The following is a 72,089-nucleotide window of genomic DNA, read 5'->3' as shown; positions in this document are numbered from 1 at the left end:
TGTTTTCTATCAGTATATCAATGGGTAGTAGTATTTTTCAAATTATTAAAGTCATTATTTAATCAAACCCTTCTACATACTACATTCTGCTTTCTGCCCACTGATGAATTTGGGTTACTTTTTCCTTCTCTATCAACTATTTCATTTCCTATTTTCTTTTCAACCCACTCAAATTTAGTTGTTGCCCCACCACTCAAAACACAATTTACTAAGGTCACCAATGAATTCCATAATTTGAAAATCAAATGTATCTTTCATGAATTTGCTTTATTTGATCTTTCAGTAGCATTCAATGAAGATGATTGCTCCCATCTTTTCAAAATATTTTCTTCCTTTGTCTTTCATGACATCATGCTGTGCTGATTTTATTCCTGCCTCTCTGATTTAATTTTCCTTTATGAGTCCTTCACATCCTCCTACTGTGTCTTACTTTCTGTGTCTTAACTTCATTCTTAAATATTGTGGTTCCTTTGGGACATGTGTTGAACTCTCGTGAATTCCAAATCCAAAAACACTTCCTGGGTTGAATCATATTCTTCCATGTTTGCAACTGAAAGCTAGAAACAATTTTTTAAATGTTTAAATGATCAGATTTTAAATCTGATCTTTTCTCAGATCAGTACATTTGATTAACTTTATTATGTTAATTATTTTTTACATTTTCTGAATTTTATGGTGATTTGGCTTCTTACAAATCTTGTTGGCCATGGAGAGACTATCTGCCCCATGGATATACAATTGGAGAAAGCAAACATCAGTTTAGGAGCAAATCTTTCATATGAAAACCAATCAATGCAACCTCTGTAGTTCTAATTAACTCTTTATCTCTCAAACACCAAACCAATATTTTCCTTTCCCAAAAACACCTAGGGTCAAGTACTTGAAAGTTAGAGATTATTCTTACAATCCAAAACCCTTCAAATAGGCCATTCTTAAGCTCTTTTTGTTATGGTTTAGATATGAGATGTCCCCTAAAATCTCACATGTGAGACAATGCAAGAAGGTTCAGAGGAGAAATGACTGGGTTGTAAAACTCTTAACCCAATCAGTGATTTAATTTCCTAATAGGGATTAACTGAGTGGTAACTGAAGTGGTAGGGTATAGCTGCAGGAGATTGGAATTGGGGCCTGGCTTTGGGGTACATATTTGTATCTGGAGAGTGGAGTCTCTCTCTGCTTCCTGATCATCATGTGAGCTGCTTTCCTCTGCCACACTCTTCCAACATGATGTTCTGCCTCCCCTCAAGTCCTAAGGAAAAGAGCCAGTCTTCTATGAACTAAGGTAACTGTGAGCTCTCAAATAAACTGTAATGAGACAAGGAAATAGTAGGAATTGCTATAGTTGTGTGTTATGCAGTAATAATAAGCTGTATTTGGTATTTGCCTGGACGTGTAAAACTAAAATCATAAAAGGCGCCTGGTGACAAACTTGCAGTGTGGCAGGATGACCCTCCTGAACAATGCCGATATGAACCTTGATCTATGATTTGAGTGGGGGCTCCTAGTCTAGTCGTGTTCTGGTCTTTATCAACGGAGACCTGAGCATGACTGGCTGAAAATCATTACTTAAACCCCTGGACTTTTGGAGCAAACTGTCAGCAACACTGTGACTAGAGGACTCCACATCGCTCTGTCTCTTGACTGCCCTGGCTGCTGTCCACTCCATCACTGATTACTGATGGACCATTGTCACTGAGGCCAGACGATTAACCACCTCTCCCGTGGTGATGACTGTTACTCAGCCTCTGGCCTATCGGACACCTGAGGACATCCAAAGACATTGGAGGAACTGAGAGAGGCCACGGCCGAGAAGAATCCCCTTGGTCTTGTTGACTGACTTCTTGGCTAAGAGACGTTGCATTGAGTAAGTCCATGGGGATTGGACTCTAGGTGAATGAGGGAGTGAATCTTTAAGGTATTTGTGACTTGCTGTTATTAGGAATGTTAAGTTAAGTGTGCACTGCATGAATAAAATCCATTTGTTGGAACCAAACTTGATTCCTCTCTTACTCACTGCTCCCGACACTGTTCCTCCTCTATACATGTACTGATCAGGTCCTTTTAGTTGCAGCAGCAAAATAGTTCACTAAAACAGAAATTGGTACAGAGAGTGGGGTTGTTGCTGTGACTAGCCTGACCATGTGGTTCAGAAGATTTTTGAGTTTTTTGAAATTGGTGGGAGGAATTTTAAGATGTTTAGCATTGTAAAGTGGAAATGCTTTAGGTTGTTGTAAACAGAGCTTAATAGCCGATTCTGATAGGAGCTCAGAAGACCAGAATGCCAATAGAACCATGAACAGTGAAGATAGGGTTCAAGACAGTTTATAGGAAAAGGGTTACACTATTGGAATTTGGAATAGAAGCCATTCCTGTTATGTTCTGGCTGAGAAGTTGTCTGCCTTTTCCCATGTCCTGAGACTTTCTGTGAGGCTGATTTTAGACGTTATAGACTTCTCAGTCTGACAAAATAAATTACTAGACAGCATATCATTCAAGTAGTGGCATGGATATTACTGGTAGTTTTTAGCCAAATTTATTGTGATAATCAGGAGCAGAAGGCAGAGCAGAAAGATTTTTAAAACGTGGATTTGAAAGGCAGGAGTAAAACTAGGGCTAAGGCAGTTGCAGTTGTTAAAGACATTATCACCACTATAGAAATGCTGAAGATTTTACCTAGATACAGTAAAAAAGATGACTTGAGGGCATCTCAGGAGCTGGCAAGACCACACCCATCTCAAATTCAAGGAAGTAAAGGTGAAATTTCTCTTGAGAAGAGACCAATGGGGCACCATTCTTGCACAAGGGAGCCTATGAAGTTTTTTCAACATGCTGAGCCACCCAGTCATTCAGAGACTGCTGTAGCCAGAGTGCCTGGAGTCTTTGCTACTGTTCAAGATGGTGTCAGAACATGGAGTCAACCACATGGTGCTGGTTCTGCAGGAATGCAGGATGCTGGAGTTAGGGGGTCATGAAGGCTTCCACCAAGATTTCAAAAGAAGGCCTGGATGGCCAGGCAAAGTGCAGCAGGGTTGGAGTCCCTGTGGGAACTCTCTGAGAAATCAGCGTGTGAAGATGTGAGGAGGAAGCCGAAGGTGCAGTGGAGACCCCTAAGATTAAGAAATACCAGTAAAGTGGGACATCATCCTAGGAAAGCTACAGGAATCCAGCACAGCCAAGTCACAAGAAAGGCCACTTGGGCTGCAACAAGCAAGTCCACAGGGGTGGAGCTTCACAAGCCTTTTGAAGAAAACAACACAATTCCATGTATCCCAGATGCCAGACATGGAGCTAAGGACCTGTTTGTCCAGCTGAATTTTGGTCTTGTTTTTGTCCCATGCCTTCTTTCTATGCTCATGGTTTTGCAAATGGAAATGTTTACTCAGTGCCTTTATGTGTTGGACATTTGTAAATTGCTTTTAATTTTATTGGAGCTCACAATGCAAGAGTGCCTTGAGCCTCAAAGTCTTTAGAATTGAACTCTGAACAATCTCAGAACTGTTGAGACAATGGGGACTCTTTGGAATGGACTAAATATATTTTGCACTGTAAGATGAGTGTGAGCTTTTGGGGGCCAGGGGAGGAATGTTATGGTTTGGATATGAGATGTTCCCCAAAAGGTCACATGTGAGACAATGCAAGAAGGTCCAGAGGAGAAATGATTGGGTTGTAAAACTCTTAACCCAATCAGTGATTTGATTCCCTGATAGGGATTAACTGAGTGGTAACTGAAATGGTAGGGTATAACTGGAGAAGGTTGGAATTGGTGCATGGCTTTGGGGTACATATTTGTATCTGGAGAGTGGAGTCTCTCTCTGCTTCCTGATCACCATGTGAGCTGCTTTCCTCTGCCACACTCTTCCACCATGATGTTCAGCCTCACCTCAAGCCCCAAGGAATAGAGCCAGCCTTCTATGGACTAAGAACTCTGAAACTGTGAGCCCTCAAATAAACCTTTCCTCCAGTATAATTGTGTTGGTCAGATGCTTTTAGTTGCATCAGCAAAATAGTTGACTAAAACAATTTTCTTCATCCTGCCTTGTTTTTCACGGAAACCTCAATTAAGACACTGACTCAGGATTCAGGATTTCACCTTCGTCATACTTTCTTCTACCTGACAAAAACCTTGCCCCATTTGGTCTTGTGTAGCATGTGATAACTTCCTTTGGGGATCTCCAAGTATGATAAACATTTTCCAAGTCTTTTCTTGTCTGTTCCTGTGGCTACACCAGGATTACCAAACCATATATTACAGTTACATTCTTAGTATATGTATAAATGATTATTATACCTTACAAGAATATTCAATTCCATTATACAATAGTGAAATGATGTTTTCCTTCCAAAGTTATTTCTTCTGCTACTATTCTTCATGTTAATTAAAGGAAACATATTCTTCTACTACACATAATTGAGAAACTTAAATTCATCCTTGCTTAACCTACTTTCTCCCTCTATTATTCATCATTGAATCCTTCAGTAACACAGATTTATCACCAAAACATGTCTCAAATATTATTCTCATCTTTTTTATTTCTACTACCATCAATATTGTCTGGGACACAATAATATCTATAATGTTCTCCTATCTGGTTTCCTTATTTGTGCTCTTACTTCTATCATTCCAATTTATTTTCTGCATAGCTGCCTCGTAATTTGCTTTTAAAATAGAGTAAGGTTGTATTTTGTTTTCCTGCAACAGATCTAATTTTAATCTATTATGAAGATTAATAGTAGCCCTTCCTTTCTATTAAGTGAGACACTATATGTAATATATTTTTATTCTACCTAATATCCATTAAAAGATGTATTGAACCATGAGAAAGTAATTGGTTCTAGATTTTTTCCTTCTATTAAAAACAGAAAAAAACATATTAAATGCATTTTCAGATACCAGAATTTAAGGATAATAATCACTGAAAAAAAAAAAAACAAAGAAAACATTTAAATAAGCTCTATAGTCACAAAAATCTTCTCACAAGAGGCACTTTCAGGATTATGGGGCAAGCTAAGGAAGTCCCAACATATGATAGTATACTTTTGAATTCCAGTAATAGAGATATGAAAGCTACATAGTAAAAATCATAAAAGATCTATATTTAGAGCCTGTACAGCTTTGACCAAATGTTAAATTTAACATGCATAGAGAGAAATTCCATGAAGAACAATAGAACACCAAGAAGGTGAATGATTTTCAGAACTCATACAAGACTGAGAAACTTTTTCTTTCTTTTTTTTGGTGAGGGATTACCATGGAGTGAACTCAGGGGCACTGGACCACTGCGCCACATCCCCAGTCCTATTTTGTATTTTATTTAGAGACAGAGTCTCACTGAGTTGCTTAGTGCCTCACTTTTGTGAAGGCTGACTTTGAACTTGCTATCCTCCTGTCTCAGCCTCCAGAGCCCCTGGGATTACAGGCCTGTGACTGCACAGGGCTCTGAGAAGCATTTTCAATATCGAGAAATGTAAAGCCCTCCTTTAGCACCAAGGGAAATCAGTAAAGACACTGAAATAGCAGAGCATAAGAAGTAGATTTAAAGTGGCCCCAAGCTGGGGATGGTGGTGCACACCTGTAATCCCAGGTGTTTGAGAGACTTAGGTGAGAGGATCACATGTTTGAGACAACCTGGAAAAAAATAGTGAGATTCCACCTCAAAAATTAAGTGAATAAATAAATAAGTAAAATGACCTCAAAGTAAACACACTTTTGATTTATTTCAACAATTATTAAAAGTAAGTGTGAAAAAGATTGAACTGATGCATATGTCCTTTAAAAATATCAACTCTTTTGGAAGAAATGCAGCAAAATACAGATGACCAAAATTATAACATTATGTATCTGAAAAGTAATTAATAATTAGTAAAGGAATGATAAAGAAAAATTAAAGTTGACACAAAAACAAGTGAAAAGTCACAAAAAAGGAAATAATAAACATTATGAAGTAAGCAAAAATGACAAAAACTCAATTAGCTATTATAAATATGATCAACAATTCTAAGGAAAATATGAACATATAAATAAAATCATGTATTTTTGAAAAATTAAATGGAACTGCTAAAACTGAAAAAATACAATATATAAAATGTAAAAAATGATCACCAAAAGGAAGCATGCACTCATGACAAAAGCTTTCAACCAATTAAAATTATAAGGGGACTCCTTCACTTTCTTTAGGGGCATGCAAAATAGCAGCTTACAACTAACAGTGCATATAATTTTGAAAAGCAAACACTTTCCTCAGGAGATCAAGGAAAATGATATTCACATGCATCATATCCAGATAACATTCTACTTGAGATCCAAAGTATTTTAATAAGGCAATTTAAAAAATTGAAAGAGAATTTAAAAAGTAAAATTTGGACCTGGGGGTATATCTCAGTAGTATAGTGCTTGCTATGGATGTGTGAAACCCTGGATTTAATCCCCAACACTGCAAAAAATAAGAAAGTAAAATTATCTTTATCTATAGAGGTCATGAATGCTTATGTAGAAGATCCTATGAAATTAAAAAAACAACACAGAAAAATGATTAATGTGTTTGTATTATTAAAAAGTCTATAAAAAATTTATTGTATCTATATACTAAGAGCATAAAATTTGGTTTTGAAAGAAAATCTAACAACAATAACAAACATACAAAATAATTGGGGATATGTTTAGCCAATTACATGTAAGAACTTTAGTATAAAAAGAATAAAATATTGTGAACAGAGATTTTAATAATATATATATATATATAAAAATTTTAAAAACTAACATCCTCATGGATTCGAAATACCCAAAAGCTTAAGGTATTTATTAATTCCCAAATTTATTTGCATATTCAGATTAATCTCAGCAATAATCTCACCAGGTTTTCAGACAAATTAATTATAAAATTAATATAAAAATGAAAAGGATCTAGTTTCTATAAAGCAATTTGGAAAAGCACAACTGAATTAGTAGGCTAATTTTATCTGACTTCATGACTTACTATAAAACTACAGTAATTATGACAGAATTGTGCTGTGTTTTAGTCAGTTTTGCATCAATGTGACCAAAGGAGTGGACAAGAACCATGTAGAGTAGGAATGTTTATTTAGTGCTTACAGTCTCAGAGGTTCAGATCATTGATGGCCATGAACTGGGTCCAAGGCTAGGCAGAACATCATTAAGGAAGGACATGGTAGAGGAAAGAAGCTTAGAGCATGGTAACCAGAAATTGGAGCGAGAACTTTGCTCACCAAGAGCAAAATATAAAACCCAAAGGCACACCCCCAGAGACTCATCATCCTCCAGCCCCTCCCTACCTGGCCAGTTATCATTCAGTTAGTTCACATCAGTGGATAATTCACTGATTAGTTACAATCCTCATATCTAAACATTTCATGTCTGAACATTCTTGCATTGTGTTACACATGAGATTTGGGGGGACACTTCACATCTAAAAATAATGTACTTGAATGAAAATTTAACAGACAGATAAATGATTAAAACTTGACCCACGATTTACATGCCCATTTAATTTTTTTGGATAATACTCTAAAGTTCTTCAATGGGAAAAGGAAAAGAAATTAACCAAAGATGCTGCAGCAACTAGGTATCACTTTGGACAAATATGAACCTTGACTATTGCCACTTATTGTACATAAAAACTAAGTTAAGATGGATTCTAAATATAAGAATGCAACTTTAATCTATAAACCTTCTAGAAGAAAACTTTATAGAATATAGAACTTTAGTATAGGCAGAGTTTTTATTCAAGAAAGCAATTAATAACAATAAAATAATAAATTACTTTTGACTAAAATTTTTATGTTCTATTCATGAAGATTCTGTGAAGAAAAATAGATAATGCACAGCATGGGAGACTATTTTTTCTGAACATATATATAATAAATAACTGCTATTCAGGCTCCAAAGAAAACACAAAGAGCTGGGGAAGGTAGTGCATGCCTGTAGTCCAGCTACTCAGGAGGCAGAGAAAGGCAGATTGCTTAAACCCAAGAATTAAGTGCAACAAAAAACAAAGTGAGACCCAATATCAAAAAAAAAAATGAACAAAAATAAAATAACCTTACTTATAATTCAATACTAAATGGCAAATAACACAGATAAAATGAACATAATATTTAAATGTTCCTATCACAGCAATTAAAATATGGCCAATGAACACTCACAAATATATTCAACATCATTATACATCAAGGAAATTACATTCAAATCATAATAGGATACCACTACATACCAACAAGAATGACAGAAGTAAAAACCTTACTAATTCCAAGTATCCACAAGGATGTGGAGCAAGTAGTAATCCATTGTGTTGTTGGTGGTAGTGTAAAATGGCATAATCACTTTGGGAAATTTCTTGGCAATTTCTTTTAAAGTTGTGTACTTGCCTTGTGACCCAGCAATCAAATTCCTAGATATTTAACCAAAAGATATACAAAAATGTCCATCCAAAAACCCCTATCTGTTTGATAGCATTAACTTCATTCATGTTGTCTCACAACTGGAAGCAACCAAAATAAAAAGTAACAAGAGGAGTTATAAAAGTTATAAAGAGATTCTGGCAGTCATAAACAGGAATATTTTTTGTAATAAAAAGTAAAAGAACATGAACACATATAGGAACCTGGATAAGTCTCATAATTTGATGAGTGAGAGAAGATAAAAAAAAAAAACAGTCATTTACTAATGAGTCCCTTAAATACAGCCTGGAAAAAGTAAAACTAACCTATAATGAAATAAAGCAAGAGTGGCCACCTTGGAGTCAAGTTTGGGGTGTTACAATATGCCTCCTGGCTCCCTGTGTCACGTATTCCAGGAATGCTTCTACCTCTACCTAGTATGCTCTCTGCCTTCCTCACTTCACCCAGTAGTTTCTCAGCTAACTCCTTCTCATTCTTCCTTTTTAAAAACATCTCCGCGAAGTCTTCCTTGACATCACCTCTGCCCCAGCCTGAACCTGATTTTCATTCTCTTAACCTGAAATTTTTCAATCATGCTTATTGAAACATTTCACTATGAATTGATTGTATCCTCAACATGTATTTCATATCTGGAAACACTTTACATAAATATATCACACAATAATAAATTAATAAATAAAATATATGATTCTTAAGAGCTTAATGAAGTCAGTCAAATTTTTGTGTATGTTCATTTTTTGTACTGTAATGATTTATAGATTTTTGTCTTAACAGAGCACATGAAGTACCACCAAAAAAAAAAAATACCAAGAGTAACTAATTTGAAGTTTGTCTAGTTTCCTTCTCCTTCCCTTGTCTCTTAAATATTCTTAAACTAATATAGGAATCAGTTTTTCTGTGCTAGGGACAAATGGTAAAATAGGAAAAAAAACAGCTCATACCCTTAAAAAGCTCATGTTTGCCACTAAATTTTTTGCATAACTGCCAGAAAAAATGAACTATAATATATTTGGAAAACAGATATCATTGTCTATCTCATCATTTAGTCATACCAATATATGCTTTATTATTTTCTTTTAATTAATCCTACCGAATTTTCCTTCCCTTGTATTCTTAAAAATGGAAAATTTTCAATACAATGATCTATCAGAAAATTCCTCTGAGTAAGTGAAGCACATTAAAAGCACCAAATCAAACTGAGTTTTGCTCTGATTGGAGATGAATGTTTCTGAGAAAATTGTTCTGAGGTATGATCGAATGGGTTGAAAACAGTGTACTTTATGAAATTATGGTGATACATAGTATGTTGGATCATCTTACAAGGATAAGAATAATTATTAGGAAAATGGCACTTAGTATTAGAAAATTATTGAAGAAACTAAAATTCATTCATGAGTCAACTAAATTGTTTTAATTGTAGGCAATGATATGATTGTAAATGTCAGTAACAGGCAAATGTGAATTTTTTCAAGTACTGCAAAACCAAGGAAACCAAATACTTGCTCAGCATGCTAACTCATGAAGCTCATGAGACAGATTAATAAAATTAAAATAAAACTCAGTGCCAAAACCTTGGTAATGGTCAAGCAGTAGAATTCTCTCTATATACATGCATTTTTCTCCATGTCCACTTTTTTCACCCTTATCTAAAAAACCATGATCTTAGACCTAAATAATTTCAATAAACCTAATTGCTGTCTTGGCTTCTTCTGTTGCCACTATTCACAAATTATTTTCAACACTGCTGTTGAAACAGTCTTGTTAAAAATATCAGAAATGCTCATTCTCCGCTACTGAAAATTTTAATATTTTCCCACTTCACTTAAAACAAAAACCACCATACCATACAAAAACATCACCACAATAAACCTTCACTGCTTTTTGCCTCACTGAATTAATTTCTCATGACTTTCAGCCTTTTTTGACCACACTGATCCCTTTTTAAATTAATTTTTAATGTTGTGAGCATACTTCTAACTCAGAGCCTTTTCAATTACTGTTCTATCTTGAAATCTCTTTTTGCAGATATCCTCAAGACAGATTCCTTACAAAATTCTCATTTTAATTTAAATGCAATCTTTACATTAAGACCTTCTCTTATGGTTTTGACATTAGGTACCCCCACCCCAAAAGCTCCTGTGTCAATTCAGGAATGTTCAGAGTTAAAGTGATTGGAATGTGAGAGCTGTAACCTCATCAATTAATCCTATTTGGAATGGACTGACAGGGAGCAGGTGCTAAGTGTAGGGAGTTGGGGCATGGCCAGAGGAAGTGGGTTACAGGAGGCATGGCCTGGAAGGGTGCATTTTCCCTGAGGCCCTTTCCCATCCTATCTCTGCTCCCTGGCCCCTCCATGAGTGAAGAGCTTTCCTCAAGGATACTATAGATAGGAAGTGATCTAGCTGAAATATGTCTTAAGATTGACTCCAGAAGGTATACTCAGAAAAATTCAGTTATACTGCATGCCTTAGGCAATCTACCTTAAACACAAATCAGGTATGAAAAAGAGTAAATTATAATGAAATACATTATGTATATTCTTAGTAAGCCAAAAAACTATATTTTTTCTTTTGAATATTGAAAAAAATGTCAGATTCTCAAGCAGAGGGCCAAGGGTGGGTGCTTTGTTTAGGCTTTTCTTTAGAATATGGAAATTATTTATTCTTTTGAGAACACCTCTGACTGGTTGTTCTGTTTTAGGCAGTGTGATTAGAACCAGTTTGAAATTTATTAATAGGTAAGAGGAAACATTTTTGTGGTTTCTATGTGTTCTCTCTCATTTCATTTAGTGTGATTCCTTGTTGGAATCACAATTCTATTGAACTAGAATAGAAAAATCTAGACACCCATCTTTATTTTCATAAAGATAAGACACTTAGTGGAATGCATTTTTATTTTTCAGAGGCACCATAATCCTGCATTGTAATGCAGTGAATTTTTTTAGGTACTTACTATGGTTTAGCTGTGAGGTGTCCCCCAAAGGCTCATGTGTGAGACAACGAAAGAAGGTTTAGAGGTGAAATTATTGGGTTATGAGAGTAATAATATAATCTGTGCATTCATCCTCTGATAGGGATTAACTGAGTAGTAACTGTAGACAGGTAGAGTGTGGCTGGAGGAGGTGGGTCATTGGGGGTTTGACTTAGGATTTTATATTTTGTTCCTGGTGAGAGGAGCTCTTTCTACTTCTTGATTACCATGTTCTGGGCTGCTTTCCTCCTTCACACCTTTCCACCATGATGTTCTGGCACATCTCAGACCCCAAGCAATGGAGTCAGCCAACAATAGACTCTGAAACCATGAGCCCCAAATAAACTTTTCCTCCTCTAAAATTGTTCTTCTCTGGTCTTTCAGTCACAGTGGGGAAAAAACTGACTAAAATTGTACTACATGGATTTCACATTGTATAGTCCTTACAATTAGCCACCAAATCAATTGTCTTTCTTTAGAAAGCAGTTTTTTTTTTCTTTTAATACCAGTAATTTAACCTGTTTGAAAGTCCTTATTAAGAATTCATCTAGTAAAAACACAACAAATATGTGGATTAGATAAATTTGCTCTATGGCCTCTATAGCTGAAAATAGATTTTAATTATCATATAAGATTAATTAAATGAAAAATGTAATACAGTATGACCTTTATTTTTACATGAAGCAGTGAGTAACAGCAACTATTTACTATGCATATTATGTATAAAAGAAGATATTTATAAAAGCTATGTAAAAAAATTGGTTTATATTTAAACATTCCAAACTCAGCACAGACAAATTTAGCAAATATCAATTACATTATTTTTTATTTGGACCTTTGGAAATTTAAAGAAAGCATTTTTTCAGGAAGAATCAAAATCTCCAAAATTTTATTTTCAGAAGAGTGAGTACTTCTGAAAACCATCTGGTCAACCCATGTATTCAAAATAAAACAATATTTGGAATATTCAAATCTGTGATTGAGAAGACAAGAATAATAGAGAATTTTAAAATCTGTAATTTGAGACAGGATTTAATTTTTATTATACTGTATGGCTGGTACAAAAACTCCAGCATTATAGTTATATTACAGCAATATTTGATCTTGTGAACCACCTGCAAGAGAAAAACTTGAATGTGCTTCTTAAAAATAGATTTCCAGATCCACCTCAGACCTACTGATCTATATACATTGGCAAGGTTTCCAAACCTGGGCTGCAAAGATTTGATGGTGATATTATTAACAACAATGGGGGGGTGGGCTTCCACCATCTTCCCTGTTTCCCCTGAGACCGCCACATCAGTCATTCAACTCTAAGTTTCACTCTCCTACTTTGGAGTCTCAGGTTGCTCTGCTGTGCAGAGGCTGAAGATCCCTAGGGACAAGGACTGACTCCTGAGCACCAGGAAATGCTTCTCCAGGTTCTCGGAACGGAACTGGCCCGCTAGTGAGACCCTTTCTGAACAGAGCAGGCTCCGAGTCCTGGAGCCGCTGCAGTGCAGTGTACTCCTGCAAAGAACCAGCGGAGAGCCTCGATCTGCAATCAGCCTCAGGGATAAGGGCAGGGCAGCCGGAGACCTCTTCAGGCGGCTCTGCCCACTCCGGCTGCGGGCTCTCTTCACGGGGCGATCCAAGATGGCGGCCTAGAGGGAGACTGCACCCCCAGTCGCTCCAGAACCCAGGAGTTAAGAAGGGGAGGCATTGAGAGACTCGGACTGAAGTGGAGCCACGGGTGAGTCTGCCCACTGGGTAAAGCTCGGCCCGGGTGGCAGGCCCAGATAGAGGTGGCTTATCGGAGCCGGGCAGGGCAGCTAGAGTCATCCACAGGCAGTCCTGCGCACTCCGGCGGTGGGCCCCGCCCACACAGCCAGCTTCTCCAGGTTCTCGGAACGGAACTGGCCCGCTAGTGAGACCCTTTCTGAACAGAGCAGGCTCCGAGTCCCGGAGCCGCTGCAGTGCAGTGTACTCCTGCAAAGAACCAGCGGAGAGCCTCGATCTGCAATCAGCCTCAGGGATAAGGACAGGGCAGCCGGAGACCTCTTCAGGCGGCTCTGCCCACTCCGGCTGCGGGCTCTCTTCACGGGGAGATCCAAGATGGCGGCCTAGAGGGAGACTACACCCCCAGTCGCTCCAGAACCCAGGAGTTAAGAAGGGGAGGCATTGAGAGACTCGGACTGAAATAGAGCCACGGGTGAGTCTGCCCACTGGGTAAAGCTCAGCCCGGGTGGCAGGCCCAGATAGAGGTGGCTTATTGGAGCTGGGCAGGGCAACTAGAGTCTTCCCAAGGTAGACTTCCACACTCCGGCAGTGGGCTCCTCCCACAAGGCCAGCTGCACAGTGCAGGCCCACAGTGAGAGCATTTCCACACAGAACCAGTTCCAAACCATGGAACCAGTAGGGGGCTAAGGGCAGTTTTCTTCGGATGAGCTGCTTTATCAGATTCCTCCAAGACATCAGGCTACTGAAGGCTGGGAGGTGATACACTGGAAATCTACCGGGACACTATAAGCCAATAGCAAAAAACTGCAATATCTCAGGGTCCAAATGACAACTGACCAATATGAGAAAACAAGGGAAGAAAATGTCCCAAACAAACCTAGATACTACATCAATAAAACCCAATGACAGCACAGCAGAAGAAATGTCAGAAAGGGAGTTCAGAATGTACGTAATTAAAACGATCAGGGAAGCTAATGAGGAGATGAAAGAGCAAATGCAGGCATTGAAGGAGGAGATGAAAGAGCAAATGCAGGCATTAAATGATCACACCAATCAACAGTTAAAAGACCAAATACGGGAAGCAAGAGATCATTTCAATAAAGAGTTAGAGATACTGAAAAAAAACCAAACTGAAATCCTTGAAATGAAGGAAACAATAAACCAAGTTAAAAACTCCATAGAAAGCATAACCAATAGGATAGAACACCTGGAAGACAGAACCTCAGACATTGAAGACAAAATATTTAACCTTGAAAACAAAGTTGAACAAACAGAGAAGATGGTAAGAAATCATGAACAGAATCTCCAAGAACTATGGGATATCATGAAAAGGCCAAATTTGAGAATTATTGGGATTGAGGAAGGCTTAGAGAAACAAACCAAAGGAATGAACAATCTATTCAATGAAATAATAACAGAAAATTTCCCAAATCTGAAGAATGAAATGGAAAACCAAGTACAAGAGGCTTATAGAACTCCAAACATACAAAATTACAACAGACCCACACCAAGGCACATTATTATGAAAATACCTAACATACAAAATAAAGACAGAATTTTAAAGGCCGCGAGAGAAAAGAATCAAATTACATTCAGAGGGAAACCAATAAGAATATCAGCAGATTTTTCAATCCAGACCCTAAAAGCTAGAAGGGCCTGGAACAAAATATACCAAGCCCTGAAAGAAAATGGATGCCAACCAAGAATCTTATACCCAGCAAAACTTACCTTCAAATTTGACGATGAAATAAGATCCTTCCATGATAAACAAAAGCTAAAGGAATTTACAAAAAGAAAGCCAGCATTACAGAACATTCTCAGCAAAATATTCCATGAGGAAGAGATGAAAAACAACGATGCAAATCAGCAACAGGAGGCGCTAGCCTAAAGGAATAGCCAAATAAAGGAGAAACCAAATCATGTCAAAAACAAATATGAGTCAATTGACTGGGAATACAAATCATATCACAATAATAACCCTGAATGTTAATGGCCTGAATTCATCAATCAAAAGACACAGACTGGCAGATTGGATTAAAAAGAAAAATCCAACAATATGCTGCCTGCAAGAGACTCATCTCATAGAAAGAGACACCCATAGACTAAAGGTGAAAGGATGGGGAAAAACATACCATGCACACGGACACAGCAAAAAGCTGGAGTATCCATCCTCATCTCAGATAATGTGGACTTCAAACCAAAACTAGTCAGAAGGGATAAAGAAGGACATTACATGCTGCTTAAGGGAAGCATAAATCAGCAAGACATAACAATCATAAATATCTATGCCCCGAACATTGGCTCATCCACGTACGTCAAACAAATCCTTCTCAATTCCAGAAATCAAATAGACCACAACTCAATAATACTAGGCGATTTTAACACACCTCTCTCACCACTGGATAGATCGTCCAAACAAAAATTGAATAAAGAAACTATAGATCTCAACAACACAATCAGCAATTTAGACTTAACGGACATATATAGAATATACCATCCAACAAAGAATGAATACACTTTCTTCTCAGCAGCACATGGATCCTTCTCTAAAATAGACCATATTTTATGCCACAAAGTTACTGTTAGTAAATACAAGAAGATAGAGATACTACCTTGTACTCTATCAGATCATAATGGATTGAAATTAGAAATAAATGACAGAATAAAAAACAGAAACTTCTCCAATACCTGGAGACTAAATAATACACTATTATATGATGAATGGATAACAGAAGACATCAGGAGGGAAATAAAAAAATTCTTAGAAGTAAACGAGAACAAAGACACATCATATCAAAATCTCTGGGACACTATGAAAGCAGTACTTAGAGGAAGATTTATTTCATGGGGTGCATTCAAAAAAAGAAGTAGAAATCAACAAATAAACGAGTTAACACTACAGCTCAAAGCACTAGAAAAAGAAGAGCAGACCAATACCAAAAGTAGTAGAAGACAGGAAATAGTTAAAATCAGAGCCGAAATCAACGAAATCGAAACAAAAGAAACAATCGGAAAAATTAATAAAATAAATAGTTGGTTCTTTGAAAAAATAAATAAAATTGATAAACCCTTAGCCACACTAACAAAGAGAAAGAGGGAGAAAACTCAAATTACTAAAATTCGGAATGAACAGGGAAACATCACAACAGACACGAGTGAAATACAAAACATAATTAGAAGCTATTTTGAAAATCTATACTCCAACAAAACAGAAAACCTTGAAGACATCAACAAATTTCTAGAGACATATGAACTACCTAAACTGAACGAGGAGGACATATACAACTTAAATAAACCAATTTCAAGCAATGAAATAGAAGATGTCATCAAAAGCCTACCAACAAAGAAAAGTCCAGGACCAGATGGGTTCTCAGCCGAGTTCTACAAAACCTTTAAAGAAGAGCTCATTCCAATACTCCTCAAACTATTCCATGAAATAGAAGAGGAGGGAACCCTACCAAACTCGTTCTATGAAGCCAATATCACCCTGATACCTAAACCAGACAGAGACACATCAAGGAAAGAAAATTTCAGACCAATATCCTTAATGAACTTTGATGCAAAAATTCTCAACAAAATTTTAGCAAATCGCATACAAATATATATTAAAAAGATAGTGCACCACGATCAAGTGGGTTTTATCCCAGGGATGCAAGGTTGGTTCAACATTCGGAAATCAATAAATGTCATTCACCATATCAACAGACTTGAAGTTAAGAATCACATGATTATTTCAATAGATGCAGAAAAAGCATTTGATAAAATACAGCATCCCTTCATGCTCAAAACACTAGAAAAAATTGGGGTAGTGGGAACATTCCTTAACATTATAAAGGCCATCTACGCTAAGCCCATGGCCAATATCATTCTAAATGGTGAAAAACTGAAAGCGTTCCCCCTAAAAACTGGAACAAGGCAGGGATGCCCTCTTTAACCGCTTCTATTCAACATCGTCCTTGAGACTCTAGCCAGAGCAATCAGACAAACCAAAGAAATTAAAGGGATACGAATAGGAAAAGAAGAACTCAAACTATCCCTGTTCGCTGATGACATGATTATATATTTAGAGGAACCTGGAAATTCCACCAGAAAACTTTTAGAACTCATAAGTGAATTCAGTAAAGTAGCAGGTTACAAGATCAATGCTCATAAATCCAATGCATTTTTATACATAAGTGATGAATCTTCAGAAAGAGAAATTAGGAAAACTACCCCATTCACAATAGCATTGAAAAAAATAAAATACTTGGGAATCAATCTCACAAAAGAGGTGAAAGACCTCTACAATGAGAACTACAGAACACTAAAGAAAGAAATTCAAGAAAACCTTAGAAGATGGAAAGATCTCCCATGTTCCTGGATAGGCAGAATTAATATCGTCAAAATGGCTATACTACCTAAAGTGCTATACAGATTCAATGCAATTCCAATTAAAATCCCAATGATGTACCTTGCAGAAATAGAGCAAGGAATTATGAAATTCATCTGGAAGAATAAAAAACCTAGAATAGCTAAAGCAATCCTCAGTAGCAAGAGCGAAGCAGGGGGTATTGCAATACCAGATCTTCAACTCTACTACAAAGCAATAGTAACAAAAACGGCATGGTATTGGTACCAAAATAGACAGGTAGATCAATGGTACAGAATAGAGGACATGGACACAAACCCAAATAAATACAATTTTCTCATACTAGACAAAGGTTCCAACAATATGCAATGGAGAAAAGATAGCCTCTTCAACAAATGGTGCTGGGAAAACTGGAAAACCATATGCAATAGAATGAAATTAAACCCCTATCTCTCACCCTACACAAAACTCAACTCAAAATGGATCAAGGACCTCGGAATCAGACCAGAGACCCTGCATCTTATAGAAGAAAAAGTAGGTCCAAATCTTCAACTTGTTGGCTCAGGATCAGATTTCCTTAACAGGACTCCCATAGCACAAGAAATAAAAGCAAGAATCAACAACTGGGATAGATTCAAACTAAAAAGCTTTCTCTCAGCAAAGGAAACTATCAGAAATGTGAAGAGAGAGCCTACAGAGTGGGAGAATATCTTTGCCAACCATACCTCAGATAGAGCGCTAATTTCCAGAATCTATAAAGAACTCAAAAAACTCTACACCAAGAATACAAATAATCCAATCAACAAATGGGCTAAGGAAATGAACAGACACTTCACAGAAGAAGATGTACAAGTAATCACCAGATATATGAAAAAATGTTCAACATCCCTAGTAATAAGGGAAATGCAAATCAAAACTACCCTAAGATTTCATCTCACCCCAATTAGAATGGCGATTATCAAGAATACAAGCAACAATAGGTGTTGGCGAGGATGTGGTGAAAAAGGAACACTCATACATTGCTGGTGGGGTTGCAAATTAGTGCAGCCACTCTGGAAAGCAGTGTGGAGATTCCTCAGAAAGCTTGGAATGGAAACACCATTTGACCCAGCTATCCCACTCCTTGGCCTATACCCAAAGGACTTAAAATCAGCATACTACAGAGATACAGCCACATCAATGTTCATTGCTGCTCAATTCACCATAGCCAGATTGTGGAACCAACCTAGATGCCCTTCAGTTGATGAATGGATAAAGAAACTGTGGCATATTTATAAAATGGAATATTACTCCGCTATGAAGAATGATAGAATTATGGCATTTGCAGGCAAATGGATCGAAATTGGAGAGTATCATGCTAAGTGAGATAAGCCAATCTCAAAAAACTAAAGGACTGGATGATCTCGCTGATAAGCGGATGAGGACATATAATGGGGGGTGGGACGGGCTAGCATTAGGTTTAGGGTTAGGTTTAGAGTTAGGCTAAGGAGAGCAGTAAGAATGAAGGAAAGAAGGACTGTGTAGAGGGAAAAGAGGGGTGGGAGGAGTGGGACGGGTGGGAGGGGTGGGGGGGAGGGGAAAAATATAATAAACATCATTACCCTATGTAAACGTAAAAAAATAAAAAAATAAATAAATAAAAAAAAAAAACAACAATGAAGTAAGTAATTTCTTTCATGTGGTATATTAATTTCACTAAGTTTCAAATGGATCACACATGCACAATTTATTTCTTCCTTGGAATTATCATTAAAGCACCATTTTAGTAGTGAAGAGGATTTATTTGTGGAAAAAAAATATAGAGAAATTGTAAAGACAATTGCATTTAGGTAGTCTTCAAGACTACCTAAGTGTAGAGAACTGAACTGTAATCAGTAATGTCAGTAATTCTAGTGCTGTTGACATATATTTTAGTGAATTTTCATTATTTACAGATCAATGTTAAAAAAAAAAAGTTTGACCAGAGTAACATATGTGTTCTGTCAATTTTTGTTTATGTAATTGAAATTAAGAGGGACAGCCTAGAGGATAAACTAAATCTTATGGGATCTACAACAAGAAAAACCTATTGATCTGCTTTCGCAGACAATGACATTTGGCATGCACAGCAATGAAGAAAATTAATATTGCAAAAAAAAAAACAAAGGAAGGTCCATTGATGATGTAGTATGCAAAATATTGACTAGAACCTGACCACTTATTGGTTTTGAATCCAAGGAAATGAAGAAAAGGCCTATAAAGAGTTTTAGTAAAAATAAAAATTGAATGATAGACTCAACATGAATCTAAGCAATAGTGTCACTCAACATTTTTAGGGTAACCTGCCATTTGATATGAGACCTTTATTTGACTTTTAATATGGATATGAACATGAAATAAATTATCATTCATAGAATCCATTAAAGAACACTTGACCAATTTATTTTCCAGCCAGAATTCACCATAAATTTTTCATCATAGGACAAAATCCTGACATATAAAAATCATGATTTTTGCCATAATTTGGCATATTTCCCAAGCTAGAAAATAGAAAAATCTGTGCACAAAAACCTATGTCCCTCTACTCCCATCAGAGTGAATTGATCTTAATCCTTGAGAATAAACTAGAGTCAATTATTTGAATTTGAATCACAACACAGTTTTGGGAACACTTTATATGGGAAAACCAGTATGTTTTATTTTCTGTGCCTTAATCTAACAACAAAGAGAATGAAATTCTGTCTTGTCATCTTCCTTTCACAGGGGCTTTGGATAATGATATCTGCTTCAAACATAGACGTGATAGCAGTACTGGATAACATATAAACAATGTTTTATGATTATCAGCAAAATTATATAGCTTTAGAAAGAAGATATTTAAAATTCAAATGACATTATAATTGTTAATATAATTACCTAGAGTGTGTATGCATTGAATTACCCTAAGTAATAATCTCCTTTGTTCAAAACAGGAATCATTTTTGTGGCTGAGTATGTGAAAAATAACTTCTAACATGGGATGTTATTCTAACCACCTATCACATATTTTTCTTATGCTCATTAAATATGTGTGTATTCTTGGCATTCACAGATTCTACACCACATACTTACTCTGTTTTTCATATGCTTTTAGCACAACATAATAAAGGACCTTTCTATTGTGGTTCTTCAGGACATTTCAAAAAGAATTATGAAAGATGCTCTATCTGCCCATTGGCATATTTGCTGACAATAAGTTTGGTCCACTTAAATTTTTAAGGAGATATAACAGTCTCAAAACAAAATGTAAAATCAATAGCTTGTGCATTTTTTACAGGACATACTAGCTAAGCCAAGTATTACATTTGAAAGTAAAAGATGAAAATAGACACAGAATATGGTGATTTTTGTTGTTGTTAGCTTTCCTTTCCTAAGTAGAAGGGATGTGATCCAGCCAATTTTTTGTAGAATGAATTTATGTTAAGTGTATCTTCCTTTCCATTGTTCCTCCAAAAGCAAATTAAAAATTTATTTGGTAGGTTAGAATACTGACTCCTAAAAATAATAAAATGATTCTCAGGAATGCAGGAGACATTTGAATGTTGAATTTTGATGTAGAAATATTACTCTTTGATAATAAGTCAATAGCTATGTTGTATATTTACAGTATTTTGTATCTCTGAATAATAGAATTCAAACTTTAATAACTATATATTTTCTCTAATTTAACATTGAAGCATACTGTTCAAAATAATAATAATGTGCTAAATGCAAAATACAGCAAGCCAAAAAATAGTACTGAGAATAAAAGTACTACCAATGATTTGTAATATGAGAATATGTCTTACTGACTGCTGCATTCTCCATATAATGACTTTTTAATTTACTTTGTGAGTGTGTGTGCTTTTATACTTGTAAAAAGTGATGTCCTAATATCATGTACAAGCAACAATCTCAACATTAACAATAACCCAAAGCTCCTTCTCAGCTTCAGAACACCTTGCTCATGCCAATTTTATGACACAAAATTTTTCTTTTACATTCTTCATATCACTTGAACTTACTGACTTGTTTTAAAGAATCTCCTGAGATCACACATGAATTTTTACAATTGACTTGGAAGAGGCAATCGAAGTATTAAAGTGAAGTACTAAAATACTCCCTTCTTGCTGAGCAAGGCAACTTTTAGCAAAGTTGTGCTGGGACTAGAAGTTGCCTGGCAACTGTCTAATACATATTAGAATATTAGTGGAGGATGCCTGTGTTGACTGCTCTCCTCTCAATATAAAGACTTGCTAATTGACGTTCAGTAGTATCATCATTAGTACATATTAGCAAAATGTTGATTCCAAGCTTGACAAAAGATTATCATGATGCTGAGACTGGCAAAATACTCAAAATTTGCAAGTTTCAACAAGAATGGTGAAGTTATGTGAGCATTTATTAATTAATGCTGCTTTGTCAGATAAATGAGTGAAGTTAGATTTTAGCCAGTTACTAGTGTATTAATTTAACTAATGCAGGTGATGCTGCCCTCTTAGCTGAACATATGCATTTGAACAAAGTAACACTATTTTCGCCCTTCACACTTCCTATGATTTCAGTTATCCTGTCAAGTGTAGTCTGAAAATATCACATAGAAAATTCTAGAAAGAAAAATTTATAATTTTAGAATTGCACGCCATCTGAGTAGCATAATGAAATTTCACACCTTCCAATTCCTTCCCAAGTAGGACAAAAATCATCCCTCTTTTCCAGTATGTGCATGATGTATATATTATCTGACAATCTTCAACATGTCTCAACAATCCAGTATCACACAAAGCAGATGATCCTGCTTCAGGCATATCATTAAAAAGTGAACAGTAGACTATGTCACCGTATCTAAGCATTTAATTCACTTCATCTTATCATATTGTGTAATTTCACATCATCTTTTTTATTTGAAATACGTATACATTGTAGAATGGCTAACTCAAAGTAATTAATAGTGTGTTGCATCACAGCTTCTCATCATTTATTTATGGTAAGAATGTTTAAAATCTACTGATAGTAGTTTTCAAGTATACATCATTATTAACCATCCTCACCAAGTTGTACAATATATCTCTTAACATTTACTTCTTTAAGAAGGATGAATGCATTACAATATGATATTTTGAGAGAGAGAACACATTCACCTAACTTTTATGATAGTATTTTGCTTTAATGGTTGTATTTTATTATTAGTTATTGTTGGTAGTCTGTTACTGTGCCTCATTTATAAATCAAACTTTGTCATAGGTTTCGATGTATAGGAAAATCTTGTTATATATGTAGAGTTTATTCTATTCACAGTCTCAGTCATTCACAAGGAAAGGATCTCTTGCAATAAGGGGGTTGACTAAAATTTACTAAGACTGGAAAGTAAAAATTGAGACTGGTTAGTTTCCTGAAGTTTGAAGTGTAGGCTCATAATCTCTCACTGACCAAAGTACATGTTTATAAAATATATATTTTAAATTAGTTTAATATTAATCAAATGTAAATTACGAGCAGAATATAAAAATTCCAAAAGCACTAAAGTTCGTATAAGGGAAAAGAACAGTCCCTTGCATCCTTCCAAAGCAATAATTTTCTTCTTTTATCACTTACTTTTTTTATGTACTAAGACTTTTTTGGAAAGAACTCTTTTGATTGCCATGTTTGTATTTTTCACTTGCATTTATTATTGATTGACTTCCTTTTATGGTAGATAAAAATTTAATTTTCTTACTTTGCTTTACCTTACTTCCACTTTAAAAACTGTATTAATTATTTATATAAAAATTAAATTGACATGATAATTATACATATACTTATGGGATAATGAAATATAGTATGGTATTTCAATACATGCATACAATGGTTAATGATCAGATCAATGAATATATATTGATCACCACAAATTTTGCATATGTGTGTGTGTTTGTGTGTGTGAGATTTCTCTTGCAATCTTATCAATTGTTTTAGTCAGTCTTTTGCTGCTGTGACTAAGACCTGACAAGAGCAAAGTTTATTAGGGGGCTCATGGTTTCAGAGGTCTTGGTCCATAGACAGCCAGCTCTATTCCTTGGGGCTTGAGGTGAGGCAGAACATCATGGCAGAAGAGTGTGGCTGAGGAAAGCAGCTAAAGACATCACACCAGGGAGCAGAGGGAGAATCTTTCTCAACAAGGACAAAATATAAACTCCAAAGGCATGCCCCCAATGAGTCACGCGCCTTCAGGCACACCCTACCTGCCTTTACTTATCTTGCAGTTAACCCCATCAGGGGATCAATTCACGGACTGGATTAAGGCTCTCACAACCCAATCATTTCTATTGTGAACTTTATTGCATTGTCTCACATATGAACTTTTGGGGGACACCTCACATCTAACTCATAACATCAGTATGATTCAATTTAGACTTGGTGAAATTAATGTCAATTTGTTATATTTATCAGGATCATGTAAATATTTTTCACAATGAAGACACATAAAGAACTATAATTTTATTTGCTTTTTGGCAACTTCTTATATCCTAGTGTTAGTATTCCATCTTTTTAAAGGTTTACTTCAATTTAATTTAAATAATATTCAATATGCCATATCTATAAGGGCCTTTCACTATTATTTCATCAAATATTCAAAGATAGAAAGTAATGCATCCATTTTTTTCTCACAAGAACTTCTTCTTTCAGGTATCTCTAGTCCTTCTGTTCTAGAATGGACTGGTATCTAAGATGATCACTTCCCTTCTGTTCTCTCTTATATAGAGCCCACATTCTTAAAATTACTACTCCCCTCTGCTCAATTTGTTCCTGACTTTGTGGAACTCATATGTAGCTGGCAAAATTCTTTGGTAGCCCCCCAAATTTATGGCTCCTCATTCTAGTTATTCACTTTGTCTCAGGTATTCAAATACTAATCTAGGTACTTCAGTGAAAGGATTTGGTGAATGTAATTAAGATTCCAAATCAGTTGACCTTCAAATAAGATTATCAGGGTGGGTAAGACAAAATCAAAAGAATCTTTTAAAATTAGACATTTCTTCAGATAGAAGAGAAAGTGAGAGATATGAAGCATAGGATGGATTGTAGTCATTGTTGCTGATTTGAAGAGGGAGGTCATGTACTAAAGAATGTGAGCCTCCAAGACCAGCTGCTGCCTGCACATAGCAAGGGAAGGGGTATCAAAACTACAGCCATGAGAAACATTTTTGCTAAACACATTTTGAAAACACATTTCTTCTCAGGGCTGTCAAATAAGAAACCAGTCTTTCCAAAACACTTGATTTCCACCTCCTGAGACCCAAATCATAGAACCCAGCTAACAACAGCACACTCTACCTCAGCCTACTTACCTACAGAAATTTGAAATAATAGATATTGTTTTAAGCTATTAAGTTCATGGTAATTTGTTATGTAACAGTATAAAACTAATATGACATATTTCATCAATTTCCTTTGAAAGTTTATAATTTCCTAAATGCCTAAAACTTAATTTGATATCATGTTCAATATCTTTGTTTTCATTTTCAACACATTCCATACTTGAATATCAGGATACATCTAACGTTCAAATTTTAAAATGGGTTGCTTAGGTATGTGTGATATGAATGTTTTTATAATCACCTAAGGTATTGTGATAGTCTATTTACAGTATTAATCAAACCAAAGATTAGACATATCAAATATAACAAAAATTAAATCTGGGAAAAAAAACTAACAGCATCATGTAGTCATTGTCTTATATTCTTATATAAGTGACTTAATTAATTATTTAAAAATATCTATTACATTCTAGTCCTGTGTGGGGACACTGGAATTAACAAGATTGTGATCTTAAAGACCAAAATTCCTTTTTCTGGTGGTTTAATAAGTGCACATTTATTCAGAATAATGATTGAATTGAATGTACATACCTTTTTCAAGTAGTTGAACAGTAAAAATTAATCACAACTTATTGCTTTGATTCTATTATGTAAAACAACCAATTCATGTTTTTCCCTTTCTGAATTATTTTGTGAAACTAACAACACTTTTCATACTGTGATTTATGTTTCTTCAGAGATGAATGGAAAACACTCTAGTTCCCTGAATAAATCATTTTAAATAACTTTTAAAAATCTATTGAAAATAAACACCATTGTGTGTGTTAAAGTTTGATGTCATGTTTGATAAACAATATGTGAACTTTCTCAGTGTCCCATTACTCTAAATGGAAAAGTTGTGAAAACACTCCTTTATATTCTCCAAAATGGCAGATCTGTTTCATGAAAGGTAATGCATGTTTTGAAGTATGAATGAATTTCATTTTGTAGCCCTAGATAAGTAATGGAACAGAAGACTAATACTGAAGCTGATTCTGCCCAAAGTAAAATCCATCTGTTTACTACTGAGGCAGCATGTAATTCAGCTTCATTTGAATATAAAATTATCTATATTTGAGGTTTTTCTGTCCACTAATAGAAAAGTACAATTTAGTGCCATAGTAAGTCTTTTGTCTTTTATAAAAACATGTTTCCAAGCAAACTCAAAGAATAGACTGCCTCTCAAATATACTAAATCCATAAGAGCCCCATGATGGGATACTTATAGATCTTCCTGTGCAATACTAATCAACAAGTGTGTATATACAGAACTTGGATACACATACAAAAAGAAGCAGACGATTCATTTAAATATAAGAGGATTGAGATTAATAATAAAAGAAAAAATTATATTAGATGTCTCCTTAAAATTTTGCACGTTTTCTTTGTGGCCATTATAAAAGCATGAAGAAACATAACTTTGAAAATTGCATTTTTGAAACTGTGTTTCTGACATAGACATTTATTTCAGAAGGGACTGCTGTATTAATATTATATTTGATATTTTCAAAAGTATATTTTGATTAGTCTTGATGAGCCTTTCAGGATTTCCCAAACACGCTCCACAAAAAGTCACACCTCTTTTCTTTATACATAGTTCTATTAAAGTCTAGTAACTTAGGAGTTGAAGATCAAACAATGGCTCATTTGTGAAATCTTCTGTAAGCCTCAACTCTTTCCTCTGTACCTCAGTAGCAGTTTGCTGAAACTTCTAAAAGAGCAATTGTTTCCTTTGTTTTGTTTTCAATGGTTAAACATTTCCCTTAATTCTGCAGATTGTAACTTTATTTAAAGCAGATATATGCATTAACTATATCTTGAGCCTTTGTAAAACACTCACAACATGGTGGTTCCATAAGTACCCTGTTGATTTTAATCTTAAAAAGTAATACATTTTATTTATTGGCTGGGAATTATCAATTAGTACATCCTAAGGACCACTTGCTTCCTTAAAATGATAGAGGGTAAAAAGATACACGCAGACATGAGTATTCTCTGTAGCATGCTAAATGCAGTTGCAGTCAAAGGACTCATAGAGATTAAAAGAAAATTTCTAGGTCACTCCAGAGGAAAAGAGAAGACTAAAGTGTTGGCTAAAGGCCATAATAATAAGCAGTCAGATGTGGTTTGAGTATATGCCTCAAGAGTTCATGCTTCGGAACCTTAATCCCTCAATGTGGTGGTGATGAAAGGTGGGTCCTGTAGGAGGTTTTCAGATCATGGGGGCAGAGTCATGATGAATGGATCAATGCCTCTCTTTCTTTTGCATGAGGGACTGGATTGGATGAGTTTCTAAAAGAACAGGTTGTTACACAGCAAATTCATCCCTTGCGATTTATCTTTTTTGAACACTATGGAGTCACCCATGTATATGTGAGTGTTGTACAAAAGTTCTGGATATGACTAGTGTATATCTCTGCTTTCAAGAAAGTTATAATCTACAGAGTCAAGGGAAATGTACTCAACTACAAACAAAGCAAGGTGAAAGAAATGCCCATTTCCCTTCCAATTTCCACCATGAGTTGAAGCAGAAGGCCCTTACTGGATGCAAGAACTTGAACTTTTCAGTTTCTAGAACTGTAATAAAAATAAATCACTTTTTTATAAAATTTCCATTCCTAAGCATTTTTTATTTGTTCTTTTTAGTTATACATAACAGTAGATACTACTTTGATATATTTATACATGCATGGAGGATCCCAGTCTTGTGGTTGTACATGATATGGAGATTCACTGTAGTGTATTCAAATATATATGTAGGAAAGTTATGTCTGCTTCATTCCACTGACTTTTCTATTCCTTTCCATTTCCCTTCATTCAGCCCCTTTGTCTAATCCACAGAAATTATATTCTTCCCCTATGCCATCAATCCTTGTTGTGTGTTAGCACCCAAACATCAGAGAGAACATTCGACCTTTGGTTTTTTGGGGATTGATTTATTTTACTTAGCATGATAATCTCTACATCCATCCATTTACTGACAAATATCATAAAGTCATTCTATTTTATGGCTCAGTAATATTCCATTGTGAATATGTACAACATATTTTTTTATCCATTCATCTGTTGTAGGGTACCTAGGCTGGTTCCATAGCTTGTCTATTGTGAATTGAGCAGCTATGAACATTGATGTGGCTATATCACTGTAGTATGCTGATTTTAAGTCCTTTGGGTATAGGCCAAGGAGTGGGATAGTTGGGTCAAATGGTGGGTCCATTCCAATCTCCACACTGCTTTCCAGAGTGGCTGCACCAATTTGCAGTCCCACCAGCAATGTGTGAGTAAACCCTTTCCCCACATCCCCATCAACATATATTGTTACTTGTATTCTTGATTATTGCCATTCTGACAGGAGTGAGGTAAAATCTCAGTAGAGTTTTAATTTGCATTCCTCTAACTGCCAGAGGTGTTGAACAAATTTTCATATATTTGTTGACCATTTCCATTTCTTCTGTTAAGAATTGTCTGTTTAGTTTTGTGTATTCTGGAAATTAATGCTTTATCTGAGGTGTGGTTGGCAAAAATCTTCTCCCAGATGTGTAGGCTCTCTCTTCACACTCTCAATTGTTTCATTAGCTGTGAAGAAGTTTTTAAGTTTGATGCCATCTCATTTCTTGTTTTTAAAAATTTTTTTAAAAATTTTTTTATTGTTTGTTGTTATACATGAGTGCAGAATGCATTTTGATTCATTGTAGACAAATGGAGTACAACTTTTCATTTCTCTGGTTTTACATGGTGTAGAGTCACGCCATTCATATAATCATACATATACATAGGGTAATGATATCTGGCTCATTCCACTATCTTTCCTTCTCCCAGTCCACTTCCCTCCCCTCATTTCCCTCTATATAATCCAACGTTCCTCCATTCTTCCCTTAACCCACCCCCCTGGTTATGTATCATCATCCACTTATCAAAGAAAACGTGTGGCCTTTGGTTTTAGGGGATTGGTTTATTTCATTCAGCATGATATTCTCCAACTCCATCCATTTTATTTGCATCCATGCAAATGCCATAATTTTATTATTATTTATGGCTGAGTAATATTCCATTGTGTATATATACCACCATCTCTTCATCCATTCATCAATTGAAGGGCATCTAGGTTGGTTCCACAATCTGGCTATGGTGAATTGAGCAGCAATGAACATTGATGTGGCTGTATCTCTGTAGTATGCTGATTTTAAGTCCTTTGGGTATAGGCCAAGGAGTGGGATAGCTGGGTCAAATGGTGGTTCCATTCCAAGTTTTCTAAGGAATCTCCACACTGCTTTCCAGAGTGGCTGCACTAATTTGCAGCCCCACCAGCAATGTATGAGTGTACCTTTTTCCCCACATCCTTGCCAACACCTGTTGTTGCTTGTATTCTTGATAATCGCCATTCTAATTGGGGTGAGATGAAATATTAGGGTGGTTTTGATTTGAATTTCTCTAAATACTAGAGATGTACATTTTATCATATAACTGTTGATTGATTGTGTATCTTCTTTTGTGAAGTCTCTGCTCAGTTGCTTACCCCATTAATTGACTGGGTTATTTGTATTTTTGGTGTTAAGGTTTTTGAGTTCTTTATAAATTCTAGAGATTTGTGCTGTATCTGATGTGCATGTGGTAAAGATTTTTTCCCACTCTGTGAGCTTTCTTTTCATGTTATTGATTGCTTCCTTTGCTGAGAAAAAGCTTTTTCGTTTGAATCTATCCCAATTATTGATTCTTGCTTTGATTTCTTGTGCTTTGGGCATTTTGTTAAGGAAATCTGGTCCTAAGCCGACATGATGAAGATTCAGGCCTACATTTTCTTCTATGAGATGCAGGGTCTCTGGTCTAATTCCTAGGTCCATGATCCATTTTGAGTTGACTTTTGTGCAGGGTGAGAGATAGGGGTTTAATTTAATTTTGCTGCATATGGAATCAATCTAACAAAAGAGGTGAAAGACCTTTACGGTGAAAACTGCAGAACACTAAAGAAAGAAATTAAAGAAGACTTAGGAGATGGAAAGCTCTCTCATGTTCTTGGATAGGCAGAATTAATATTTTCAAAATGGCCATATTGCCAAAAGCACTATACAGATTCAATGCAATTCCAATTAAAATCCCAATGCCATACCTCATAGAAATAGAAAAAGCAATCATGCAATTTATTTGGAAAAATAAAAGAGACCCAGAATAGCCAAAGCAATCCTTAGCAGGAAGAGTGAATCAGACCATCTTCTAAGGTCTTATTCAATTTCCTCAGTCCTAGGTATCACAATACCAGACCTTAAACTATACTACAGAGCAATAGTAACAAAAATGGCATGGTATTGGCACCAAAATAGGTAGACCAATGGTACAGAATAGAACACACAGAGACAAACCCACATAAATAGAGTTACCTCATACTAGACAAAGGTGCCAAAAACTTACAATGGAGAAAAGATAGCCTCTTCAACAAATGGTGCTGGGAAAACTGGAAATCCATTTATTGATTCTTGATTTTAACTCCTTAAGTTTTAGGAGTCTTGTTAGGAAGTCACGTCCTAAGCCTACCTGCTGGAGTGTTGGGCCTACATTTTGTTCTGTAAGGTACAGGGTTTCTGGTCTTATATCTAGGTGTTTGATCCACTTTGAGGTGAGTTTTGTGCAGGGTGACAGATAGGGCTTCAATTTCATTCTGCTATATATGAATTTCCAGTGTTCCCAGAACTGTTTGTTGACTATCTTTTCTTCAACGTATGTTTATGGTGCCTTTGTCTAATATGAGATAACTATTTATATGTGTTTGTCTCTGTGTCTTATATTCTATTCCATTGGTCCTCATGTCTGTTTTGGTCCCAATACCATGCTGCTTTAATTACTATTGCTCTGTAGTATAATTTAATGTCTGGTATTCTGAGGTTTCCTACTTCACTTTTCTCACTAAGGATTGCTTTGGCTATTCTGGGCCTCTTATTTTTCCAAATAAATTTCATGACTGCTTTTTCTATTTCTATAAGGAACAATATTGCAATTTTAATAGGAATGGCATTAAATCTGTATAGCACTTTTTGTAGTAGGGCCGTTTTGACAATATTAATTTTGCTTATCCAAGAACATGGGAGATCTTTCCATCTTCTAAGGTCTTATTCAATTTCCTCAGTCCTAGGCATTCTGTTATAGAAACAGAAAATTGAATAAGACACAAATACAGAAGATAGTCAGAAAGTATATAATGCCTAGACTTTATTTGAATTACTGCTTTAAATGGTGTTTTTTGAATTATTTATTGGGATGTCATTTGTAACAAGACTTTTGTAAGACTACAGTTATATAGAAGTGAAATATATCATTATTATATTACCTAAACAAAACCTACTTATATGCTTATTTTTGACATCTCAACAATCAATCCCAAGAAAAATGATTTTCTTTCATGTATTCTGCTCCTGAACAATGCCAATGACTAAGTTATGCTCTTTCACAGACACAGGTTCTCAATGAACAAATTACCAATCCCTTTAAGGGAAAGATTATATGGAAATACCCCTTTGGAATGATGACAAACATACTAACTGACTTGATAATTTAAATTTTTCTATTCATGCAACAAAACTTTGTGTCAAGTTTTATTGGCAATTTTCAATAGTTAAAGAAAAGTACCCCCAGTTACAAGAAAACATTATCACTGTCATGGAATATAATTGACTTGATATATAATTTGTACCATAATATACAATGCATCTCTTTCAGAAATGAAACAATCTATAGCTCTTTTATTTTTATATTATAGTTGAAATAAAATATAAATGAATACTACTTAATAATTATAAGAAATATGTTTATAAATAAAATTCATACTGATGCATTGATGGTTTTGTGCATTTATAATGAACAACATATAAATTTACTCTTCTGAATAAAAATATATTTAGGGTAGCTTTTTGTTAAGAATGGGTTTAAGATGTGCCTGCCTTCCATATAACTTAAAAAAATTTCCCATTAATTATCTAAGATGTGAGTTAGATCAATGATTGTCTGATTTGGAAGAATTAGTTGCCCTCATATGAAGGAAAAAGATGTAGGAAAATATGGCATTTCCATACATCTTGAGATCTCTTCCTATATCTGTGAGTCAAAGTCTGTTACAATTGTTTCCTTATAAAATTAGATAATGATTTAAGATCTACAGAGAATGAGAAAATGATAGCTTTAAACAACCATTCAAAATGCTGAATAAGTCAGAGAACAAAGTGATCATTTTGTCATTCAGATGTTTCTTATATTACATTTTTTGTGTAGTGCTAGGTATTGAACATATGTCCTTGTGCATGCTAAGCCTACTCCCTACCACTTATCTATAACACTCCCACCTGTGTTATAAATCTTCAATGAGATTGTACACACATCATTAATGCCTACTAGAATTTAATATCAGAAAATTTATCTTTAACAAAAATATGATTATTCTCTTATAAAAAACACCATAATATAACAAAAATAAAATAACCAGTGATAATTTTGAGCAAGGAGGTGAAATATCTATACAATGGAAATTATTATTATTGAAAGAAACATGAAGAACACATACATTAAAAAAAGGAAAGATATCCAGTGTTCATGGATTTTAGGAATATATTTAAAATGTCCTTACTATTCAAAGTGATTAGAATATTCAATGAGATCCTTATTAGAATGCTAATGATTTTTAACTATTTTTATTTGTTCAATCCATTTTTACATTTTGATAAATCATACATAAATGAAGTGTTATTTCTCATTTTTCTGATTTTACATACTCTAAGATCACATCAGTCATGGAGTCATATATGTGCATGAGGTAATGTTTGTTTCACTCTACTATCCTTCTTGCCCCACCCATTCCCCTCCCTTCACTCCCCTCTACCCAATATGAAGTAACTCTATTCTTCCCTTGAGCCCCCCTCTTATTGTGAATTATCATCCACATATCAGAGAAAATATTTGATCTTTGGTTTTGTGGGTTTGGCTTATTTCGTTTAGCATGATACTCTCTAACTCCATCCATTTACCAGGAAATGCCATAATTTCATTCTTCCTTAAAGCTGAGGAATATTCCATCATATTTTATATATATATATATATGTATATGTATATATATATCACATTTTCTTCATTGATTCATTTGTTGAAGTGCACCTAGGTAGATTCTATGGTTTAACTATTGTGAATTGAGCAGCAATGAACATTGATGCGGCTGTATCTCTGTAGTATGCTGATTTTAAGTCCTTTGGGTATAGGCCAAGGAGTGGAATGGCTGGCTCAAATGCTGGTTCCATTCCAAGTTTTCTGAGGAATCTCCATACTGCTTTCCAGAGTGGCTACACTAATTTGCATTCCCACCAGCAATGTATGAGTGTACCTTTTTCCCCACATCCTCGCCAACACCTATTGTTGCTTGTATTCTTTTTTTTTTTTTTTTTATTGGGATACATGTTGTTTCTCTGTCTGTACATGGCGTAAAGGCATACCATTTGTGTAATCATAAATTTACATAGGGTAATGTTGTTTGATTCATTCTGCCATTTTTTTCCCTTCCCCCCTCCCCTCCCACCCCTCCCCTCCATCTATACAGTCCGTCCTTCCTCCATTCCTGCCCCCCTCCCTAAACCCAACTCCAACCCCAACACTAACCCTTCCCACCCCCCATTATGTGTCATCATCCACTTATTAGCGATATCATTCTTCCTTTGTTTTTCTGAGATTGGCTTATCTCACTTAGCATGATATTCTCCAGTTTCATCCATTTGCCTGCAAATGCCATAATTTTATCATTATTTATGGCTGAGTAATATTCCATTGTATATATATATATATATATATATATACCACATTTTCTTTATCCATTCATCAATTGAAGGACATCTAGGTTGGTTCCACAATCTGGCTATTGTGAATTGAACAGCTATGAACATTGATGTGACTGTATCTCTGTAATATGCTGATTTTAAGTCCTTTGGGTATAGGCAAAGGAGTGGGATAGCTGGGTCAAATAGTGGTTCCATTCCAAGTTTTCTAAGGAATCTCCACACTGCTTTCCAGAGTGGCTGCACTAATTTGCAGCCCCACCAGCAATGTAAGAGTGTACCTTTCTCCCCACATCCTCGCAAACACCTGTTGTTGCTTGTATTCTTGATAATTGCCATTGTAAATGGGGTGAGATGGAATCTTAGGGTGGTTTTGATTTGCATTTCTCTTATTACTAGAGATGTTGAACATTTTTCCATATGTTTGTTGATTGGTTGTAGATCTTCTGTGGAGTGTCTATTCATTTCCTTAGCCCATTTGTCAATTGGATTATTTACATTCTTGGTGTAGAGTTTTTGAGTTCTTTATAGATTCTGGAGATTAGCGCTCTATCTGAAGTATGATTGGCAAAGATTTTCTCCCACTCTGTAGGCTCTTTCTTCGCATTGCTGATAGTTTCCTTTGCTGAGAGAAAGCTTTTTAGTTTGAATCTATCCCAGTTATTAATTCTTGCTTTTATTTCTTGTGCTATGGGATTCCTGTTGAGAAAGTCTGGTCCTAAGCTGACATGTTGAAGCTCTGGACCTACTTTTTCTTCTATAAGATGCAGGGTCCCTGGTCTGATTCCGAGATCCTTAATCCATTTTGAGTTTAGTTTCGTGCATGGTGAGAGATATGGGTTTAGTTTCATTCTGTTGCATATGGATTTTCCAATTCTCCCAGCACCATTTGTTGAAGAGGCTATCTTTTCTCCATTGCATATTTTTGGCCCCTTTGTCTAGTATGAGAAAATTGTATTTATTTGGGTTTGTGTCCATGTCCTCTATTCTGTACCATTGAACCACCTTTCTATTTTGGTACCAATACCATGCCGTTTTTGTTACTATTGCTTTGTAGTAGAGTTGAAGATCTGGTATTGCGATACCCCCTGCTTCACTCTTTCTGCCAAGGATTGCTTTAGCTATTCTGGGTTTTGTATTCTTCCAGATGAATTTCATAATTGCTTGCTCTATTTCTGTAAGGTACATCATTGGGATTTTAATTGGAATTGCATTGAATCTGTATAGCACTTTTGGTAGTATGGCCATTTTGACAATATTAATTCTTCCTATCCAAGAACATGGGAGATCTTTCCATCTTCTAAGGTGTTCTTTAATTTCTTTCTTTAGTGTTCTGTAGTTCTCATTGTAGAGGTCTTTCACCTCTTTTGTGAGATTGATTCCCAAATACTTTATTTTTTTCGAAGCTATTGTGAATGGGGTAGTTTTCCTAATTTCTCTTTCTGAAGATTCATCGCTTATGTATAAAAATGCCTTAGATTTATGTGCATTGATCTTATATCCTGCTACTTTACTGAATTCACTTATGAGATCTAAAAGTTTTCTGGTGGAATTTCCTGGTTCCTCTAAGTATACAATCATATCATCAGTGAACAGGGATAGTTTGAGTTCTTCTTTTCCTATTCGTATCCCTTTAATTTCTTTGGTCTGTCTAATTGCTCTGGCTAGAGTTTCAAGAACGATATTGAAAAGAAGTGGTGAAAAAGGGCATCCCTGCCTTGTTCCAGTTTTTAGAGGGAATGCTTCCAGTTTTTCACCACTTAGAATAATATTAGCCATGGGCTTAGCGTAGATGGCCTTTACAATGTTAAGGAATGTTCCCACTATCCCTATTTTTTCTAGTGTTTTGAGCATGAAGGGGTGCTGTATTTTATCGAATGCTTTTTCTGCATCTATTGAAATAATCATGTGATTCTTGACTTTAAGTCTATTGATATGGTGAATGACATTTATTGATTTCCTGATGTTGAACCAACCTTGCATCCCTGGGATGAAACCCACTTGATCATGGTGCACTATCTTTTTAATATGTTTTTGTATGCGATTTGCTAAAATTTTGTTTAGAATTTTTGTGTTGATGGTCATTAAGGATATTGGTCTGAAATTTTCTTTCCTTGATGTGTCTCTGTCTGGTTTAGGAATCAGGGTAATATTGGCTTCATAGAATGAGTTTGGGAGAGTTCCCTCCTCTTCTATTTTCTGGAATACTTTGAGAAGTATTGGAATGAGCTCTTCTTTAAAAGTTTTGTAGAACTCGGCTGAGAACCCATCTGGTCCTGGACTTTTTTTGTTGGTAGGCTTTTGATGACTTCTTCTATTTCATTGCTTGAAATTGGTCTATTTAAATTGTGTATGTCCTCCTCGTTCAGTTTAGGCAATTCATATGTCTCTAGAAACCTGTTGATGTCTTCGAAATTTTCTATTTTGTTGGAGTATAGATTTTCAAAATAGCTTCTAATTATGTTTTGTATTTCAGTCGTGTCTGTTGTGATATTTCCTTGTTCATTCCAAATTTTAGTGATTTGGGTTTTCTCTCGTCTTCTCTTTGTTAGTGTGGCTAAAGGTTTATCAATTTTGTTTATTTTTTCGAAGAACCAACTATTTATTTTGTCAATTTTTTGTATTGTTTCTTTTGTTTCAATTTCGTTGATTTCAGCTCTCAGTTTAACTATTTCCTGTCTTCTACTACTTTTGGTGTTGTTCTGTTCTTCTTTTTCTAGAGCTTTGAGCTGTAGTGTTAGGTCATTTATTTTTTGAGTTTTACTTCTTTTATTAAATGCGCTCCATGAAATAAATCTTCCTCTAAGTACTGCTTTCATAGTGTCCCAGAGATTTTGATATGATGTTTCTTTGTTCTCATTTACCTCTAAGAATTTTTTAATTTCCTTCCTAATATCTTCTGTTATCCATTCATCACATAGTAGCATATTGTTTAATCTCCAGGTGTTGGAGTAGTTTCTGTTTTTTACTGTTTCATTAATTTGTAACTTCAATCCATTATGATCTGATAGAATACAAGGTAGTGTCTCTATCTTCTTGTATTTTCTGACATTAGCTTTGTGGCATAATATATGGTCTATTTTAGAGAAGGATCCATGTGCTGCTGAGAAGAAAGTGTATTCGCTCTTGGTTGGATGGTATATTCTATAAATGTCTGTTAAGTCTAAATTATTGATTGTGTTATTGAGATCTATGGTTTCTTTGTTCAATTTTTGTTTGGAAGATATGTCCAGTGGTGAGAGAGGTGTGTTAAAATCACCTAGTATTATTGTATTATGGTCTATTTGGTTTCTAAAATTGAGAAGGATTTGTTTAACATACATGGATGAGCCACTGTTTGGGGCATAGATGTTTATGATTGTTATATGTTGCTGATTTATGCTTCCCTTAAGCAGTATGAAATGTCCTTCTTTATCCCTTCTGACTAACATTGGCTTGAAGTTCACATTATCTGAAATGAGGATGGATACTCCAGCTTTTTTGCTGAGTCCATGTGCATGGTATGTTTTTCTCATCCTTTCACCTTTAGTCTATGCGTATCTCTTTCTAAGAGATGAGTCTCTTGCAGGCAACATATTGTTGGATCTTTCTTTTTAATCCAATCTGCCAATCTATGTCTTTTGATTGATGAATTCAGGTCATTAACATTCAGGGTTATTATTGAGATATGATTTGTATTCCCAGTCATTTGGTTCATATTTAAAATTTTTGACACATCTTGGTTCCTCCTTTATTTGACAGTTCCTTTAGGATAATTCCTCCCTTTGATGATTTGCTTCTTTGTTTTTTGTCTCTTCCTCATGAAATATTTTGCTGAGAATGTTCTGTAATGCTGGCTTTCTTTTTGTAAATTCTTTTAGTTTTTGTTTACCATGGAATGATTTTCTTTCATCGTCAAATTTGAAGGTAAGTTTTGCTGGGTATAATATTCTTGGTTGGCATCCATTTTCTTTCAGAGCTTGAAAAATGTTGTTCCAGGCCCTTCTAGCTTTTAGGGTCTGGATTGAAAAATCTGCTGATATCCGTATTGGCTTCCCCCTGAATGTAATTTGGTTCTTTTCTCTCACAGCCTTTAAAATTCTGTCTTTATTTTGTATGTTAGGTATTTTCATTATAATGTGCCTTGGTGTGGGTCTGTTGTAATTTTGGGTATTTGGAGTCCTATAAGCCTCTTGGACTTGATTTTCCATTTCATTCTTCAGATTTGGGAAACTTTCTGATATTATTTCTTCAAATAGATTGTTCATTCCTTTGGTTTGTTTCTTTAAGCCTTCCTCAATCCCAATAATTCTCAAATTTGGCCTTTTCATGATATCCCATAGTTCTTGGAGATTCTGTTCATGATTTCTCACCATCTTCTCTGTTTGTTCAACTTTGTTTTCGAGGTTAAATATTTTGTCTTCAATATCTGAAGTTCTGTCTTCCAGCTGTTCTATCCTATTGGTTATGCTTTCTATGGAGTTCTTAATTTGGTTTAATGTTTCCTTCATTTCAAGGATTTCTGTTTGGTTTTTTTTCAATATCTCTAACTCTTTATTGAAATGATCTTTTGCTTCCTGAATTTGCTCTGTTAACTGTCGATTGGTGCGATCATTCAATGCCTGCATTTGCTCTTTCATCTCATCGTTTGCTTCCCTAATCATTTTAATTATGTACATTCTGAACTCCCTTTCTGTCATTTCTTCTGCCATGTTGTCGTTGGATTTTATTGATGTAACATCTAGATTTGTTTGGGGCATTTTCTTCCCTTGTTTTCTCATATTGTTCAGGAATCAGTGGGTCATTAAGATATTGCAGATTTCCTCTATCAACTTATAATGTCCCTGAAGATTGCTATTATATCCCCTCTTATCCTTCAGTAGCCTGAAGTCTTGGAGGAGGTTGATAATGCAGAGCTCCACGAAGAAGCTGCCTCTCTAGGTGTGGTAACCCTCAGGTGGCGTATATTCCCTGCTAGTGGGCAGAGGTGCCTCCACTTGTTTACCAATGGTCATTCAATGGAGAACTAGGCTGCGGGCTGAGGCAAGGCTTGTTTGTGCCTGTGTCTCTGGTTTTACCGTCCCTGTGGGAAAACCTCCCCTTGCAGGGAAGAGTCACTCGGTGGGGACGTCTCGCTGGTCAGGTGCCCTCCTAGAGGTTCCCCTCAATCTACAACTACCACCTGGGCTGGGCTGTCTTCCTCTGTAACGATCCCAGGGGCCCGGACCTACGTCCTGGGCCTGGGAGCCTCACCCTTCGCAGGCGAGTCTCCTTAGGCTGCCCCTCCCAGAGAATCTGCCCGCAGCCCTGGAAACTTCGCTCCGCCCCTAGGCATGTCTCTGTGCGGCTCTTCCAGCAAGAAGCCACCTAGCTCCTGGGACCCTGCTCTGCACCTAATCGCCTGGCTATGTGGCCCCTCCTCTGAGCCGCCACCTGGAGCCCCATACAATAGCTCCAAGACCCAGAGACCCGCCACACACCTCCTCCTCCGGACAGCCGCCCAGTTTCCGACGCAGTCACTAGGAGTCCAAGCAACTCACTTCGGGTCTCCTCCTCCCGCCAACCACCTGCAGCCCCAGGCAGTCACTCCAAGTCCAAATGACCCTCCCCGTTCCTCCTCCTCCTCCTTGGGGTAGCCCCCCAGGTGTTCAGGAGCGGTGGCTCCGAGACCAGGTGACTCACCACGCTCCTCCTCCAGGCAGGCCACCGGTGTTCAGGAGCGGTCGCTTTTAGTCCAATCAACTCACCACTCGCCTCCTCCTCTGGCAACCACCTGCGGCCCTGATGCAGTCACTCCCAGACCAAGCGTCCCACCGCTCTCCTCCTCCAGGCAGGCCACCAGTGTTCTGGAGCAGTTGTTCTGAATTGAACAGTTCACCACGCAGCTCCTCCTCTGGCAACCGCCCGCGGCTCTGATGCAGTCACTCCTAGACCAAGCGTCCCGCCGCCCTCCTCCTCTTCCTCCGGGCAGTCCCCCGGTGCTCAGGAGCGCCCACTCTGAGTTCAAACAGCTCACCACACAACTCCTCCTCTGGCAACCGCCCGCAGCTCTGGTGCAGTCACCCCCATACCAAGCGACCCGCCGGGCTTCTCCTCCTCCTCCGGGCAACCCCCAGGTGTTCAGAATCGGTCACTCTGGGTCCAAACAGCTTGCCACACAGCCCCTCCTCAGGCAGCCGCCCAGAGCCCCAGCGGCTGCTCGAGTCCAAGCGCTGTGCTGAGCCACCTCCTCTACGATGATCCCAGTTGTCCGTGTTTACCGCTCCAGCGGGGGGAGGGGCGTCTCACCGAGCAACTCTACTTCACAAATTCCCTGCGTTCCGGGGCTACCGCCCCATCCGGGACGCCTCCCCAATGGGAGAGACTCACCCGGCAGCTTTGAGTTGGTCCCAAGTCTCTCACTATCTCCTCTTTTGAATCTTGTGTCCTGGAGCAGCGTGAAATGCAGCCGCCCTCTAGTCCGTCATCTTGGCCCGCCGCTTGTATTCTTGATAATCGCCATTCTAATTAGGGTGAAATAGAATCTTAGAGTAGTTTTGATTTGCATTTCTATTATTACTAGAGATGTTGAACATTTTCATATATTAGTTGATTGTGTATCTTCTGTGAAGTGTTGTTTAGTTCCTTAGCTCATTTATTGATTGGGTTATTTACTTTTTTGATGTTAAGTTTTTGAGTTCTTTATATATCCAAGACCAATGACATTCTTTACAGAAATAGAAAAAAACAACCATGAGATTCATATGGAGTTACAAAAGACTAAGAATAATCCAATTAATATTGAGCAAAACAAAGCTGAAGGCATCACAACACCTGACTTTGGAACATACTACAATGCTGTAGGTATCAAAACAGAATGATTTGATATAAAAACAGGAACATACAACAATGCAACAGGATAGGAAAATCTATAAATTAACTCAAGCACTTACAGTCAACTGATTTTAGACAAATCAGAAAGCATATGCAGTGAAGTAAGTACTATCTCTTTAATAAATGATGCTCAAAAAACTGGATATCCACATGTAGAAAGATGAAACAAGACTTTTACCTCTCACCCTGTAGAAAAACCATTTAAAAATGGATCAAGGACTTAAGTGTAGCATCTAAAATTATGAAATTAATAGAATAAAACATAGAAGAAACACTTCAAGACAGTGGAATAGGTAACAATTTTCCAAAGTACAGGCAATAACAACTAAGTCAGATAAAGGGGATTAAAGCAAACTAAGAAGCTTCTACACAGGAAAGGAAATGATCAACAGAATGAAGAGACAACTTTCAGAATGGAGGAATGCTTACAAACTATCCATCTGACTAAGGATTAATATCCAGAATATATAATTCACTCAATTGAATAGGAAAAAAACTCACAAATAATCAAATTTTCAAAGAGACAAAATATTTCAATAGACATTTCACAAAAGAACACATAAAATGGTCAATAACTATGTGAAAAAGTGCTCAGCAACACCAATAATTGGAGAAATGCAAATCAAAGCTATATGGGATATCATTTCAACCCCATTAGAATGGCTATTTTTTTTCCAAAAATACAACATGCTGGCAGGGATGAAAAGATGAACTCATAAACACTATTGGTGAGAATGGAAATTATTATAACCTTTATGAAAATTTGTGGGCATCTCTAAAAAAACTGCAAATAGAATAAACGTATTATCCAGCAATCCTATATATCCAAACTGAAAAGCATTATGTCAAAGAGATACCTGCATGCCCATGTTTATTTCAGTAGTGTTCTTAATAATTAATCAAAATGGCCATTGATGGATAAATAGGTAAAAAATATTAGTATTATATGTACACAGTGAAATATCATTCAACTGTAGAAAGGTTGAAGTCTTATCATTTTTGGTAACATAAGTGGAACAATAGAATATTGTTTAAACCAGGCACAAACTTGGAATGAAACCACCATTTGACCCAGCTATCCCACTCCTTGGCCTATACCCAAAGGACTTAAAATCAGCATATTACAGAGATACAGCCACATCAATGTTCATAGCTGCTCAGTTCACAATAGCCAGATTGTGGAACCAACCTAGATGCCCTTCAATTGATGAATGGATAAAGAAAATGTGGTATATATATAATGGAATATTACTCCGCCATAAAGAATGATAAAATTATGGCATTTGCAGGCAAATGGATGAAACTGGAGAATATCATGCTAAGTGAGATAAGCCAATCTCAAAAAACCAAAGGAAGAATGATATTGCTAATAAGTGGATGATGACACATAATGGGGGGTGGGAGGGGTTAGTGTTGGGGTTGGAGTTGGGTTTAGGGAGGGGGGCAGGAATGGAGGAATGAAGGACTATATAGAGGGAGGGGAGGGATGGGAGGGGTGGGGAGAAGGGAAAAAAATGGCAGAATGAATCAAACAACATTACCCTATGTAAATTTATGATTACACAAATGGTATGCCTTTACGCCATGTACAGGCAGAGAAACAAGATGTATCCTATTTGTTTACAATAAAAAATAAAGAATATGCAAAAAAAAAAAAAAAACCCAATGCCTGTACTGAAATACATGCAGAAATATGCAAGGCCCAGTAGCCATCATTTAACTTGTAAAATCATCTACCTACATTCACGATGAACCTGTTGAGCCAAGAATAAACTTTCTAAAGACAAAAAAAAAAAAAAAACAGGCACATAAATATAAATGTTGTATTTTCTCAATATGGGGTGGCTGTCATTTATATCAATTGCTTATATATTTCAAAATAACTAGAATATGGGTTTGAAGGCTACCAAACCATAGAAATGATCATATTTGAAGAGATAGAAAAAGCTAGTTTGTATGATTTGATCATTGCAGTATGTATGCATATATTAAATTATAATACTGTACCTCACATATCAGTACAAATATTATATGTCACTAGAAAATTTTAAAAATCTGCTGGAGCCCAAGCAGCCTGGACCCCTGCGGTGGGAGGTGCCTTTCCAGGATAGCCTCTCAGAGCAGACTGCCCAGTGAGAGGCTTTCTACATAGAGCCAGTCACAAGTCCCCAAACCAACGGGGAGAGCTTTGATCCGCAAGCAGCATCTGGGATCAGGGCAGGGCAGCCAGAGACCTCTTCAGGCGGCTCTGCCCACTCCAGCTGCAGGCTCTTTCCACGGAGCAATCCAAGATGGTGGCCTAGAGGGTGACTGCACCCCCAATCGCTCCAGAACCCAGGAGTTAAGAAGGGTAGGCATTGAGAGACTCAGACTAAAATAGAGCCACGGGTGAGTCTATCAACTGGGTAAAGCTTGGCCCCGGGTGGCAGGCCCAGATAGAGGTGGCTTATCAGAGCCGGGCAGGGCAGCTAGAGTCTTCCCCAGGCAGCCCTGCGCACTCCGGCGGTGGGCCCCGCCCACACAACCAGCTTCTCCAGGTTCTCGGAGCAGGCCCCCCAGTGAGAGCCTTTCTGATCAGAACCAGCTCCAAGTCCCGGAGCCAGCGTGGCAGACTCCGGCACGCAAGCAGTTTCAGGGACCAGGATAGGGCAGCCAGAGACTTCCCCAAGCAGCCTGGTGCCCTGCGGTGGGAGGTGCCTTTCAAGGCTAGCTACTCGGAGCAGACCGCCCAGTGAGAGGCTTTCTACATAGAGCCAGTCACAAGTCCCCGAGCCAACAGAGAGCTTCAATCCGCAAGCAGCCTCTGGGATCAGGGTAGGGCAGCCAGAGACTTCTCCAGGCGGCTCTGCCCACTCCGGCTGCAGGCTCTCTTCACAGGGCGATCCAAGATGGCGGCCTAGAGGGTGACTGCATCTCCAGTCGCTCCAGAATCCAGGATTCAAGAAGGGGAGGCTTTGAGAGACTTGGACAAAAATAGAGTCACGGGGTGAGTCTCCCCCACTGGGCGAAAATTGGCCTGGGCAGCAGGCACAGATAGGGGTGGCTTATCAGAGCAGGACAGGGCAGCTAGACCTTTCCCAGGTAGCCTTCCTCACTCCGGCAGTGGGCTCCTCCCACACGGCCAGCTGCATGGTGCAGGCCCCCAGTGAGATCCTTTCTGCACAGAACCAGCTCCAAATCCTAGAACCAGTAGGGGGCTAGGGGCAGCTTTCTTCAGATACACTGCATTATCAAATTCCTCCAAGACATCAGGCTACTGAAAGCAGGGAGGTGATACACTGGAAATCTACCGGGACACTATAAGCCAATAGAGGAAATCTGCAATATCTCAGGGTCCCACTGACAACTGACCAATATGAGAAAACAAGGGAAGAAAATGTCCCAAACAAACCTAGATACTACATCAATAAAACCCAATGACAGCACAGCAGAAGAAATGTCAGAAAGGGAGTTCAGAATGTACATAATTAAAATGATCAGGGAAGCAAATGAGGAGATGAAAGAGCAAATGCAGGCATTGAAGGAGGAAATGAAAGAGAAAATGCAGGCATTAAATGATCGCACCAATCAACAGTTAAAAGACCAAATACGGGAAGCAAGAGATCATTTCAATAAAGAGTTAGAGATACTGAAAAAAAAAAAAACTGAAATACTTGAAATGAAGGAAACAATAAACCAAGTTAAAAACTCCATAGAAAGCATAACCAATAGGATAGAACAGCTGGAAGACAGAACCTCAGAAATTGAAGACAAATTATTTAATCTTGAAAACAAAGTTGGCCAAACAGAGAAGATGGTAAGAAATCATGAACAGAATCTACAAGAATTATGGGATATCATGAAAAGGCCAAATTTAAGAATTATTGGGATTGAGGAAGGCTTAGAGAAACAAACCAAAGGAATGAACAATCTATTCAATGAAATAATATCAGAAAATTTACCAAATCTGAAGAATGAAATGGAAAACCAAGTACAAGAGGCTTATAGGATCTCCAAATATACAAAATTACAACAGATCCACACCAAGGCACATTATTATGAAAATACCTAACATACAAAACAAAGACAGAATTAAAAGGCTGCGAGAGAAAAGAATCAAATTACATTCACAGGGAAACCAATAAGAATATCAGCAGATTTTTCAATCCAGACCCTAAAAGCTAGAAGGGCCTGGAACAACATTTACCAAGCCCTGAAAGAAAATGGATGCCAACCAAGAATCTTATACCCAGCAAAACTTACCTTCAAATTTGACGATGAAATAAGATCCTTCCATGATAAACAAAAGCTAAAGGAATTTACAAAAAGAAAGCCAGCATTACAGAACATTCTCAGCAAAATATTCCATGAGGAAGAGATGAAAAACAACGATGCAAATCAGCAACAGGTGGCCCTAGCCTAAAGGAATAGCCAAATAAAGGAGAAAACAAATCATGTCAAAAACAAATATGAGTCAAATGACTGGGAATACAAATCATATCACAATAATAACCCTGAAAGTTAATGGCCTGAACTCATCAATCAAAAGACATAGACGGGCAGATTGGATTAAAAAGAAAAATCCAACAATATGCTGCCTGCAAGAGACTCATCTCATAGAAAGAGATACCCATAGACTAAAGGTGAAAGGATGGGAAGAAACATACCATGCACACGGACACAGCAAAAAAGCTGGAGTATCCATCCTCATTTCAGATAATGGGGACTTCAAACCAAAACTAGTCAGAATGGATAAGGAAGGACATTACATGCTGCTTAAGGGAACCATAAATCAGCAAGACATAACAATCATAAATATCTATGCCCCGAACATTGGCTCATCCACGTACGTCAAACAAATCCTTCTCAATTCCAGAAATCAAATAGACCAGAACACAATAATTCTAGGCGATTTTAACATGCCTCTCTCACCACTGGATAGATCGTCCAAACAAAAATTGAATAAAGAAACTATAGATCTCAACAACACAATCAACAATTTAGACTTAACGGACATATATAGAATATACCATCCAACAAAGAACGAATACACTTTCTTCTCAGCAGCACATGGATCCTTCTCTAAAATAGACCATATTTTATGCCACAATGCTACTGTTAGCAAATACAAGAAGATAGAGATACTACCTTGTACTCTATCAGATCATAATGGATTGAAATTAGAAATAAATGACAGAATAAAAATCAGAAACTTCTCCAATACCTGGAGACTAAATAATACACTATTTTATGATGAATGGATAACAGAAGACATCAGGAGGGAAATAAAAAAATTCTTAGAAGTAAACGAGAACAAAGACACATCATATCAAAATCTCTGGGACACTATGAAAGCAGTACTTAGAGGAAGATTTATTTCATGGGGAGCATTCAACAAAAGAAGTAGAAATCAACAAATAAATGACTTCACACTACAGCTCAAAGCCCTAGAAAAAGAAGAGCAGACCAATACCAAAAGTAGTAGAAGACAGGAAATAGTTAAAATCAGAGCCGAAATCAACAAAATTGAAACAAAAGAAACAATTGAAAAAATTAACAAAATAAATAGTTGGTTCTTTGAAAAAATAAATAAAATTGATAAACCCTTAGCCACAATAAAAAAGAGAAAGAGGGAGAAAACTCAAATTACTAAAATTCGGAATGAACAAGGAAACATCACAACAGACACGAGTGAAATACAAAACATAATTAGAAGCTATTTTGAAAATCTATACTCCAACAAAACAGAAAACCTCGAAGACATCAACAAATTTCTAGAGACATATGAATTACCTAAACTGAATGAGGAGGACATACACAACTTAAATAAACCAATCTCAAGCAATGAAATAGAAGATGTCATCAAAAGCCTACCAACAAAGAAAAGTCCAGGACCAGATGGGTTCTCAGCCGAGTTCTACAAAACCTTTAAAGAAGAGCTCATTCCAATACTTCTCAAAGTATTCCATGAAATAGAAGAGGAGGGAACCCTCCCAAACTCGTTCTATGAAGCCAATATCACCCTGATACCTAAACCAGACAGAGACACATCGAGGAAAGAAAATTTCAGACCAATATCCCTAATGAACATCGACGCAAAAATTCTCAACAAAATTTTAGCAAATCGCATACAAATATATATTAAAAAGATAGTGCACCACGATCAAGTGGGTTTTATCCCAGAGACGCAAGGTTGGTTCAATATTCGGAAATCAATAAATGTCATTCACCATATCAACAGACTTGAAGTTAAGAATCACATGATTATTTCAATAGATGCAGAAAAAGCATTCGATAAAATACAGCATCCCTTCATGCTCAAAACACTAGAAAAAATTGGGGTAGTGGGAACATTCCTTAACATTGTAAAGGCCATATATGCTAAGCCCATGGTCAATATCATTCTAAATGGTGAAAAACTGAAAGCATTCCCCCTAAAAACTGGAACAAGGCAGGGATGCCCTCTTTCACCACTTCTATTCAACATCGTCCTTGAGACTCTAGCCAGAGCAATCAGAAAAACCAAAGAAATTAAAGGGATACGAATAGGAAAAGAAGAACTCAAACTATCCCTGTTCGCTGATGACATGATTATATATTTAGAGGAACCTGGAAATTCCACCAGAAAACTTTTAGAACTCATAAGTGAATTCAGTAAAGTAGCAGGTTACAAGATCAATGCTCATAAATCCAATGCATTTTTATACTTAAGTGATGAATCTTCAGAAAGAGAAATTAGGAAAACTACCCCATTCACAATAATTTGAAAAAAATAAAATACTTGGGAATCAATCTCACAAAAGAGGTGAAAGACCTCTACAATGAGAACTACAGAACACTAAAGAAAGAAATTAAAGAAAACCTTAGAAGATGGAAAGATCTCCCATGTTCCTGGATAGGCAGAATTAATATTGTCAAAATGGCTATACTACCTAAAGTGCTATACAGATTCAATGCAATTCCAATTAAAATCCCAATGATGTACCTTGCAGAAATAGAGCAAGCAATTATGAAATTCATCTGGAAGAATAAAAAACGTAGAATAGCTAAAGCAATCCTAAGTAGCAAGAACGAAGAAGGGGGTATTGCAATACCAGATCTTCAACTCTACTACAAACAATAGTAACAAAAATGGCATGGTATTGGTACCAAAATAGACAGGCAGATCAATGGTACAGAATAGAGGACATGGACACAAACCCAAATAAAAACAATTTTCTCATACTAGACAAAGGGTCCAAAAATATGCAATGGAGAAAAGATAGCCTCTTTAACAAATGGTGCTGGGAAAACTGGAAAACCATATGCAATAGAATGAAATTAAACCCCTCTCACCCTACACAAAACTCAACTAAAAATGGATCAAGGACCTCGGAATCAGACCAGGGACCCTGCATCTTATAGAAGAAAAAGTAGGAGCCAATCTTCAACTTGTTGGCTTAGGATCAGACTTCCTTAACAGGACTCCCATAGCACAAGAAATAAAAACAAGAATCAACAACTGGGATAGATTCAAACTAAAAAGCTTTCTCTCAGCAAAGGAAACTATTGGCAATGTGAAGAGAGAGCCTACAGAGTGGGAGAATATTTTTGCCAACCATACCTCAGATAGAGCGCTAATTTCCAGAATCTATAAAGAACTCAAAAAACTCTACACAAAGAATACAAATAATCCAATCAACAAATGGGCTAAGGAAATGAACAGACATTTCACAGAAGAAGATGTACAAGCAATCAACAGATATATGAAAAAATGTTCAACATCCCTAGTAATATGGGAAATGCAAATCAAAACTACCCTAAGATTTCATCTCACCCCAATTAGAATGGCGATTATCAAGAATACAAGCAACAACAGGTGCTGGCGAGGATGTGGGGAGAAAGGTACACTCATACATTGCTGGTGGGGTTGCAAATTAGTGCAGCCACTCTGGAAAGCAGTATGGAGATTCCTCAGAAAGCTTGGAATGGACCCACCATTTGACCCAGCTATCCCACTCCTTAGCCTATACCCAAAGGACTTAAAATCAGCATACTACAGAGATACAGCCACATCAATGTTCATTGCTGCTCAATTCACCATAGCCAGAGTGTGGAACCAACCTAGATGCCCTTCAGTTGATTAATGGATAAAGATACTGTGGCATATATATACAATGAAATATTACTCCGCTATGAAGAATGATAGAATTATGGCATTTGCAGGCAAATGGATGAAATTGGAGAATATCATGCTAAGTGAGATAAGCCAATCTCAAAAAACTAAAGGACGAATGATCTCGCTGATAAGCGGATGAGGACATATAATGGGGGGTGGGAGGGGTTAGCATTACGTTTAGGGTTAGGTTTAGGGTTAGGGATAAGGAGTGTGGTAAGAATGAAGGAAAGAAGGACTGTATAGAGGGAAAAGAGGGGTGGGAGGGGTGGGGGGGAAGGGAAAAAAATAATCAAACATCATTGCCCTATTAAACGTATGATTACACAAATGGTATGCCTTTACTCTATGTACAAATAGAGAAACAACATGTATCCCATTTGTATACAATAATAAAAAAAAAAGATGAAAAAAAAAATCTGCTGGACATGGTGGCACATGCCTGTAAGTCCAGCAGTTCTGGAGGCTGAAGCACAAGGATTGCAAGTTTCAGGCCAGCCTCAACAATTTAGTGAGGCCCTAAGCAACTTAGCAATACCCTGTCTCAAAATAGAAAATCATAAATGGCTGGAGATGTGGCTTAGTGATGAAGTGCCCCTGTGTTCAATCCCTGTACCAGAGAGAGAGAGAGAGAGAAAGAGAGAGAAAGGTTGCATTCCAGATATTCCAAGAAAGTCCCAACTGCACCATTTATCCCATTGACAGATGATGGGTTCTCATTTGTATTCAGGATATACAACAATATAACTCAATATTTTTACTTTTTTGTCTTTTAACTTATAATGTGCAGTCCTCATTTCAAAACCTTATTATTGTATCTAGCCATTTCATATGACAATAATATGTAGAATCAAGGTCATTTCTTCCATTTAATTGATTTTACTCTCATTTTATTTTTCCTCATCCTGTTTTGCATTATATGTATCTTTGAAAGGCACACATTATTTTTGAAAGACTACAGGATATCATCATAAATAAATAACTTCCAGAAATTCCTTGGAAATTTGTCCAAACTCTTTTTTTCTGTCTTATTTAATGGGAGTTGTGTACTTTGATAGAATTCATGTATTGTATTTTAATTTTCATCCTGAAAATTGCTTTCTCATATTTCACTTCTTAATTCTTGGAAGGCAGTAGGAAAGTCAGACCCTATAATTTCACTATATCATTGTTCTACTTAATTTGTTACAATCAAAGTTTTTTTTTTTTTTATAGTTACGCATGCCACTGAGATGGGGAAGACTTAGGTAGTGATGGGATTAAAAATTTACTGCATGGAATACTTTTGTAGAAACATATTTGTTTCATTTCTACTTTAACAAACATATTCAAATGCAACTGTTCCTACAAAGTAGAACATACTTATAGCCCAGATACATCCTCTGAAGAATCAGATCATGTTTTGACATACTATTCTGAGTCCCCAAATGAGCTGAACATAGTGGTGCATACCTGTAATGCCAGCAATTTGGAAGGCTGACACAGGAGAATCTCAAGTTTGAGCCCAGCCACAGAAACTGAGGACCTCAGCCACCTCGTGAGACCCTGTCTCAAAATAAAAATAAAATAAATACTAGTGGTAAAGCACCCCTAGGTTAAGTCCCCAGTATCAATAAAGAAATAAAATCTCCAGTTGATGTATCTAAGATTTTTCATGATTAAACTCCTAGTTCATGTCATCATTGTCATCTTTCACATTTAGTACTGCTACAACCCCTTAATAGCTAGGTCCTCCAAATTATTTTTTGCACAGCAGAAGGAATAATCTTTCCAATTGCAAATTAATGATACCTCATCATCTTCTATTAACTTTCTACAAGTAAATAACTTCATGTTACTGTGTGGATAAAAGAAAAATAATTAAAACCCTTCACCATGTCTTCCAAGTGCATATAGCTTACCCTTACCTTTCTAGCTCTGTTTCCATATCTTTCCCCAAGATTTCTATACTAGTCATGCTGCTCTTCTCATACACCCTTATACTAGCAAAGTTCCCTTTTGCTGTTAAGTCAGAACACTCTCTCCCTCTTCATACTGATTGTTTTGATGTAAAAATCGTCACAAGAGACATTCACCTTTCATGAGTTCCAATACTAGGTCAAATATTCTCATGACATTAGGTCCTTCTGTTTGTGATCGTTTTATTAATATCTATTTCTCCCTACTAGACTTTAAAACATAATGTCAAGAGTTGTGTCACTTGCTCAAAGTTGTATTTCATTGCCAAGCCCAAAGCCACAAATACTGGGTATTCAGTACAACATTTCTGGATGATTGAATGAGAATTAATAGAAAAATGTCAACCATTCACTTTGTAATGAACTTTAATATGATCTTATTGGTTTATTTCTAAAACCTAACTCCAAAATACTTGGTACTGAGTTGGATGGAAAGAAAATGCTTTAGAAGTATGGACACAATCAGGACATTTGAATGAAGCATGGTGGTACACAGAAAGGCACTTTGAATAGGTCCTGGACAACCAGACAAGTTTTAGGTAGTTTGGAGGTGGAAGAATCAAAACTCAAACTTCACCATTTTACAACTCCATGAAGCCTCCCCTGCTCCATCAAAGTTTGCAGTCAAAGTGCGTCCTTTAACAACCATATGGAAAATTTAAACCATTGAGTAATTTGTAGCAGCTTTCTGTGCAAGTTATTGGTCCCAATTGTCAGTGGGTAAGGAAAGAACTATTTACTTCTGTCTTAAAATGTAATTTTAGAAATGAGAATTCTAGAAACCAAAAGTGTTTTATGAATGCAAGTAGAGCACAGCTGATAATCTAAGACTCTTGAATTCTGTTTCTCTTTTAAGAGGAATTGCCATTTTCTACAGAGAATTAAAATGCATGGGTGTTAAAGTATTCAGGGTCATTGGTGGTTAAAATAATATTCCCAGTAGCCATCAGAGAGTTACCAATTAAAGATGAATTTGAATAAATCCAGACTATGAAACCACTGGGCATTCCTTTTGAAGGTAATCAAGGTAAAAATGTATGTCGATATCCCAAAAAGGAGACAACATGGGCTAAATTCAGAGAATGTGAACAGAATCATTTTGAATAATAGTATCTTTCCAAAATTATTATTTTTAGTAGGGGATTTACATTCTTCCAGATCACTCTACTTTAATCTACATTATTACTCAGGTGCCATCTATGAAATAAAATAAATGATACTGTGTTGTCATTGAGTAGGAAGTGTGTGGAATTTGAAAATCTTAGAATTGACAGCAAATAGGCACATTGATGTTAATTCAATTAGATTGTGGTTTTCCTCAAAGTGATACAGTTAATCTCTCAGTGAGAGGAAATATGAGACTTTAAATATTCAAGTATTCTGGGATTTTTGAAAACTGAGTTGTTCTGAAGATTATTTATATTATTTATCTTGATAAAGATTTTGCTGCTATATTTATAGAAACCTTATAGAAGAGCCTAATTAAATGGGGATATTACATTGGGGCATAATTATAAAAATTATTCTCATTAAAACATTTTTGTACTTAAAACTATACCTTTTTCAAGCATGGTTTAAAGACTAAAAGTGTGAATAATTACTTTTTATCATTTAAAATATTTTATTTTTCATTTATTCCTTTACATACAGTGAAATAAATACATTTATGTGATACTTGAAGCTATGACTTGATAAAAATATTTCTTTAGAATATTCTTCAGTCTTTAATACTGAAATTTATTTGTTTGCCAACATTTTTAACTGTGCTTTTCCCTCTAACCATTACTTTTACAAATGTAGAACGTAATAAAATATTTTAGAATATTTTATTATACACACACATATAGTTAAAAATATATACACACATACACATGGATGTTTATGTATACACATATATATACACACATAGATATATAAACACCATGGTGCACCTATATAAGAACAGCATTAGATAATTTATTCATAGTTTTATAAATTTATTATATAATCCCTTTTAATTACTTTATATTAACAGATAATGAGATCATATATAGAAGAAAATTGTCTTTTCCACTAAGGGTTTAAAGGCATAGTCCAGAAGGCAATTAAAGAAAACAAATAATGTCAGGACACTATGATAAGTTCAAGAATAGATGTAAGCCCTGGAATAATTTCATCTTTTTATTCTCCTTATTACCTTATAAGAAGAATCAGGTATTGTTACCTACATTGTATATAGATAAAGACTTTGTAGGCCACAGTGGTATGGTGGCAAATATAGTGGGAGGCAAAATCACAGTTTAGCTAATTTCAGACATATTTTATCTTTAAAAATATTTTTTAATCTAAAGACAGTACATCCTCTCCACTAACTCCATTAACTTGGTATTTGTGTTAGTGAGGTAAACTTTTTTTCCCTTTTTAATTTATCATTATTGTTAGGCATAAACCTAATCTGTGCTGAATATTGTGCTGCATCACATGAATGGGAGATTAGGAAGATGTTTAGGAAAAAATTCAACTTGTTGGAGGTAAATAAGAGTGAATGCAAAAAACTGACTTAGAAAAAACTGTTCAAATTAGTTTGGCCACATTCTATTTATGTGCTTAGCAATGTGCTTTGCCTTTTTCTTTAAAAATAAATCTTATATATTGTCACTTTATTTGACTTTAACTTAATATCCTATGTAAAAATTACATACATTTCCAAAGTTTCATTTACTTAATGTTTAAAATTTTTTAGAAGTACAAATATATATAGGACCTTTGTAAGATCTTTGAAACATTTAAACCTGTTTCATTGTGTTTAAAATGGGGACACAAACACCTATCTAACTGAAAATTGAATACTTTATGTATAATACGTTCCTCATGAGATGTTTTGTCCACTTAGTTTCAATAAATATATGTTTACTTCTAAATCCCCTGCACATATTAGTGAATCCTCTCAGCCCTAATATTGTGCCTGGATAAAAAAATGATCCTGCCTTCAGGTAACCTAAATTTAATATATTAGACAGAATAAATTAATGTATATGGGGGGAAAAGCAAGTGGGCAAGTTACCTGAGTCACTTGAACTTTGGTTTCTTCTTACTATGTGTTAAAGTTACTTGTAGCCAGGGTTAAGATGAACACTTTACTATCCTGTTTTCTTTTCCATGATCTGAACTGAGAAATAGGCAGTGAGGTCAGAGAATCAAAATATCAACTCAAATTAACTTGAGCCCCAAGCAAAACAACTCGTTTGCTCTTTCCCTCCAAATCTAGATCTCCGCCCCACATGTGGGAAGACTTGCACCTGCCACCCAGATGTTTGGAAGATCCTAGCTTGCCTCACATTGTAGTGTAGGCGCCAGGCAGAGCACACAAGTGAGCCACAACATTTCATCCATTCTCCCATTGCACTGGGGAAGCTTGCACCATCATAGAGAGTCACAGTCAGGCTCCTTTTATCTAAATAATTAGATGAATCACTCCTGCTCAGAGCTGAGAGAACCTTGGTAAAGGTGAAAGAGAAACTCTTCCTACCCACAGAAAGTATCTTATAGCTGGCTGTTGGGTGTTCAAGGAAAGAGGAAAATTTTCATCCTGAATACATGAGGTAGGAGTGTTTTGAGAAATAAATGAGGGTGTTTATAAAACAGCATCACACTGCTGCACACACAGTACCTTCACGAAGTTCTCTTGTCTCTAGCAAGGAGCAGATTGTTGTGGGATGTGAGAACCATGAGGGCTTCAGAGAGCTGATACTTGGAACTGATGAGTCGAACTTTGACAAAAGTGTCAACATAAACAGCCTGTCCTCTTTCTCTCAAGGGAAATGTTCCAGTCTCTGAACTGACTGCTTTTTCTCTCAAGAGAAACTTTCCAGTCTCTGAACTGAGTAAGGGACTTAAATAAGTGGCTTCATGTTGATTTCCAGCTCTAAAATCGAGGGGCAACACTTATGTTGACTTATCTGGCAATGACTGTACTAACTCACACGAGCAGGTGGTTGGAAGACCCCAGATGCCTTTTGATTCCTCCTCCACAGCCTAGCTTTTGAGAAGGTCTTATTCCATGACTAAGTAGTTTGAATTGCTTCTGATCCTCTGTACTGAACATTTATTTCATTCTCTTCTCTTACTTCTTCCTTGACATCCTTTGATTCTTAACTGGAAGAGCAGAAGTCAAGAGGAAGAAGTACTGTGTCTCAAACCTTTTTGTAAATGTCATGAGTTACAAACGGGCCCTGTCTGGAACAAGGAGGACCTCAATAACTGCTTCTGACTAAGAAGTGGAGATCACAGCTGAGCCTCTGGTATTAAGTTATTCTGAGACTATTGCTCACTAAACCCTGCAAGGTCTGGTTCACATCATGCTTTCCTCAGACTATTAACAAAACAGAAAGCTGAGGTTGTTTGTGTTGTTGTTTTCTTTTCTTTCTAAAATGAAGTGCAAAAAATAGCAAAACATAAACCCAATTCTCAGTATGCAAGAAAATGTTGTATCAAAGGTTCTAAAAGTCGGGAATCAATCCTGATTAGGTTTTGTCCCAAGAAGAGCATTGGTCATCTGCTCTGGATCTCAGGATTTTCCCTACAAATGTGGGTTGCTTACATATCTGAGTGTTGGCTTCCTTTATCAGAGGCGATGTTGGTGTTTCAAGGAATTTCCAGTTTCCATATCAGTAACTGCAGAAAATTCGCCCTTTAAAGTACAGATATTACTAGTGCCCTGTTCCTGCTCTTAATTGCTAGTTATGCAATCTGTGTAAATGCTAGATATGTGTCTCTTTCTGTTCTGCAAATGTTTTTGCAGCTGCCTATACATTCAAATTAAAGCCCAATGCAGCTGTCCTAGAGGCAGTTTTATGTGATTCCCTGGAAAGACAAATTCCATTTTTAATGCTACCTGGAAATCTCTTCCTCCCCTTTTCAAAAGTCTGTTGCTTTCTGTGCCTCCCCATTCTGAGCTAATGGAGAGGTTGTCATTTTGCTGTTCCTTGCTCACTTAAATGTGATTTACACAAACAGTTTTTTCCATTTCATCTCTTCTCAGGAAATGTTTTAAAATATGAAACCCCTTTCACCTTGATATTCATCCAGAAAAGTATGTTTGGTTCTTTGTGATCCTTTACCCATGGTAAATTATGAAATATTTTCTAGGAGAATTTCATTTCACTGAAGATAAATCTTCTCTTAGACCTCTGATACTTTCATGTTATAAAAATTCTAACTTTGTAATATCTTGAGCTCAGGTATCAGTAAGATTTGCCAAATTATTGGGTATATGGCAAATTGGCTTGAACATTTATGATACACTCCTGTGTGTCTAACCCTTTCTGTAAAATAGGGTTGCATTCTGATGAACAGCAATGGCACTGGAATTGTGCTTCCATGGCTCCTTTCTTTCTCCCTCACATTATGAATACAAATATGAAATGAAGCTGCTTTTCTGGTTCCCACTATACATGCCACAGCTTCTCAAAAATATGGTAGATTTTCAAGGTTTGGGAATCTTAGAAATAGAAGGAATTTGCATCTTTTAAGCTGATATAATGTCAATTTCAATTAAATATCTGATAATACTCTCCAGCTACCCATCTATGTAGCATTTCCATTGACACTTTCACAACTCACAACATCATGCTGTGTTGGCTGTTTTCTTCTGTTTCTCTTTCCACTTCTCCTCTCATCCTCTATCTAGGATTACATGGAGAAATCCAAATCCTTTCCCTTGTGTTATGCTGATTGATTCTTCACTGTCCAGCCTTCATTCTCAACCTGCATTAACAAATCCATAAAAATACTCAGAAGTGAAAAAATAAACTTTTAAATAGGAATAGGTAGGATTCTTCTTCCTGAGAAAAAATTTGTAGCTATGAGTGGTTTTTATCTTGCTCTTATACTTGAATCAACCCTTCCTTTCAAGTTCCATTATTCATTGAACAAATATTCATTTAATACCTACTATATAGGAACATTCAAGTAAGCAATTGTTTCTGGGATAAATTTGTTCATATTAATTTGAAGAATTATAACATAGTAGAAGAAAGGTTTGGAAAAACAGGAATTTGATTCTGGTTCTAAATCATTCATCTTAGTACTTCTTTGTTCCTAAATGATCACTGTAGACCTCTGTAGACCAGTAACATATTAGATATGGGGAATACTGAAATTATTTAGACTCCTTGTTCTCCAACATGTGGAATAGGCATTCATGTGGACAAAAATATGGAATACACTATTATATGTGTAAAAGGTGTCATTCTGTCACTTAACAGTTATGCAACTTTTGTCAAGGCTTTAGACATGCATGTCCCCATCTTAAACTAAGGATACTAATGGCACCAACTTTGGGTAGTTATTATGAAGATGTAATGAGATGAAGTCCTGATAATTTTCTCCCTTTTTTTGGATTTTTTTTTTATAATTTATTCTAATTAGTTATGCATGACAGCAGAATGCATTTCAATTCATTGTACATGAATGGGGTACAACTTTTCATTTCTCTGGTTGTACATGATGTAGAGTCATATCATTATTTCAATCATACATATACCTAGGGTCATGATGTCAATCTCATTCCAACATCTTTCCCACTCCCATGCCTGTTCCCTTCTCCTCCCTTCCCTCTGCCCTGTGCAAAGTTCCTCCATTCTTCCCTTGCCCCCCCTCCCATTATGGATCAGCATCCACTTATCAAAGAAAACATTCAGTCTTTGGCTTTTGGGGATTGGCTTATTTCACTTAGCATATTCTCCAACTCCATCCATTTACCTACAAATACCATAATTTAATTCTCCTTTAAGTCTGGGTAATATACCATTGGGTAGATATATCACATTGTGTAACATACCACATTTTCTTTATCCATTCATCAATTGGAGTGTATCTCGGTTGGTTCCACAATCTAGCTATTGTGAATTGAGTTACTATAAACATTGATGTGGCTCTATCACTGTAGTATTCTGATTTTAAGTTCATTGGGTATAGGCCAAGGAGTGGGATAGCTGGGTCAAGTGGTGGATCTGTTTCAACTTTTCTGAGGAATCTCCATACTCCTTTCCATAATGGTTGCACCAATTCACAGTCCCACCAGCAACGTATGAGTGTACCATTTCCCCACATCCTCACCAATGCTTATTGTTGCTTATATTCTTGATCATTGCCATTCTGACTAGAGTGAAATAAAATCTTATAGTTCTTTGATTTGCATTTCTCTAATTGCTAGAGATGTTGAACATTTTTTTTCATATGTTAGTTGATTAATTGTATATCTTCTGTGAAGTGTCTGCTGAGTTCTTGCCCCATTTATTGATTGGGTTATTTTTTCTTGGAATTAAGATCTTGAGTTCTTTATATATCCTGGAGATAAGTGTGCTATCTGATGTGCATGTGTTAAATATTTTCTCCCACTCTATAGGCTCTCTCTTCGTGTAATTGTTTCCTTTGCTGAGAAAAAGCTTTGTAGTTTGAATTCATCCCATTTATTGATCCTTACTTTCATTTCTTGTGTCTGGAAATCTTTAAGGAAGACAGGTCCTAAACAGACATGATGAAGATTTGGGCCTACTTTTTCTTCTATTAGTCTCAGGGTCTCTGTTCTAATTCCTAGGTCCTTGATCCATGTTGAGTTGAGTTTTGTGCAGGGTGAGAGATAGAAGTTGAGTTTCATTTTGCTGCATATGTATTTCCATTTTTCCCAGAACCATTTGGTGAAGAGGCTACCTTTTCTCCCTTGTATTTTTTGGCACCTTTATCTAGTATGAGATAATTGAGATTTATGTGGGTTTGTCTCTGTGTCTTCTATTCTGTACCATTGGTCTACCTGTCTATTTTGGTGTCAATACCATGCCATTTTTGTTACTATAGCTCTGTAGTATATTTTAATTTCTGGTGTTGTGATACCTGCTACTTTGCTTTTCTTACTAAGGATTGCTTTGGCTATTCTAGATATCTTATTTTTCCAAATGAATTTCATAATTACTTTCTCTATTTCTATGAGGAAAGATGTTGAGATTTTAATTGGAATTGCATTGAATCTGTGTAATGTTTTTGGTAGTATGGCCATTTTGACAATATTAATTCTGCCTATCCAAGAACATGGGAGATAATTCCATCTTCTAAGGCCTTCCTCAATTTCTTTCTTTAGTTTTCTGCAGTCTTCATTGTAGAGGTCTTTCACCTCTTTTGTTAGATTGATTACCAAGTATTTTATTTTATTTTTCAAGCAATTATGAATAGAGTAGTTTTCCCAATTTCTTTTTCAGAGGATTCATCACTGATGTATAGAAATGCATTTGATTTGTGGGTGTTGATTTTATATCCTGCTACTTTGCTGAATTCTTTTATTAGTTCCAGAAGTTTTCTGGTGGAATTTTTTGGATCTTCTAAATATGGAATCATGTCATTGGCAAATAGTGATAGTTTGAGTTCTTCTTTTCCTTTGAATCTCTTTAATTTCTTTTGTCTATCTAATTGCTCTGGCAAGAGTTTCAAGGACTATGTTGATAAGAAGTGGTGAAAGAGGACATCCCTGACTTGTTCCAGATTTTAGAGGGAATGCTTTCAATCTTTCTCCATTTAGAATGATGTTGGCCTTGGGCTTAGCATGGATAGCTATTACAATATTAAGTAAGGTATGTTCCTACTATCCTCATTTCTTCTAGTATTTTGAACATGAAGAGGTGCTGTATTTTGTCAAATGCCTTTTCTGCATCTATTGAGATGATCATATGATTCTTATCTTTAAGTCTATTGATGTGATGGGTTACATTTATGCATTTCTGTTTGTTGAACCAACCTTGCATCCCTGGGATGAACCCCACTTGATCGTGGTGCACTATCTTTTTAATATGTTTTTGTATGTGATTTGCCATAATTTTGTTTTCATCAGGGATATTTTTCTGAAGTTTTCTTTCCTTGATGTGTCTTTGTCTGGTTTTGGTATCAGAGTGATACCAGCTTCATAGAATGAGTTTGGAAGAGTTCCCTCCTTTTATATTTCATTGAATACATCGAGGCTTATTGATATTATTTCTTCTTTTTAGGTTTGTAGAACTCAGTTGAGAAGCTGTGTAATCCTGGGCTTTTATTGGTTGGTAGACTTTTGATGGTACCTTCTGTTTCATTGCTTAAAACTGATCTGTTTAAATTGTTTATGTCTTCCTGATTCAGTTTGAGCAGTTCACATGTCTCTAGAAATTTGTCAATGTCTTCAAGTTTTTCTATTTTGTTAGAGAACAAATTTTCAAAATGTTTCTAATTATCTTCTGTATTTCAATATTGTCAATTGTGATATTTCCTTTTTGATCACAAATTTCAGTAATTTGAGTTTTCTGTCTCCTCTTCATTAGTATAGCTAGGGGTTTATCAATTTTATTTTTTTTTCAAATAATCAACTTTTTGTTTTGTCAATTTTTTCAATTGCTTCTTTTGTTTCAATTTCATTGATTTCAGCTCCAATTTTAATTATTTTCTGTCTTCTACTACTTTTGGTGTTGATTTGCTCTTCTTTTTCTAGGGCTTTGAGATGTAATGTTAGGTCATTTATTTTTTTACTGTTAATTCTTTTAACGAATGAGCTCAATGCAATGAACTTTCCTCTTACTACTGCCTTCATAGTGTACCAGATCTTGATATGTTGTATCAGTATTCTCTTTTTCTTCTATGTTATGTCTTGTTGATGTATGATTCCCTTAAGCAGTATGAAATGTCCTCCTTTTTCCTCTCTGACTAACTTTGGCTTGAAGATCATTGTATCTGATATGAAGATAGAAACCCCTGCTTTTTTATGCAGACAATGAGACTGATTTTTTTCCCATCCTTTCACTTTCAGTCTATAGATGTCTTTTCCTATGAGACGACAGCATATTATTGAGTCCTTTTTTAAATCCAATCTGCCAGTCTATTTCTCTTGATTAATGAGTATAGGCCATTCACTTTCAGGTTATTATTGAGATACAATTTTTATTCCTGGTCATTTGGTTTACTTTTGGTTTTTAATTTGACTTAGTTTCTCCTTTGATTGGCTTTTCCTTTAGTATAGTACCTTCCTTTACTGGCTTTCATTGTTGTTTTTCATTTCCTCCTCATGCAATATTTTGCTGAGAATGTTCTATAGTGCAGGTTTTTGAGTTATAAATTCTTTTAACTTTTGTTTATAATGGAAGGTTTTGTCATGAAATCTGAAGGTTATTTTTGCTGGGCATAAGATTCTTTGTTGGATTCCATGTGCTTTCAGAGCTTGAAATATGTCGTTCCAGAACCTCCTAGCTTTGATAGTCTGGATTGAGAAATCAACCAAGATCCAAATTGGTTTCCCCCTATCTGGATCTGATACTTTTCTCTTGAAGCCTTTAAAATCCTATCCTTATTCCGTATAGTAGGTATTTACATTATAATGTGCTGTGGGTCTGTTTTAGTTTTGTACATTTGGTGTTCTGTAAGCCTCTTGTATTTGATTTTCCATTTCATTCTTCAGGTATGGGAAATTTTCTGATATTATTTTAAAGAATAGATTGTTTAACCCTTTGGTTTGTGTCTCTTTGCCTTTCTCTATCTGGATAATTCTTAAATTTGGTCTTTTCATGTTGTCCCATAGTTCTTGGAGGTCCTGTTCATGATTTCTTACCATCTTAACTTTGTAGTCAGCTTTATTTTCAAGATAATATATATTTTCTTCATTGTCTTAGGTTCGGTCTTCCAAGTTATTTTGTCTGTTGGTGATCCTTTCCATTGAGTTTTTAATTTGGTTTATTTTTTCCTTCATTTCAAGGATTTCTCTTTGTTTTTTTCAGCATTGCTATCTATTTTTTGAAGTAATCTTTTGCTTCCTGCATTTGCTCTTTTAACTGTTTATCGAAGTGCTCTTTTGTTGCCTGCATTTGCTATCTTATATCATCTTTTATTTTTCAAATCATTTTAATTATGTACATTCTGAATTCCTTCTCCAAAATTTCTTCTACTGTGCTGTTAATAGATTCTATTATTGTAGCATCTTGGTTTGTTTGGGGCACTTTCTTCCCTTGTTTTTTCATGTTGTTCATGTGTCTTCTTCTCTAGCATTGTAGATCCAGAGGTATTACAATTTCTACCCTATAGATTTATACTATCCCTGCAGGTTTCCAATACCTTACCTTTAAGGGGGAGATCAACATTAACAGCACCCAATAAAATCAATATGTAGCTTTAAATCAATTAGACCCTATTAAGATATTTAATGTTTTATTGCAATAAACAGAAAATATGTGTTCAATTATTATCTACAATATAAACAGTAGGTTTGCAATAGTGTCTACAGTTTGATTGGTGGACACAGAGAGAATGGGAGGGTGTAGTGTGTGATGTTTATGAGTTAGTAGGTGAGAATATAGAGGTATTAGACTATAGGAAGAATGAAAGAGGAATCCATAGAAGTTGACTGTTAACAGGAGAGAAGAATGATAGGGACTCTCAGGTGTTACCAAGCATGCAGGAACCTTGGTGATGGTCTTCTAGGTCCTGGCTGTTGTCCCTAGTTGGTGGTGGTAGCAGCATTAAACCTGTAAGTACTTTGGTATTAGTTGTCCAGGGCCCAGCTACTGCCCCACTATGGAAGCTGCCCCAACTAAAGATAGTGGTAGCATCAGCAGAAGTAACCCAAGATGATTGCAAAGGTGTCCCAGAATGGAGGCAACTGCTTTCAGATTTAGATCTGTGAGGGTGGACCATGTGTGTGGCATTGGGCAGTCTGTTTGGATATGCAGTGCTGTGGCAGACATTGTGGCCATGGGCAGTTGCCTCTAGGCTCTGTCGGTTGTCCTAAGATGCAGGATACCCCATGGTGGGGGTTATGGTGGGGGTTATGGTGTTGGCTATAGTGTCCCAAGATAGAGGTGGGTCTGAGTAGATGGGGAGCTGCAGCATGGTCCTCTGCAAGGCAGGTAGGGGTGAGTACTGAGAATTCTGAGCACAGGGATTGATATATTTTGGTTGATAACCAGACATTTTTATGAATGGAAGCTCCAAGAGGATGAGTAACTTGCTCAAGTTTACATACTTGTAAGTAGTAGTGTGTCCTACTTGGTATCAGGTATAAACAAGATACAGCATTCAAACATGACATGTGGTCTGGTTATGATGACACAGGTCTGTAATATCAGCTAATGTGGAGGATGAGGCAGGGGATTGCAAATTTGATATCAGTCTGCTGTAGTAGCCCAGTAATATATTGCTTGTACATGCTAAGGTTCTAGATTCAATATCCAGCACCACACACACACAAAAAAAAGACATTTGAGGATTTAGTGGAAGACAAGCTATAAAAGGATATATCAGGTGGAAGAAGTAGTGTACTCAGTGGTTGATGAGTGAGAAATCATTTTGTGTTTGAGCAATAATAAATTGCCATCTCTATAATAAGTGAAAGAGAATGAATGGAACCAGATAAGGTGGCACAGGATGATAGGACCTGTTCCACTGCATTAGTATAAGATATTATTAGAGAATGCAGCTCTATCAGATTAGTAGGGTTATTCTACATACTTTGCAAAAATAGTTCCCAACTCCCAATGGCTTTCTTAATGAAACCTCTTTATCATTCATTTTTGAGTTCATGTGTATTAGCAGTATGAGGGGGGATGACAGTTTCTTTAGGGACATATTCAGGACATACAGATAATTCCATGCATAGGTACTGTAACCTCCTAGGGCTTCAATGACATTCACATAAATCTCTCATTTGGCCAGAAGCTGAAGGCCATGAGAAAGCTAATAGGACTGTTTTGAAGACTTTGGAGACCAGTTTTGTAAGTGACATTCATCACTTTAACTTTTGGCTAACTTACCTTAGCAGTAACTCAGTAGTTGGCCATATCTAATTCCAGGAGGTATTGGAAATTGTATTCAACCTCCTAGAAAGGAAAGCTGATGAACACCTAATACTCTCTTTGCCATACCTGTGCATTTCTGTGACCTTATCTGTCTATGTTAAGGTCTCCAAATGTACATTTCATGGCCAGTAGAATGAAGAAAAGTCAAGTGTTGAAGTTGTTACAAGGAATAAAACATTATCTATGAAATTCATTTTCAGAATACCTGTCATACATTAGGTAATGATTATTATATGAAGACAATTGAACACCAAAATGAATGATGCACTATATGACTGGTTCACTGGACAGTAGATGAAAGATGAAAGAATGATAATGAAATTCTGAAGGAAGCTAAACCATGGAAGTCCACATTCATCTTACAACGGAGAATGATAGTTGACATATATAAACAATCTTTCTCGGGCATGAAATTTTCTGCCTGACTTTTGACAGGAAAAAAGACAATTCAAGAGTAGCCTTCCTTGGAAAACACAAGAGACAGTGGCAGTGCCAGGAGTGACAATGGAACATATGTCTGTCTCCCTCTCCAACAAACACACAGACTAAGTAAAAACGGTACACACAATGTTAAGACCGGTCCCTAAGTTATTCATCCTACTTTGACTTTCAGTCAGATTTCAAGACCTGAACATTCCTTATGTGGATGGTTTTAAGCATCACAATGAGAGACAACTGAGCTCTATATAAATTGAGATTCAATTCATATTATTTCTCTTTGTTTTCAGAGCATATGTTTACTTTTGACTGGTAAAAAGTTAGAAAATTACTGTTTTCTCAAATCAAATCCATTGGCATAGTCAAAGTAAGAGAGGAAATTTACTCAATACAGGGTTTGCTTAAATTGTGGTGAATATTTACTTTCTGGTGTCAAAAATGGATGGCTCAATTTCATTTTGTTAGCATTCAATATTTTCTGTTATTAATAAGGAAATGTTTTGACCCTAAATAAATTACATCAAGATTGAATCTACAATTACTTTTCAAACAATAAAATAGCTATTTCAGAAGTTATTAAACTTTTAAATTCAATACAATTTTGTCAGGATTATTTACCATTGATTAGAGGAATTAACTTGATGAATCATTTTGAAGAATGTTCTTTATTTTTAGCTCAGACTAACAAATTTCTTGACAGCAGCAAGTTGAATTAGTATGTTGAATTGCCACATCTATGTGAATTTATGTTAAATTCTTTGTTTTAATATTTGCTGTTAATAAAGAAAATTATGAATCTGAACACATTTTAGTTGGCCTCTGAACATTTTGAGTTTATGAGTTTGAAAATAGCTCTAGGTTAAAGATGTGGTACGATTTCATCAGGGCCCCTTGGGTTATTAAAAATTCATCTGATGGAGCATGATGCAATTCAAATAGTTTGAAAAGACATATGAATCTGGATCATACAAGCTTAAATACCTGCTTCTTAAGTAAAATCTCCATCTAGTCCATTCTTTTTTTTCCTTTTGCATATGTCTGAATATAGGTTCCCTATTTGTTCCATTTCAAAGATATTAGTTTGTTCTTTGTAAAGATCTGAATCGTTTTCACCCATATTCATTGTAAGAATTCTCAAAATGTATTTTATCATTTATTATAAAATAATACTTTTCTAACTTATAAATATTAATGCCTCCAATTCAAATGCTACCTTCTTTATGAGCATGCTTTTTAAAATGTTTTATTTACTTATGTAACTATGTGCTTTAGCACATTTTTACTCACAATAAATACCTACTGAATAGAATTTCCATATCTAATTAAATGTTTCAGCCATTAAATTGATATTCATCTCTTCCTTCTTGTCCTCTAATGTAAATTAGAGGATTGAGAAGTTGTTCTCTTATTCTCTTAGGAGAAAACTGACCTTTTCTTAAGTGGCTACTATGGTCCTGCATATATACTAGATTGGTGTACAGAAGGATTAATGTAGATACCCATTCTCCTATAAATGTTAAGAGTAATAGAGAAAAATACTGTTTTGTGAATTCATTTTCTATATATATGGCACCTTTTCATTTCTTCAGACAGTGTTAGTATTGCCAGATGTGGGTTTAATATGAAGCTAATTAAGAAAGTTTCCATTGCTTGGATATTCACTCATTTTTCTTTAAGGAGACTTTTCCAAGTACATAAGGTTTTGGTCCCACTAATACTGGAGGCTCTCCTGGTGATTAACCCTATTTCACATATGAGAAAGACTAAAAGTTTATGATTAATCTAGAATTATAGATGAGTATACTAGTAAAAGATAAATAAAAACCTTAGTTGAAGATTCTTAATGAGAGATATACAAATTCAGTTTAAAAAAGAGAGAAGATAAGAAATGAAATTTAAAATTGATACCAAATTATTTGACTAAGTCAAATTTAATCTGAAAGCATGTAGTGTTCCATTTCTTGGCCATTAGAACAATGTAAACTTTACATTGGAAAATAAATTTTGGAACACTAATAGGTTGTTTATCTGTCAAAATTATTTAGGTAAAATGGCATGTGCAAATAATAATAATATTAAAATGACCTATGACATTTCAGGAAATGTGCTTCCTTTTTTCCTGCACAAAGACATGAGATTTTCCTGGATGTCCCAGGAGTATGATTGTTTTTCTTACATATATATGTATACATTTTTAAAAATAAGGTCAATGCCAACTTAAGCAAACTGTTGAAGTCAGAAAACTCCTGTGAGAATATTAATTAATTTTCTGTAGTCAGTTTTGATTCTACTTTTTTTTTCTTTTTGGTACTGTGGATCAAACTCAGGGGTAGGCTACCACTGAGCCACATCCCCAGTCCTAGTCTGTATTTTATTTAGAGACAGGGTCTCACTGAGTTGCAAGTGCCTTTCTTTTGCTGAGGTTGGCTTTGAACTCACAATTCTCTTGTCTCAGTGTCCCAAGCTGCTAGGATGACAGGCATGTGCCACTGCCTGGCCAGTTTTGATTCTACTGTTGATAAGCTATTTAAGATTTTGGAGAGTTGGATAATTTTGTTGAAAGTATTTCAACAAAATGAAATTAACTCTGAATTGAAAGATAAAGAGTGGAGGATAAATGCATGTTTGGGATTTTATAAAGAATATATAGTTAGGAATGATTAGTTGTCACTCCACATAATACAGTGTTCAGTAGATGGTGATTGATCATACATACTGGCCACTATTGTATATAGTTTGAGTATTCCTCATCCAGAATATTTTTGGATCACAAGTACTTTGTACTGCAGATTTTTTGAATATTGAAATATTTTTATGTACATGATGCAATATTGTGGGCATGTGATTTAGGTTTAATATACTGTCATACATATGGACTGAAAGTAATTTATTCACTATTTGTAATACTCCTGCATTTTGACAGTGCCCTATCAGATAAAGTCAGTTGTAGAATTTACTACTCATGGAATCCTATCTGTAAGGAAAGAAGTGAATGAAGGGAATAAAGAGAAAGGTGAGACCACTCAATAGTAGCACAGGTTTATTTGGGACAAATGTGTGAAGGGGGACAGAGTGGAGACTGAGACCATCTTCTGCTTAAATCCTTGGGCAGGTATGGGGGAATGAGGGAGGAGGGAATTAGGCTATTGCTAGGGGGCTGATAAGGAAGGGTCCTTTTGCTGTCACCTTCATAAAGAACTAGGTGTTTTTCAAGATCTCAGTCACAGATAACAGCCTCCTTTCTGATGATGATGGAGTGTTTCGTGTTTCTTTGCATGATAATGGAGTATTGTCTGTGGTTTAGGTCAGTTTGAATCAGAGTGAACTTGAGGTAACTCTTGTTTCAAGGTGGAGGATATGTTTCAAAATGGAAGTGCCTATGTCAAGTTCTACCTAACCATGTCAGCACTTTAAAAGATTCAAACTTTGGAGCATTTTAGATTTTGGACTTTTTGATTAAACATGCTTAATCTTTATTATATTTTGCAGAATTTAATGAATCCATTATTTTCTACCATAATTACTTCATGAGAAAGGGTAGCGAACCAAGTGCAGCAGCATACGCTTGTAATCCCATAGACTCAGGAGGTTGGGCCAGGAGGATAGTGAGTTCCAGCTCAGCCTGGCCAATTTACTGAGACCCTGTCTCAAAGAAAATGAAAATGGACTGGGGTTCATTGGTAAAGGGCCCTTGGGTTCAAAACCCAGTACCACAGAGGAATAAAAGGATAAAGAACAGTTGTTTGAGTAATGAAATGAAACAAAGCAAAATATAGATGGTTTATTGTCACAAATTTTGTAAAATGAACTAAGTATAGAATAATGTGTCTTTCCCAAGAGTCAGAATACCTGACACTGAATTCAGATTTAGAAACCTCCATATTCTTGGAGAATTCACATTGCTTTTCTGACTTCACTTATATTCATCTAAAGGAAGGTATTACTCTTTACCCTCCATATCTTCAAAGCTTTTGTTAATATCAAAAGAATGAAATTAAAATGACACGCAAAAATATGAATTAATGATGCTAAAAATGATTCAGGGACATTTTAATACTATGTGTTGTGATGCAAATTTGGGCATTTTAAGCAATTTTTTCTAATGTGTAATTTTTATTTTAATTTAAAAATAATCATTGTATATATTTATAAGCTACAATATATCTTAATATATGTATACTGTTGGGACTAATGACACATTAACTAACTCAGGCTGACTCCTTACCTCCTGGCGGGTGAGCAGGATCAGGGCCTCAAAGGTGGTTTCAAGGGTTGGTGACAATGAATCGGACCACCGTTAGGGATTGGTTAACAACAGTTCCGCGAACATGATCAGCTCGTGCTTGCCATATAGTCCTATGGGACTCTTGCCTGCGTGAACCTCCCATGCCTTGCTGACCTTTAAGCTGATTGGTTCCCGCCTAGCCCCCACCCTACATAAAAGCTGTGTGACTTCCTCAATAAATGAATTCCTGTTGTGACTGGTTTCCCTGATGCTTCTGATTGTCCTCCACCTGGAGGGCTGCATGCGGGCAGTCAGTCGGCCCTAGCTTTCCCGGTCTGGCCTTGTTGGGGAGTGCTCCCTTCCCTTGTCACTGGTCGAGAAGAGCAAGGAGGCTAAAGACCCCAACATTTGGCGCCCAACGTGGGGCATCTCGAGGCTGATTCAAAGAAGCCACAGCCAAAGTGAAGGAAAGACTACAAAACTGAAAGTACCGGCAGATCAGACTAAGTGAGTTCCCAGGTAAGGGCATCCCTGAAAAGATGGGGCAAACACACACCACATATGATGACCCTGCACTCAAGGTTCTTAGGCTTATACAAAAAAGTAGGGGCCTTGAGTTGTCTGATACAGGTGGAAAAAGCCTGGGACACCTTTACTCAGGTGGCCCCTTGGTTTCCTGCCACTAATCTTTGTGACTGGTCCACATGGGATCGTGTAGAACAACTTGTCAGGAAGAGGGAAATCAATTTAGGGGAGGGTCCCCCATTGGGAGTCTACCCTACATTATCTGCCCTTAAGGCCTGCTTCTCTTCAGGACCTCCCAAAGGGGGATCCAAGGTTCCCCCCAAAGAGCCGCTGCCTAAAGAACCGCTGGCTCCTCCTGTTGCATCTCCTTCTGGAAACTTGCCACATAGTAAACAACGTTGGGAGACCTTTAATGAGGAGCCCAATCCATCTCCATCCGCTCCTCCTAAGGTTGAGGATCTTAAAGGAGAGCCCTTCAACCCCTTTGATATCATTTTTGGTGCTTCTAACATGCCCATGGCCGCATCTGATTCTGGGGCCACATCAGACTCCAGTGAAAGCCCTCGCCCTCTTCCTTATTGCCCATCCTCACCTGGGGAATGGTTACTACTGCCCCATCCAAAGGAACCATGAGGGCAGCCAGCCTCTACACATAGTGAGGGCCCATTTCCGTCCCGGAGAGGCTCATTGCCCCCATCTTGTCTGGAGGGCAGGAAATCTTCCTGGCAGCCATTTTATGATACTGGGAGAGAACTCACTGACTCTAACCACCCCCTCCGTGTATGGCATTCCTGGTAAATGCTAACCCGGGGGTAACCAGCCTGCTATATGGTACCCACAGGAAGCACAAGATTTAAAGGAACTAAAGAAAGCTGTTCCAGAGGATGGGCCCAATTCCCCTTGGGCTGAAACCATCCTCCATGGCCTCACCCACCAGCAGTGCACCACTCAGGATTGGAAGAACCTAACTAAAGCTGTCCTTCCTGGTCCTTTATATCTAAAGTGGTGTGCCTTTCTTAATGAAGAATGTCATGCTCAGGCTGAATGGAACCAGGCCGCTAACCCTCCCATCCCAGTTACTTATGGGATGCTCTTGAGGTCCAGTGACCAAATCTCTACTGGCCTCTTACAGGCTGCCATCCCGGCCCCATATCAAGAACAAGTAAGAGCCCTAGGGTTAGCGGCCCCTCAGAACCCCCCATTGAAGGGATTACCCAGAAGGCAACCGAGGACCTAGCAACCTTCATTGAAAGGGTAGAAAGAAACCTTCAGAGAAAATTTCCAGGGCCCCTAAGAGATCAATTTGTTAAAATGTTAGTTTGGGAAGGAATGACTACCGATCACAAATTGGCCTGTGCAGGGATGAAATATCGCTCCATAGGAAGGTGGATTATAGTTACCAAAGATATTGGCACGCAAGCGCATCAGTCTCAATCCTTGGTCGCAGCCCTACAGGCCCAAACTGCCTCACTTGCTGAGGCTTTCATGGCAGCCTTGTCACCAGTTGCAACTAAGGGTAAAGGAGTATGTTTTGGCTATGGGCAACCAGGCCACTTCAAGAGGGATTGCCCCAGTGGTTGGGTGAGTTCTGAGGCTCCGCCCAGATGCTCTACGGGTTCAGTTCAAAGGCCGGCCACCCCCAAGACGCCTTGCCCAAGATGCACAAAGGGATTTCTTACCTTCAAGTCTCTTCTTTATTGCGCTTCTATGCTCTTCCTGTAAACTCAGACACCTCCTTCTTCTCCCCATCTTAATCCCTCCTCCTCCAACTTCGACTCAGCTGTTTCTGCTTCCATTCCCTGGTCCAGCCCACCTAGTCCTCCTGCCAGGAGGTTCCACATACGCCGGTGTGGAGGGAGTAACCAGCCCAACCATCAGTGGCATGTCCCAGTAAGGAGTATGATATAGCAGCCCCATTCACCACATGTAGTGGGACATTGTTTCACAACTTTCTTCATCCAAACCCGAATTGATTACTAACCAGTAAAAAGGGTTAAAATGCCCTAGGCATCAAGTTTCTGCTAGAACCTGTTAGCTCCTTTCAGATTCAGATCTCAGTCAAGGTTTACATTGAAATGTAAATGGAGGAAGCCAGAATGCTCAGTAGGAAACCAGTCTCAAACCCAAAGGAAAAAAGTGTCCATTTTAAATTTCTCCTGGGCTACAACTCAGAATACTTTTTTTCTCCCTTTCACCTCTTCTCTCTTTCTCATTTTCTCATGCTATAATTAATGGCCATTATCATTTTTTTTTCTAGGACTTTTGTTTTTCTTAAATGCCATATTTTTGAGCTCACAATTTTGATCCTACATACCTAGGTTAATGATTTTTGATCAGTTCTTTTTATCCAACTCTAGAGTTATTTTTGAACATCTGTTACATTGCAATGAAGATAAACATTACAAGACCTTTGCTTTTAAGCATGGATAAAAATTAAAATTTAAAAAATGGATCCAAATATTTTTAATTCACATGATTTAAAAAGGTTCAATTTAAATTGGGTAAAGTAATAAAAGTAAAATGTCTTTAAAATTAACTCACAAGTCTCTAGGTGGTCAAACTAATAAAATGTTGATGTTTATAAAATGTCTAACATCAATTTTTCTAGGACTTTTCTTCAACAGGAAAGAGATGGCGAATACTGTTGGTACACTTGTCTGATATCTTGTTTTTTTTTTTTTTTTTCCACTTGTCTGATACCTTGGTTTTTTTACAATAAGATAAGTGAATTAGAGTTGACATGTATGGGATTACTCAAATGTATTTGTTAGAGACATCTGATTAATTTACAAAGTTATTTCATGGAGTATCACAGGGATCCCATATAATCTGAAAGGGCAAGCCATAATTAAAAGACATAATAAAACTTTAAAAGATCAACTAATAAAATAAAAATGGGTAAATAACCCCCATGATCAATTAAGAATAGCAATGCTCACACTAAATATTTTAAATATTTCAAAAAATCAACCCTTAACTGCCTTCCAACAACACTGTGCTAATCAAGTGCCTTACCTTAAGACTGAAGTCCAATGGAAAGATCCATTAACTGGATGCTGGCGTGGCCCTGACCTGCTCATAAGTGCTGGCAGAGGTTTTGGATGTGTGTTCCCAATTGGAGAACCGAACCCTATCTCGGTGCCCGCCAGGAACCTCAAATATATAATTCACCCAAGAGCACACCCTCTTGAGGTATAATATTCCTTCTTTTGGACTCTCTGCCTCATTGTTACTGGACTTCTCATCATCTCTCTTCTGACGTTCATCCTAGGCATCACATTTTTGAATGTTTACCGCCAGTATTCCAATCACACTGAGAGCCCCTAATTCACTATGAGGTCCCTACTCCAATTCACAGTCTTTATGATTATTCAAGGGAGCCCCCAAAGAGCTTCCTGCTTCTACCTCAAGACTATCTTGCTCACCATCTCGGTGGGCCCCCCACGGTACCATATCCATTTCCTGAAAAGCCAGGCTAAGTCTGTGCAGCTCATGGTGGTCCGACAGCATTATACCACCCTTCATAATGATAATTGG

Source organism: Sciurus carolinensis, chromosome X, assembly GCF_902686445.1.
Source record: "Sciurus carolinensis chromosome X, mSciCar1.2, whole genome shotgun sequence".
In the NCBI taxonomy this organism is placed as follows: domain Eukaryota; kingdom Metazoa; phylum Chordata; class Mammalia; order Rodentia; family Sciuridae; genus Sciurus; species Sciurus carolinensis.
This window is presented reverse-complemented; position numbering follows the sequence as displayed.